This window comes from Miscanthus floridulus, chromosome 17 (genome assembly GCF_019320115.1).
Source record: "Miscanthus floridulus cultivar M001 chromosome 17, ASM1932011v1, whole genome shotgun sequence".
NCBI classification, from domain to species: domain Eukaryota; kingdom Viridiplantae; phylum Streptophyta; class Magnoliopsida; order Poales; family Poaceae; genus Miscanthus; species Miscanthus floridulus.
In genome coordinates, this window is record NC_089596.1 from 58,641,619 (window position 1) to 58,713,707 (window position 72,089).

General features: G+C 47.0%; 2 protein-coding genes and 1 pseudogene across 9 annotated transcripts; 1 reads left to right on the forward strand and 2 right to left on the reverse strand.

Moving 5' to 3' along the window:
* Positions 1 to 6,372: 6,372 nt before the first annotated feature.
* On the reverse strand, positions 6,373 to 9,238 carry LOC136517245 (uncharacterized). 8 transcript variants are annotated; one of them, XM_066510776.1, is made up of 6 exons: positions 8,263 to 9,238; positions 7,840 to 8,181; positions 7,170 to 7,240; positions 6,947 to 7,089; positions 6,785 to 6,875; positions 6,373 to 6,652 (listed from the first exon to the last, which is right to left on the reverse strand). In XM_066510776.1, exons 2-4 carry the CDS (start codon positions 8,138 to 8,140, stop codon positions 6,985 to 6,987), a joined length of 477 nt encoding a protein of 158 aa, XP_066366873.1. In that variant the 5' UTR covers positions 8,141 to 8,181; positions 8,263 to 9,238; the 3' UTR covers positions 6,373 to 6,652; positions 6,785 to 6,875; positions 6,947 to 6,984. The 8 variants fall into 8 exon arrangements, 7 of the variants coding, with proteins under 7 accessions (XP_066366873.1, XP_066366879.1, XP_066366878.1 ...); XR_010774246.1 differs by having other exon boundaries at positions 6,749 to 6,875; positions 7,840 to 9,238; XM_066510782.1 differs by having other exon boundaries at positions 7,181 to 7,240; positions 7,866 to 9,238.
* Positions 9,239 to 9,989: 751 nt separating this feature from the next.
* On the reverse strand, positions 9,990 to 17,169 carry LOC136517244 (ran-binding protein 1 homolog b-like). The gene is made up of 4 exons (XM_066510774.1): positions 16,870 to 17,169; positions 16,627 to 16,778; positions 16,396 to 16,521; positions 9,990 to 10,490 (listed from the first exon to the last, which is right to left on the reverse strand). The coding sequence occupies exons 1-4, from the start codon at positions 17,049 to 17,051 to the stop codon at positions 10,282 to 10,284; spliced, it is 669 nt and encodes a 222-aa protein (XP_066366871.1). The 5' UTR covers positions 17,052 to 17,169; the 3' UTR covers positions 9,990 to 10,281.
* Positions 17,170 to 27,594: 10,425 nt separating this feature from the next.
* Positions 27,595 to 28,887, forward strand: LOC136517717 (uncharacterized; annotated as a pseudogene).
* The last annotated feature ends 43,202 nt before the right edge of the window (positions 28,888 to 72,089 follow it).

A 72,089-nucleotide genomic window follows, 5' to 3' on the forward strand; every position in this document is an offset into this window, starting at 1 on the left:
GTCCTAGGACTCACGACAGGCGGACTCTACCTGACGCTCGAGCACGCCCATCCGGGCGTGTTCCATCTGGAGGAAGCGAGACTTGCGGGACGACATCTCCTTTAGACTCTACAAAAAATAGGCGTGCTAAGGCAACCAACAAAAGGTTCATAGGTCAAGGACAATGTATGGAAAACTCACCGCCACGGCAAACTACAGGTCAACCTCCACCAACTGCTGAGCAAACCTAACCTGCCTCTAGGCGTTTCCAAGCTTCTCGGATAGGTTGGTAAGCTCGGACACCGCGGCATGCCCTTGCTCCTCAAGGATGTCCTAGAGCTGACGCTCCCGAGAATCTCAAAGGACAAACCATGCCTCCGCTTGGTCCTCAGGGTAGGCCCACTCTAGGTCACCCCCCGACAGTCCACCGAAGGGCCTAGCCTCTGATTGGACCACCGCCTGCTCCCGCTGCGACACCGGTGGCCCCACCGTGATATCCGCCTCGTCATCAAACAGAATGTCCACCACTTCATTCGCTTGGACCTCCACCGGGAGTCCCGACTCCATCCCGGACGCACTTTTCCACCGGTGCCTTCGGCCTCGGCGGCAAGGATGAGCCGGGCGGCCCTCCGCCCGACGAGGCCGGGAGCTCGGTCTCCCTCTCCTCTTCCACCACGACCGGTGGAGGAGGGGCCGCGAGGGTTACTTCCGACGCAGCCCCTGCGGTTGGCACCAGAATCGCTGCCAAAGTCGACGCCGCCGCCATCGCTATGGCAGCAACTGCCCCCGAAAGGGAAGGGCTCGTCGTCACCACCTTGCTCCCCCTGTCGCTCGCCGTAGCACGCTGCAGGATGGGCCTCTAGGTCTCCTGCATGGGAGTCAAGGCGATGCTCAGCCCCGTCATCCCTCGGCCGCTGATAGAAATTGCAGGTAAGTCACACTCCAAAAAGACTCAACCAGCAAAAGATCGAAGAGCAACAAAGGGAAACACATCGAGAGGTGAGTGGCACGACTCTAAAGGCAGGCCCCAACGATGACAGACCTACAAGATGAGGACCGCTCCCAGGCTGTGCCCCGCGCCCCCTTGCTTCAGACAGGGGCAGAGTTGTCCTGACCGGCTCCTGCTCGGCCTTCGGGTCGCTATGACCTCCGGCTCGGGACTCCCCGACCGGAGCAATGGGTGGAGCGTCCACCGGCTGCAAGTCATGTGACGTACGGGCACCAGTCTTCTCCTCGAACCGCCCGACTTGCTCAACCATGTCCGCCACAGGCGATGACGGGACCGGCGACACCGCCAAGGGGTGCGGTGACCGCGTCCATTTCGCCGCTCGTTGCCAACGGCGTCCGCGCTCGCCGCACACTTCCTCGGCGCAGGAACCACCGCACGCCGCGTGGCCTCATGTTCCTAACCAGCGAACGTCGCCGTAGGGTCGTGATGCTCTGCCGAGGTCACAATGACCTCCCGACTCTCCTCCTCGTCGGAGAAGACCATATTGTCCACATCCGTAGGATCATCCGACGCAAGTTCTGACTCAACGTCGCTCCTACATTCCCCGGCCTTCATGTGTCGGGAGACCTCCCGCTCCTTCTACTTTTGCTGAACCTCCCTGGTTCACTTCTTCTTCCTAGCATCTACCGCCTCCTTCTAGGCGGCCTACCGGGCCACGCCCTCCGGTCCCTTAGGAAGGTGTGGCCGGGACTTGTACTTTTCAAGTCCCTACGGAACAGATGGCCCGAAATCAAGAAATAGGAAAAGCAGAGGAAGAGACACGAACGGAAAGCAAGGGATCATACCAGCCTGGATACGACCGAGGCATTGAACGGTATGGGTTTCCCCACAACCGTCTCCTTGGGCCTCAGCTGTAGCACCCGACCTAGGTGACTCCAGACCTCGTCATCTGGTAGGTCCTCCAGCGATGCATGGTCCGGATCTAACTGGCCGCTGTACCTCCACATCGGCCGCGTCCTCTCCGTCAACGGTGCGACCCGGCAGCGGTAGAGGGTGTGGAACACCCGCACCCCGTCAAGGCCCCGCTTTACGAGCTCTCGGAGCTCCTCCTCGATGACTCCCACCTTGTGCTTCTCCGTGCGAGCGCAACCCCACGACTAGCTATCCGGCTTCTCCGGCCTCCCACCGGTGAACGCTAGGAACGACGCCGCCGCTGGATTCCTGATGTAAAACCACTCCCCGTGCCACCCCCCGTTGGAGTCACAAGGGGTGTACATGGGGGAACCTCCCACGCTCGGCTTCCTCTGCAAGGCGAAACCTCCTACCGGCGTAGTTTCGGTCGAAAGAAATCCGCGTGTGGCTCCATCCCGAGGAAAGCCTCGTAGATGGTGACAAAGCCGGTGATGTGCAGCACCCCCGTCGGATTAAGGTGTTGCAGCTCTAGACCCCACTCATTGAGGAGTCCACGCAAGAACCAGTGCGTGGGGTATCCCAACCCGCACTCATGGAAGGTGAGGAAGGACACTACCTCATCGGGCCGAGGCTGCAGAAACTCCTCCCCCCCAGGAACCCTCCAGTGCGCCACCTCCTATGGCGGTAGAAACCCCTTCTTGACGAAGGCCTCTAGCACCGACCTCTAGTCCGACATTTCACTCTGGGGTCACAAGAGGATTGGTGAGTCCTTCTCTTCCCCCTTGCTCTCTCCCCTTTCTTTCCTAGAAACCTCCGCGGCTCTCAGGAACGCTCACGACAAGAAGGAAGAGGAAAGGCAGCGGCAGACGAGGAACATGCAAAAGAACGAGGCGAAAAGGCCCTCTCCCTTCTCCTACTTAAGGAAAAGGAAACAACACTCAGGGAAGGGTGCGCTGACTGGGGAAGACAGAACAGCGGAGCAAGGAATTCTCTCTCTCTCTCTCTTTCCCATTTAATGCAGATAAGACACGCCCTGACCGATGAGACGTGCCCTGCCCGATGGAACGGCTCCTGATTAGATGAGACGTGCCCTAGGCTAGGCCCACAACTACCGCACGACCAACCACTATCGCACGTCGGGCACAAAAACCGAAGCAACACCGCACGCAGGCGGCTCCCCGCTTCCCTAGGCCAGACCTAGAGGAACCCAAAGTGAAACCTTCCGCCGGAAGAAACCATCCGACCCCCTGAGTCAATCGAATCACTCAGGATAGACACCAAATGATAGGTAAGGAAGCGAAGGGGCGCCCCATGTAGGCCATGCTGACTCCGTCACGAACGACGAGCACGGGTCCCGGTCGGACATTTCTGACTGAAGCTCTTCGAACATCGTCACTCAGGTCATCAAGGTGAGCATGTGTTCATTAAATACAAAAACTATTCACACAAGGGCTCACCCACCTTGATGAGCACAGGTCCTGGTCGAACATTTCTGACTGAAGCTCTCCGAACCCCGTCACTTAAGTCATCAAGGTGAGCACTACCAAACCCCTCTATTTCCTTATAAATCATTTCATACATCCATACGCGCATCTCATTCCATACGCCCGTGCCTCCTGGACGATTCGGGCCTTGAACTGCCCGAGGGCTCGGGAACTAAGCATTGCACGTGCAGCGAAATGCACCACAACGCTCCGTGTTGAGTCACGAAGCGGCGGTTGCCTCATTTGACATGAGCACCCAACAGAGCCAGGGAAGAAAACCATAGATGAGCCCCGTGTGGCCCTCACCCGGTCTGGCAGACCAGGTCATCTCAACCTTCTCGTTCGATCCTGAACCTCTTGTCAAGCCCATAGAATCTCCATCGAGGGGAGGCCGTTAGGCCACCCGGGTCGGTCTTTGGAACAACCCAGGCATATGCCGGGTTGCAGGTAACGGAGTAGTGGAATGTCACAAGAGGGCTATGCCGACCCCGTCATGAACGACAAACCCAGATTCCACTCGATCATACCCGTTAGCGAACTCACCAAGTGACGTCGTTCGAGCCCGAGCGATCAGGATAGGCGACAAGACTCGGCCCCTCCGGTTGTGAGGAACAAAGGATGGGGTAACGCACACAACTCACATCGACCCCTACGAAGGCTCAACAGGGCTTGGGGGCTCAAGACAAACGCCAGGGACTGCAACCCCGAGCTCGCTAGGATCCACGACTCCGACTCGCCCGGTCCCGTGGCACGCACCGACGCCAGGATCCACGAGCACCGCCTCGTCCGATCTGTAAACTAACCAACTAACTATGCTTCCGGCTGTGCTCCAAAAAACCAGGGACCACGACTCTGAACTCACGTCGACGTCATCCGGCAACACTTTCGACCGCGCTCCAAAAAACCAGGGACCGCTACTCCGAACTCGCGTCGATGTCATCCGACTACACTTCCGACTGTGCTCCAAAAAATTCAGGGACCGCGACCCCGAACTCGCATCATCAGGATCCACGAGCACTGCCTAAGTCGCCTCGTCTGATCCCAAAAACTACCTCGGCCACCTAGGCTACGCCGAGGCCAGGATCCACGACTCTGACCCACCCGGTCCCACGCCGTGCACCGATGCCAGAACCCACGGTCTTGGTCTCGTCCGACCCCTAAACTAACTATTTCAAAACCACAGCACGTACCGACGCTAGGGTTTGTCCGAACTAACTCCCTCACCCGATCCCACGGCGCGCATCGACGCCAGGATCAGTCAGCTCTCTCGCGCCCGAACTAACTCCCTCACCTGATCCCACGGCGCGCATCGATGTCAGGATCAGTGAGCTCTCTCACGCCTGAACTAACTCCCTCACTCGATCCCACGGCACGCATCGACACCAGGATCAGTGAGCTCTGTCTTGTCCAAAACTAACTACCTCGCTTGATCCCACGGTACGCATCGACGCCAGGATCAGTGAGCTCTGTCTCGTCCAAAACCCTTGACTGACTCCCTCGCTCGATGCCACGGCGCGTACCGACGCCAGGATCCACAAGCTCCCTCTCACCCAATCTCTCAAAACGACTAAAAACACGCACACACGCCCGCTAAAACAACACCCCCTAGACGGTTCTGCCCGAACCGCCCAGGGGCTTGGGGGCTACACCCGCGGGTGCGCTCGCGCGCACCCGTCGGCAAGACAAAAATCTCCCGAACGATTCTACCCGAATCGCCCGAGGGCTTGGGGGCTCCTGTTGGGTTCATAAACCCGAGGTCCCTTGGGGACCGGCTTCCGCGCCAAGGCTCGGCCCAAGAGTCTAAATACAACAGGCCGGAAGGACGGCCCAGTCGCCGACTAGAAGGTCTGGACCAAAAGGAGCGGTGCCCGCTCGTTGACCCCTTCGGCCCACCACTCCGATCGGAGCACTCGCTTTGGCCTCCAGCCGCCTCCGGACGCCCTCTCCGATCGAAAGGCCTGGCCCAAAGCGCTACTTCCGACTCTGACCCCGTGTCCCTCCGACCAGGGCTCGTAAAAACCCTGCTCACCGCTCTTCTCTGACCGGCGTACTTAGAGCCGACTAGAGCCATCCGACCGGGGACGCCCGCTCGGTAGGAACCAAGAGACGTGCAGAGGAAAGCAAGGCAAGGCTCACAAGTCAAAACCACTATACCAGGGACCATACCCTGCACGGAACAGTACTCTGCAGCCACCCTGACACAAACAGTATTATAGGCGCCGACATCTCCCTCTACAGTATTGTAGGCGCCACTAAAAACTCCCATACGGTAAGACCCCCCACGTGTCTCTGGGCACCGATAGCGTTATGGGCACCGAGATTTACCGTACCGGGTGAATGTGGTGAGACTCCTCACATGCCTCTAGACATCGAACAGTATTCGCAGGTACCGACGTCTACCGTCCCTAAAGAAGGCAGCACGACCTCCCGCATACATCTGACATTCTACAGTAACATCAACAGTGTTGTAGGCGCCTACCATTATCTTGTACCCACCGGTATGGGCAACAAGGCTCGGTAGGCGTGGGCAACAAGGCTCGATAACATACGCACCCTTACTCTCTCACTTGTAAAGCCGTCCCCTTCATCTATAAAAGGAGGTGCGCTTCCTTCAACACGGGGAGTCGATTCCAGTTGATCAGAGTTCCTTAGATCGATAGCTCACAACCACAGAACCGCCAGGTTCGGACCTCAAGCACCCGCTTGAACACTTAGCTCATAGCGAAGTTTCTGTCACTCTCGGCCCTTCCGACCGGAGCCGACCGGACCTCTTGTACACCATCTCTCACTTTCTCGTTTGTAACCCCACTGCAAACTTCGAGCACCGGGGCTCAGGAATAAAGTCACCGACCGACCCCGATTGGACGTAGAGCACGTTGCCTGAACCAGTATAAATCCTGTGTCATTGAGTGCTAGGCCATCTCCGATCACAACGTACAACAAAACTACAAATATACAAATATTCACTAGCTGGTCACTTTCTGCACCGACAAGTATATTCTTTGCACATTGGTCCATCATGTGAATTGTAGTCTCAGGGAGTCAGGCTAAAATTCAATTCCATAGATAACCTAGAAAGTATGCAGAGTTTTGTCAAAAAAATCAAAATTGTAATAACCTTAACTGCGTAACATTCCTTGATTGGGAGATAACAAATGAATAGATGGCATGCGATCAACTAATATACAATATCATCTTGGAACTCTAAAGTTCTTTATCATTGTCATCATCTCTCGAGTCGTGAAAACCATAGATGACTACTTCGCATCTTCTCATCTTCTGCCTTCCCTGTTGCTGGTTTTTTGTCATCGTCATCACTTTCCAGACCCTGTAGAAGCGCAGTGCTGTCAGCACAAATCAAATAACAGCAGAGAAAACTAGCTGCCTCACTTCTAAACATGTCGAGCTTTTTAGCCAGGTATACCATAGCATGACAAAGAACTAGCAAGACAGGAATCACCTTTCCATCATATTCCTTTCTAGCAAGGACCTCTGGAGCAATGTAAGCTGGTGTCCCGACAGTTGATTTTGGTTGAGAGTGCAACAGAGGACTGAAAAAAGAGTATGATTATAGTGTTCATTTATCGGCAAGCTGCTTACTGAAGTTTATAATCTGCAATACCTTGGAGGAACCAACATCACATATCTTTAGCCGAGGTGCTATACTACCATCCAGGAGGTGCAATACGTTAGTTGGAGAGAACTATATACCATTGAATGACAATAGCTAACTCCTGAAATCATTTGTTGGAAGAAGAATCTTGCCTACAGAGAACAAATAACTGTCATTAGAAGTACATATCTTAGGTCATATTAAAGACTCCCATGTAGTAAAGCTGATCTACCTCATCCTCACTAAATCTTCCAGCATTGCAAATCCATTCAAATAGCTCACCTCCAGCAGCATATTCCATACCTATGGCCAAATGTGTGGGAGTTAGCACAACCTGAAAAACTAAGTCTCTCTTTAAATTTGTAATTTGGAAATGGTAATAAATTTAAACTTTGAGACATAAATGTAATAATGACAATTGTGCCCTGTCCTACTGTTTTCCGTAGTATGTAAGCTTCATGAGAGAACTATGTTGGCAGCATTATAAAGAGGTCTCCAATTAGTTGAGACTTGAGAGGACTGCTAGTTACTGCTATAATCATAATTGACTCATACTTGCTGCAGCCAATTTCATTCCAAAGAAGCTAGTTGCAAGGAACACTGCTTAAAGGCATGCTGCAATGAAATGCTGAAGAAAAACACTGAGAGATTAAAAGGAATTCAGGCTAGACTATGGGACTGAAGTTCCATCTAGTGATAATTCTCCTTCACTCTACCTAGTTGATATCTCTTTTTCGGACCGTAAGGGTGTGTTTGGTTTCCTGCCTTTCTTCTAGCCTGGTTAGGAAATAAGCCAGGCTAGCCTAAGCCTCCTCCTAGCAAATCAAGATGGACTTTTGGTTGCATACACTATCTAAGCCTGGCTAGCAGCTAGTGTATCTTCTTTGCATAGGTAATTTTACCTCCTTTGAGGCAATGTGTCGAGCACCTGGTGAACGCACGCCAGCCTGAGCGCGTCGCTTCTGTCAAGCTTGCCGCGGCCTGCTGCTGCTCCACGCTGCCGTCCTTATCCGCCATGGTGGTGGTGCCCGACGACGCCGGGCTGTTGGCCAGCGATGAGAGCCGCCTGAAGGATGCCAGCCGACGCGACAGCTCCGACTGCTGCGGACGGCACCACGCCAGCCCGTCGGGGGCCACCACCGCGTCCTCCGCCGTGCAGCACTTGGTGGCCGACGCCAGCACCGGCCTCCACGGCTTCGGCATCGTAGTCGTACGTGTGTGAGCTAGCTAAACAGCTGTGCCGCCTGCCGCGCCAGAAGTAGCTAGCTTAGCTAGCTGCGTGTGCATGTGAGCAGAGCAGGTGTGGAGGGAATGAGTTCAGGTACTTCGGGGACGACAGGAGGCTCCAGGACGCGGTACACCGAGCGCCGCGGAGGTGATCCGGCAGGGTCGCAACGCCTTCGACTGCATCTGCAAGATCTCCGTCGTCTCGGCGCTGACCGCCTTCTTCTTGCACCTCTCCGATCACCCGGGGGACGACGAGGAGATCGGCGGGTTCATGTTCGACTTCCTGTTCGCGGCGCAGGACGCGTCCACCTCGTCCCTCTGCTGGGCGGTGTCGGCGCTGGACTCCCACCCGGAGGTGCTGGCCCACGTGCGCGCCGAGGTGTCGGCCGCCTGGTCCCCGGACTCCGGCGAGCCGATGACGGCGGAGACGATCCAGGGGATGCGGTACACCCAGGCGGCGGCCCTGGATGCGTCTCCTCCCCTGCTCCGTGTCCTCCCACACCGACGGCCCTGGATGCGTGAAGTCCGGCGGCCCTGGATTCGCGAAGGTCGCGGCAGGGGCATGCGGGGCCGCCGGGACGAGCAGCGCGGCGGCGAAAGAAGGGGAGCGGAGGAGCAGAGCGCGAGCGGAGGAGCAGCGCGGGGCGGTGACGACTGACGAGAATGCACAGGACGGCTTGGCCAAGCCTGGCCAGCAAAAAAAACGAAAGTCCATCTAGTTTTTCCACAGCCAGGCAAGCTGGTTTAGTTGGGCCTGACTTACCAAACAATGGCTTCCTAAAGTCTAAAGTCTGGTTGGAGTTAGCCAACCCCCAACTAAACAGACCCTAAATCAAGTAGCACAAACAAAAGTGCCATGTATTAACTTGGTAAACTGATCATCCTACGTTGTCAAATTACATGAGCATATTCATTTGTTTGGGTTATTAAACAGAGATATATATTAACTTTCTGCTTAGCAAAACTACTGTCTCCATGGGTTAAACAATCGATAAAACATCTACAGATCAAGATCAATAGCTAGCTACTATCATGTAACTACAAATCTATTACTTTTAACTACTGCCGCACTAAGACGTCACCGTCAGTTTGGATATGGAGTAAATGAAATCAGTGCTTAACATACTTCTCTGCAACGAAGTCTAGATCCACCTGGATCCACCTTCAGTCGCTGCCATCACAAGCTCCAGAGATGAGCGCCGCCACCGAAAGAGCTCCCTGGCCGCCGAAGTCGCCGACGACGGATCTAGCCGCGCCACTACCGGAGGGGCCGCGCCCCGAGTTGATCCAGGCAGCAGCTGGACCCCGTAGATGTTGCTTTTGATGAAGTCGAGCACAAGGAGGTCGCCGGCGGGGGTGATCTCGACGGCGTGCGGCTCAATCCCCAGCTTGCTGCCATCGAACCCTCCCGGCAGTGGGACGGCCGCCGCCTCGGCGAACAGGAGCGCGGACGCCATCAGAGACGGTGCGTGGAGGATGGCATGGCGGCGGACGACAGCGGCTAGAACCTAGATGAAGATTTTTTTTTTTTAAAAAAAAGAAGATATTCATACACCTCCCTACATGGAATTTCCAGTTACATCTTAGTCGAGAGGATCATACACTCCATCCGTATCTTACCCAACCCACCCGTATCTTACCCGACCCACTGTCATCCCTACCTACATAATTTCCAGTTACATCTTAGTCGAGAGGATACGTGTATGAGATACATCACATGTATACGCATGAGCTAAGACACCTGATCTATCAATCTCGACACTCATTCTACTCCCCATGGGGCACTGGCATAAAGTAAAGTATTAATACAACACATGTATGTGTATTGAACCAAATAAAAAAAATATAGGATGCACCTTATATGAATGAATTTACCGCAATCCATAACGATCCATGCAGTAAAATACTAGCGACTCACATACCAAACGTTCCACAACCCCGATGGACTCCAAGTTTTTAACAAAACCAAGCCCGGACCAAACCAGACTAGACCTGAGACTGCTCCAACTCGCCCCCAAATGTTAGCAGTCATATTTCATGGCTAACGGGCACCAAACTTCCACTGGAAGGACACAAACTGATTCGGCACCAGGTGGATCTGCGTGAAACAACACCAACTACTCGGCTGGGGCTGCGTCAGATTTGGTTTCGTTCACTTTGCCAGAATCAGTTGACTCCGACTTGCCACTTTCCTCAGATTTGCCCTCGCTCACAGTGAGCTTCTCCAGCAATTCAGCCGTGGAAGAACTATCTTCACCTTCCTTGCCCTCAGTCTTTGTAAGTGACTCGGCAATCTCCTCAATCAACTCCTTGAACTTCTTGCAATCTATATGAGATCAAAGAGAATTGTTGTCAGCGTAACTTAGTGAAATTCAGCAAGTTTTTGGAAGACACAACGACTACAGAACCGATAGAAGGAAAAGAAAATGGACAGTCTAGACATATACCTAGGGAGTATTTCACTTAACAGATGACATAGAAATTGACTGCTAGAACAGAAAACACAGAACTATGCATCTTTCTAAACAGACATATAAATTTGTAACACCTCTGGTGTTTTGACCTAGCACTAAAACTTGACATGTCATCATATGCATTGCAAAGCATTCATAAAGTAGAAAAATTTGAATGCATTCACTAAATAAGCTTTATTTCATAAGTTGTTATTTTATGTGATGTATGTGATCCAAAACTCTAAATAAAGATCATGACCACAAGGGTCAAATTTCATGTGATTATGTGAGACCATGTGTCAATTGACTCAAATAACCCTAATGGGCCATGTAACTGGTCAAAAATCATATTTAAGTAAAAAGGTAAACAAATCAAATTTGAATTCAAATTCAAACCATGAAAGTCCTTTTTGCCTCTTTTGTCTAATTCAAAATCCATTTAGAATTTGGGGGTGTGACAAAAAGCAAAGTTAAAGCTTATTTTATAAGGATCAACTTTGGTATTCAAAGTGTTTGAAGTTTACATATAAAATTTGAAGTAATTTTGAAATGATTCAAATGCTCAAATGCACCCCAAATTCAAATTTCAAAATGGAGGCAGAATTTGAAAATGTTCATTTAAGCAAAGTTGTAGAACTTTTGATTTTGAACAACTTTTATTTTTGGAGATTTTCAACTTCTTTAGAAAATTTGGGAGTAATTTGTAAAATGAACTCAGTGGCAATTCTGTAATTTTGGGTGAACAGTACACGACCACCGCCCCACCGCCGGCGTCCTTTCTCCGGTCTTCCAGGCGCGCCCGTGGCCGCCCTCGGCTTCGCGCTGGCACGGGAAGCTCACTGCGTGTCGTTCCCTCACTCATCTGGTCGCGCTATAAAGCTCCGACGACGTTATCTGCTTTTCTTACTCTCCTCTGTTTCCTGACACCGCCGCCTCAGCTCCGGCGAGTTCCCCTCGCCTCCTCAGCGCAGACCAGCCTCGGCAAAGCAGTGTTCCAGCTCCGTCTCCTCCTTGCGAACCCATCCCACCAACTGTAGTTGTCTGAGTCCACCGAGAACCACCGCTAGCGACCCTTCTTCCTCGCGGCCGGCGACCTCGACCGAAGCTCCGTTTCATCGCGGCCAGCATCATCTGGTGAGCCGTTGCCCTTGATTGTTGTCTCTACAGCTTCGTCTAGATGCTGTAGTGCTTAATCCACTCTTGCTTGGTCATTTTGCCCACTGCAGTCGCCGGAACACCGTCGTCGACGAGGTCTGCTCCGCCGTGATCACTGTCACCGTCGAACCACGTCACCGTAGCTTCTCCGGTCTCGCTCGTTGCTTCAACACGTTCGGTGTGAGCTACTGATGCTTCCTGGACTCTTTGTTTCACCGTTACCGGCCTTGTTTCGCCGGCGTAGCGTTGCTGTGCTGCTACATCCGCCATGGCCGGCGTCAGTCTTGTTTCGTGTCGTAATCAACCTCCATAATGCCACAGATCGATGCGCCTAGCCCTTGTGAACGTTTTGGTACTTTGGCCGTCGCCGTTGGGCTCACCGTCGGCGAGACAGCGTCGGTCAGCGCCGTCGTCGTCGCGGTCAAGGCCGGAGGTTAAGGATGACAAGTGGGTCCCGTATGTCAGCGACTGTGTAGTTCAAATGGAATTTTTCTATTTTCAGAAATGGATGAATAGTGTCTGTTTTTGTTATTTTTGTGTAGATTTATTTAGAGCTCCAAAAATTATGAAATTTTTTGTGTGACCTCTCTGTGATGAATATTATTTAGGAAAAATATGAAATATTGATTTACAGTACTTTTTGAATGTGATGAAAATTGCTCAATTAATTAATAAATATAATTTCCATGATTTTTGTAGGCCACTGTATAATTCCAAAAATTATGAAATTTGTTTTGGTACACTAATTTGTCATGAGGAAGCTTACATAAAATTTTGAGGTCATTTGGAACAAGTTCATTTTTGAGCTTATTTCCAAATTAATTCAAAAATGAATAAAAGCAAACCCTAAGTGTTAGATTAGTGTTTGATCTTGTTTTGGTCATGTTTTGTGACCAGTAGGGTTTCAAGGTCGTTTTGGTCAAGTCACTTGTGTGGTCCTTGATGGTAGAATTGCAAGTTGGTTTTGTTGGCTTGCAACTGTACCGTGAAGAAAAGTTGTACTCAAGGTGTTGTTATATTTCATGCACCATGAAAGCATCATGTTTACATTATCATCATGTTGAAGCATATGTTATTATTTCGTGTAGAATCCGAGAGTGAACCGATCCTAGTTGAGCAAGTTGTGGAAGAATCCCTGGTTGTCTCGGGATTCGATAATTGTAGTACTGATCCGGAACCCGAGATCGTCAACGAAGGCAAGCCTCGGTTTATGCATTAAACCATTACCTTGTTTACTTTGAAAAGTTTATCACCTATGTTACCTATGGCATTAAGTTGACTTATTCAAATGTTACCTACTTGATGCATTGCCTACCTTGTTAATTGTTTACCATCCTTGAAGATGATTTTATTTACAAAGGCGTAGAATGCTTAGTATGCTTTGCTTTATGGTAGGCTTTCAAAGTAAAAGTTTCGATACAATCAAAGATGGCATACTGGCCAAAGAAAGAAAGAAGATAGAATGAACTAGAGACTAGTCGGGTGACTTATCTTGAATGTTGGGTAATGTTGCCGACTATGTCGCTTAAAGGCCACTCATTGTGGATCTTCTGAACGAGACACTTTGTAGTACTGGTCACATACTCCGGTAAGCCTACTTCGGCTAATCCGATACTAAGACGAATGCCCACGCACTGGGAGTGGAGAGATGGCGGGAGTAGCGTGTACCCTCGTGGCTGGAATGTGGCCGGATTTAAGGTGTACTGTGCTCTCGGGTGGCGTGGAGACGGCTTAGTATGGGAGGATCTGGTAGTGAGGTTAATATATGCAAGATTAAGTTCTACATATGTCGTGTGATAAGGAATCCCCAGCTGGGACTTGAATCAATTCGAATTGCCGGTGCTCCGCGGATATGAAGACTCGTTTCATTGCAGAAGCAATGCAGGACTGGTGAATTACTAAAACTTGAGAAAAGGAATGGAATGAGAAGGAATGGAACATGGGATATGAACACTTAGTATGAGATAATGAACCAAGAAGACTTAGGGGTAAAACTTGAAAATAGGATCAAGAATAGTAAGCTTTTGGCAAAGAACTTTTGAATCTTGCTACATCCTTACCTTGCCCAAACACCTGCATCTCTAAAAGTCTTACACCCCCTTTACGTCGGGTCAGTCTTGTTGAGTACTTTTGTACTCAGGGTTTGTTAACCCTTGTTGCAGGTGAGTCACATGCGCAGGCTTGTTTTAGTCCCTGCTGCATGTCTGTGTTCGAAGTTAATGACGATGAGGAATGATGAATGGCCTTTGGACAAGGCACTAGTTTGTATGATAAATAATGTTAATGTAATATTATCCCGCTATTATGGTTGTATGACACTTATGGTTTTGTAAGTTTGAAACAACTGGTTTGTAAACTATGTTATCGTAAGACTTCCGCTATATTTTACTCTGATGTATATATTTGAATAAACTGTTGTAATCTGCAATGTCTGTGATTGAGATCCTGTTCGGAAAAGATTCGTGGATGATTCGGGTTTCCCGAGGACACCCGACAGACCTGTTAAGTTGTTGGGAACTTGTGTACGCTATCAGAGGCCTGTTAAGACAACGATAGATGCACGTGGGCCCGATTTCTTAGGAGGTTCTGCCACAAAATTGACTGCCATAATAGAAAACACTACAGGGTCTAACACATGAGATCGAAGTCCATGTAATATGGTACCCTGATGTACTGTACAGATGCTAGACCGGTAGCAAGATTGTAACAAAACCCATTAATAATAGTGGAACTCGAACTATGAAGAGAAAGGCCACAAGCCTGCAACCAGATGAAGAACACACAACAGAAGTCTAACAAAGGCAAGGTTGTATAGCACGAAGAATGCCCTAAAAAGTATTCACTCATGACGTTGTAACTAATAAACACCGAGTAAGTTAGGAAGTTAACAACAAATATTTTGGCTAATTCACACTTCACTGAACTACCACCGAGCCTCTGGCAGTCACACAAAGCACAAATGAGAACATGCTTATCAATGTAATATGATACCCTCATGTACTGCAGTACAGATGCTACACAGGTAGCAAGATCTCAACAACACCCATTAATAGTGGAACTAAAACTATGAATAGAAAGGCTGCAGCCTGCAACCAGATGAAAAATACACAACAGAGGTCCAACAAAGGCAATGCTATCTATAGCACCTAGAGTGCCCTAAAAAGTAACACTCATGACGTTTTAACTAATAAAAAATGAGCTAATTAGGAAGTTAACAAAGATTTCGGTGGTTATTTCACACCTCACAGAACTACCACTAAGCTGGAGCTGACACAGAGCACACATGAGAACATACTTATTCATAAAGAGAATGTTGGTAAACCAAAGCTAGTGCCTACGATTGCCAGTAGGGAACTCAATTAAGTAAAATATGCACCAAAAAGAAGATACTGAGCAGTTGTAACTTGTAAAAGCCAACCCCTTCAAATATATAGGAGCACCAATGAAAATAAAATAATGTGTTAGCATAATGCAAACGCGGAATGAGCAAACTGGCAAAAAGCACTACCAGACCATTATTTGTAATATCAATATGTACTTCAGAAACTCTACATATCAACTGTCGCTATATAAAGGCTACATACACAACAATATGGTTGATCCATTTTACAATGTTGACCATGTGACATCTACTTTGGGTATTTTTCTTGTGAACTGCTCAGGAATCCACAAATCAAGGAGAATGTTTTACAGGGAAAATTTGAAAAAGCTCTATGGAGTGTAAACTAGAAACCTAAAAAATGGCTTGTTAAAACTAGATGATGCAAACTTGACATAAGAAATTTCAGACAAAGAGCCGGTAGAAAGGTACTGTGCAAATATGCCACCATGATAAATAAATTATGCAAACAATAAACCCCGGCAGGTTGTAATCAATTGATCACGCCACCTGGCACAGAAATGATATGAAATGATTAAGCCTCTTTCAACCACCACCCGCGGATGCATGCCTAATAATAATTCTCCTTAAAGAGAAGGTAGTGGTACATCATATATACTACAGCTGTAGAACTAACAAGCTATCGGATTATTACATACCAAAGTTCTCAAAATCAATATCCAGTGCCAGTTCAGTCACCACGTGTATTAGAATTTACTCTTTACAACACAAAACAATTCACCATCTTATTATTCATAGAAGCCAACATATCAAGCAACTCTCCTTTGTCAACACTCGACAACAATGAGATCCACAAAACTGAAACCAAACAATGGATAGAAATAAAGCCATATAGATGGCGATTTCGTTCATAAATGGCTTCTTTAGGATCACTCGGTAGAACCTTGAACCGTTGAAAACATTTAATCAACAAAACAAGGACCTTAAACTCCGGTAAACCTATTTGTTTGGTCATTTTGCAGTAACGCAAAGGGCAAGCCAACTAGTAGTTCCAAGCAGCCTATAATCGGATTGTCAGCTTAACAACCAGGCAGCAATCTCAACCCCAGGCCTCCAGAATTGGACGCCTGAGATTCATGCCTGGGCCAGGCAGCTTTGCCTGGGCTCAAACCAAATAGGCCCTAAAGATTTCATTTTAGAACACTGAGATTATGAAGTTCAACCATCTAGTATCAAACATATAGTTGGGCACAACAACCGGGTAAACGAGATGGAGAACTCACTTTCTACCGAACCAAACCTGATGGCAAACATCTCCTCCTTGAGTTCGCCATCTGCAAAGTCAGCAGCGTGCCAGACACACGACTTGTCGCTGCCGGCATGCTCCTGCATCTTCGTGGTGGAGGCCACTGCATACACAGCGCGGTATCAGTACCAAAATCCTACTCTTTGGGATCAACCAAAAGCTTAATAAAAATTGTGACGGCGAATTTCAAATAGAGAGAAAGGGATACCGAGATGGTTCGCGCAGATCTTAAGCGTCTTGGCCTGGCGCATTACTAGGCGGACCTTGCCGGTCTCCTTGTGCTTGAGAAGCTTGACGGTGCCCGTGCCTCGTTCCTTCCATTGGTTCCCGTCTTTGTCAAATCGGTACAGCTTCGCCTTCCTGCAAAACCCAAATCAGCACCAAATCAAGCGGGGGCGGGCAACCGGGCGCGTCAATGAACAAGGAGGTGGGGAGGGGGGCGGCGTCTCACATGTCGAGCAGGACGTCCTCGTCCTCCTCGCCGGTGGTGACGGCTACCTCCTCGAGCCGCACGATGGGGGCCACCTGGGCGCCCGTGTCCTCCTCCTCCCCCGCGGCAGCGGCGGCGGCTGAGGCGTCCTCCTCCACCTCAGCCGCCTCGGGTCGGTCCACGACGGGCTCCTTGTCCGCCATGAGATGAGGTGATCGCGGCGCGATTCGATTCGAAGAGGACGCGACGGCGGGGCTAGGGAGGGGAGACGGGTAGGTGTTCTCCAGAAGCTTTGGGAGCAGGGCTGGCTGAGCCTGCTTGCTAGGGTTTTTGTGCGCGGAGGGGAGACGTAGCCAGCGAGGATAGGCCCACTTTCAGAGAGAGGGGCCCACACGGTTGGAACTGCAATTTGCAAAGCAAAATCAATCCTGTTCGGTTGGCTAGTTCGTGAAGAAGTTCTGCTGACTGGTTTGTATGAGAGAAAAATATTGTTCCGATTAAAAATTTACGATCGTTTACGACAATCCACAGCCAAACGAACAGGCTGAATAACGATACGTACCGGAGGCCCAGACGGACGGACGCCTCGACGGCTCGCTCCCGCAGCACTCACGCTCCTCCTCGTTCTTATCCTTTCGCGTCCTGCACCTACACCCAACGACGTGGCCATCGCTGCCTCTCCCACCCCCGGTGTCCTCCTCTCCCACCCCAACGGCTCCTTCCCCCACACCGGCAGCCCCTACCCTAACACTCGATGTGGAAGCTGTGGCCACACCACGGCAATGCGTGGGCCGATATCGTCGACCGTCATGGCGGTCCTCGTTGCCACCACCAGCGATGGCCAGGCTCCGAAGCAGCTACTGTTGGCCGCCGTCGACCCCCGGCGGCCTCCCCCACCCCAGCGTCCTCCTCCCCCCACACCGGCGTCCTCCCCTACCAGGAGCCCCCAATGCCCGTAGATTCGGTGACCATGGCACTCCTCCCTCCCCCTTATGTTGCAATTGTATGTTTCAATTGTTTCAGGCGTTTTAGAGGTATGTTGTATTTATTTCATACGGATGTTGCAAAAGTAGATTGGGGATGTTGCACATGTTGCATATGTTGCAATTGTTTCATAGGCATGTTGCAAGAGTATGTTTCGAGCGTTTTCAGATGTTTCAGAGGTAAGTTTCATCTGTGTGTTTTCGGATGCATGTTATAATTGTGTTTATTTGGATGTTGTATATGTTTCACACATATGTTGTATGTGTTTTTTTCGGATGTTGCATATGGTTGCAATAGTTTTCAAGTGTATTTCAGGTGTGTTTTTCAAGTGTTTCATAAACATGTTTCAAGTGTTACAGCTGCCTTCAGACGTATGTTGCAGCCGTTGTATTTGGATGTTTCAAAAGTAGATCGGGTGTTGCATATCTCCTTTCTCCCACCTTCTGCAGCATCATCTCTCCCGGAGCCGGCAGGGCATCCATACGAATGAGGAATGGACAATGGGCATAGGACAAGGGAGCTGCTTGCGTCAGGCGCAAGCGAGGGAGCTCCGTACGGACGGATGCTGCCTCCGGAGCGGGATGGGCTCTGGATGGAGGGGGGTTGCGTACGTCGCAATTTGGGAGAACGAGCGCAAGCACGTGGTGACGTGGGCGCAGCCTACGTGAGGGGGCCGTAGTGGGTCGTCAAACGGAAGCCGCGTCCGGATGCAGACCTAGGGCCAAACGTCCGGGCGCTAGGCTTGCCGAAGCGAAAATCGGTTTCTTGCCTCGATACTCTCGCGTAGCCTTCAGCAGCTGCTTGGTTTCTTTGGGGTCGATTTCCATCCCACCCACCGGCCTTGGATTCCTGTTAGAATCAGCTGGTGGCAACGCCCCCAAAAATAAATTTCGGTGCTCAGAACGACGTGCTAATCCTGTGTAACTCAATCAATCTCACTGAGAACACGATCTTCAAGGGTGTGTAGTTGTAGATATGTGCATAGAGGTGTGCATGCTGTGTGTGAGTTTGTGCGAGTTCGCACATGTTTACTACAGTGTATCAATTAGGAGACGTAAAAAAATCATAAGCGAGCAAGTCGTCTGACTATAGTTTATCATAATAGTTTTTTATAACATTTGCAATTTGGTAAAGTAACAAAATCTAGCGTCAGTATATGCCATAGTCTTATAATAATAATAACAACAATACTTATAGCGAGCGTAAGAATATGTAAATTCTATTGGATGAATGGACTATTGAACCATATATTCTTCCATACCAATGTTCGCAAATAGGTTGTCTAAAGCAAGAAAAAGATTTAGACAGTAGTGTCGGTGTTTCGAGTAAACACTAACTAGTAAATTTGTATTTGTTGCGCGTTGGGTTTGGATGGTGTGCTAAAAGACACAATGTTTATACTGGTTCAGGCAGAATGTCCCTACGTCCAGTTTGCTGTTGCTGCTCGTGTTATTAGCACTGAAAGGTTCGTAGTAGGGGATACAAACGGTCGAGAGAGGGACATGTCCCAAGTCTCTGATGAAAAGATTGAAAGGGCGCTGAGAGCTTGGTTGCTGCTCAGTTATGTGTTATGTGATGCGTGGTGCGTTGATTTGTCCCCTTAGTGGGGTGCCCTGCCCTCCCTTTTATAGATCAAGGGGAGCATGGATTACAGACGGGAGAAAGAAGAAAAATCAGAGGCAGAGAAGGTCCTTCGAAGGTGTCGGGTCTTTCTTTTCCTTTGAGCATGTCCTGCTGACACGACAAACGGTGCTAGAGACAGCACGTTCGTTGATCCTGATAGGGCCGCGCTCTGGCTTCGTTTAGCAAGTGGTCACGTCCTATCCCACTTCGACAGACGGCGCGGCGCGCTAGGGTGCCCCCATGGGGCGCAGATGACGTAGAGTCCCCCACGTTCGTTACTATAGATGACATGAGTTTTCTCTTGGACCGTAGCGGTTGTCGTATGTTTCCGTCAGGATTCGTGTCCGAGAGCAAATGTCGGCGTCTATAACACTGTAGGACAAATGTCGACGCCCACAACACTATTTGGGCTCTGACATGTCTGGAAGGGCTTAAAGCGCCCGTCTGGTCATATCCTGACGGCACTTTTCTGCAGGTGTGCAGGGTATGGTCCTCGGTATTGCTGTTGACTTGAGTGCCCCGCCTTATCTACGCGCGTAGTGAAAGGTCCTAATATGGCTAGAGGGGGGTGAATAGTCTATTTAAATTCTACAAATCAACTAGAGCAATTTGATTAGTATGACAAATGATGAAATGCAAACTTGCTCTAGCTCTACAAGAGTTGCAAGCCATCTATCCAACAATTCTAGTAGCAATGATCACTTGTCACACAACTTGCAATCCTACTAGCTAGATGAACTAGGATAACAATGCAAGCTCTCAATTCTAATTACACTAAAGAGCTTGCTTCAACTAACTAGTTTGCAAGAATGTAAGTGAGTGAGTAACATGATTATACCGCCGTATAGAGAAATGAACCAATCACAAGATGAAGATTACGCCAATCACCGGGAGAATACAAATGACAAGAGACAACTGATTTTCTCTTGAGGTTCACGTGCTTGCCAACATGCTAGTCTCCGTTGTGTCGACCAACACTTGGTGGTTCAGCGGCTAAGAGGTGTTTCACAAACCTCGTCTACATAATTGGACACCGCAAGAACCTACCCATAAGTGAGGTAACTCAATGACGCGAGTAATTTACTAGAGTTACCTTTCGACACTCCGCCAGAGAAGGTACAACTCCCCTCACAATCATCGAAGGCGGCCACGAACAAACACCAACTCGTGCCGATCCTCCACCGCTGCACCAAGCCATCTAGGTGGTGGCAACCATCAAGAGTAACAAGCGAAATCCGTAGCGCAACACGAATACTAAGTGCATCTAGATGCAATCACTCAAGCAATGCACTTGGATTCTCTCCCAATCTCATAAAGATGATGAATCAATGATGGACATGAGTGGGAGTGCTTTGGCTAAGCTCACAAGGTTGTTATGTCATGAAAATGTGCAAGAGAGTGAGCTTGAGCCGGCCATGGGGCTTAAATAGAAGCCCCTATGAAATAGAGTCGTTGTATCCCTTCACTAAGCACTGATCAGGGTGACCGGACGCTCCGATCCTACTAACCGGACGCATGGCTCAGCGTCCGGTCGCCCGATGGCGGCCACGTGTCATCCTACATTCAACAGGAGTCGTCTGATCTCAACGATCATGACATGACCGGACGCTTCGGCACAAGTGACCGGACGCCGAACACCCAGAGTCTGGTCATTTCCAGTAAGCTCCCAGAGACGGCAAATCTTGACCGGACGCATCCGATCGACCTTGACCGAACACATCCAGTGTCCGGTCAGTTACCCTGACATCTGTGCAGCTACATCAGCTCTGACCGGACACGTCCTTCCAACGTCCGGTCAGTCAGAGGCCCAGCGTCTGGTCATATGACCGACGCTAGGTCATCACTGCCATGCTTGACCGGATGCGCCGGTCCCCCAGAGATCAGCATCCGGTCTGTTGTAAAACAGCGAGACTGACCCTCTTTCATCTCTATCACCTTCACCCTTGCTCAAATGTGCCAACCACCAAATGTATCACCTTATGCACATGTGTTAGCATATTTTCATAAATATTTTCAAGGGTGTTAGCACTCCACTAGATCCTAAATGCATATGCAATGAATTAGAGCATCTAGTGGCACTTTGATAACCACATTTCGATATGAGTTTCACTCCTCTTAATAGTACGGCTATCTATCCTAAATGTGATCACACTCACTAAGTGTCTTGATCACTAAAATAAAATGGCTCCTACATTTTATACCTTTGCCTTGAGCCTTTTTGTTTTTCTCTTTCTTCTTTTCCAAGTTCAAGCCTTTGATCATAACCATGCCATCACCATTGTCATGATCTTCGTCATTGCTTCATCACTTGGAGTAGTGCTACCTATCTCATGATCACTGTGATAAACTAGGTTAGCACTTAGGGTTTCATCAATTAACCAAAACCAAACTAGAGCTTTCAATCTCCCCCTTTTTGATAATTGATGACAACCCTTATACAAAGATATGAATTAAAGTTCATTTGAATTCATGTTGCTTGCCCAAGCATATTTACCATGTGTAAGGAATATGGACAAGTTTCATGAACTCCATATGGTAGCAATTTCTCCCCCTACATATGTGCTAAGAGTTTGGATTGTAGCTTTGCACATATGCTTAGATAGGAAATATAGGAGATAATTTCTACCAAATGATGCTAAGGTATAAGAGATGGACCTTTGAAGCGTCATACCAATCAGAGTGCACCATTATACCATCCTTAGCACCATTAGTAACTAGACATGCATAAAAACTAGAATACCCCATGAGATCAATATTACAAGTAAGGGTCTAATTTCCATATGATGAACGTAAGTCTCGTTACTTTATCTAGATAACTCTTGATAGCTAGATACCACTTGTAAATTCATGGGAAAGAAACCATTTTATGACTTATGCATGCTAGATTTTCATTTCATCATTCAAATCTACAACTAGCATACACCACACAACACATGGATATTGAAATTAAGAAATTGTACCATGCAAGCAAACATATGTAATGCACATTCAAATGCACCATACAAGTTCATGAGCTTGCTCCCTCTATTTGTATACTCAAAATGAATTGATCCCCTTCCTTTGTCATATCTTTCTCTCCCCTTTTGTTCCTTTGTTGTCTATCTTTGTATACTATTTCTCCTCCTATCACTTATCTTTGTTTCTCCCTATCACTTATCTTTGTTTCTCTCCCCCTTTGTCATCAATGACCACAAAGGCTTAAAGTATAGATAGGTTCAAATTATAGATAGGTTGGGGTGAAACCATGTGAAATGAGGATCATTTTTCAATTTGGTTCAATCTAGATTACTTGCAAAAGATATTTAACTCGGTTTGATCCAAGGACAAGCTTCTTCACACCTCCAAATAAGGGTTATCTTGTACCATGTTGAGTTAAACACTTATAGCTCATTTTATAGATAAAAACACTAGGTTTACAAGCCCACAAACATGTCATATGCTACCACTAGATCATTTCAAACACACAAGAAATAGTGGTAACACACAAGCATCAAATTTATTTGATTTTCATGAATGAGCCTATTCAAATGTGAAATATGTCTAGATGCACTAATCATGTCCTTAGCAAGGATGTATGTCATGCCAATCAATTTATACCTTGTATTGCTCGAAGGAGAGGCATGTCATATAATGGGGGTGCATCAATACATATTGGTGAAGTCAAGTATGTTCAATTTATTCCTTAGCTTGCAAAACCTCTTCTCATCAAGTGGCTTGGTGAATATGTCGGCAAGTTGATCTTCGGTGCCCACACTCTCTATGCAAATGTCCTCTTTTTGTTGGTGATCTCTTATGAAGTGATGACGGACATCTATATGCTTTGTTCTTGAGTGTTGAACCAGGTTGTTGGTAAGTTTGACGGCACTCTCATTGTCACATAGCAATGGCATTTGCTTGATCCTAATTCCAAAATCACTCAAAGTAGCCTTCATCCAAAGTAATTGAGCACAACAACTACCGGCCGAAATGTACTCCGCTTCGGCGGTTGAAAGTGCTATACTATTTTACTTCTTTGATGACCAAGATACAAGTAATCTTTCCAATAGTTGATATGTGCCCGATGTGCTCTTTCTCTTAACTTTGCATCCCGTATAATCGGACTCCGAATATCCAATCAACTCAAATCTTGCTCCTTTGGGATACCATAATCCAACATGTTGTGTATGCTTCAAGTACCTCAATATTCTCTTAGTTGCCTTCAAATGACTTTCTCTTGGTGAGGCTTGAAATCTAGCACACATTCATACACTAAACATCACATTCGGCCTTGATGCGGTCACATAGAGTAGGCTTCCAATCATAGACCGATACATCTTTTGATCCACCATGTTGCCACTATTATCACTATCCAAGCTTCCACTTGTCCCCATTGGTGTACTAATAGCTTTACTCTCATCCATTTCAAACTTCTTGAGCATGTCCTTGATATACTTGCCTTGACTCACAAATATGCCATTCTTCATTTGCTTGATTTGAAGACCAAGGAAGTAACTAAGTTCTCCAATCATAGACATCTCAAACTCACTTGCCATCATCTTGCCAAACTCCTCACAAAATTCTTGATTTGTTGACCCAAAGATGATATCATCAACATAGATTTGCATTACAAACAAGTCATTCCCAAGCTTCTTGGTGAAGAGAGTGGTGTCAACCTTTCCCATCTTGAATCCCTTAGAGAGTAGGAAATCCCTTAATCTCTCATACCATGCTCTAGGTGCTTGTTTCAATCCATACAAAGCCTTTCTCAACTTGTAAACATGGGTGGGTTTCTTTTTATCTTCAAAACCGAGAGGTTGCTCAACATACACAAGCTCATTGATGTACCCATTGAGAAATGCACTCTTCACGTCCATTTGGTACAACTTGATGTTGTGGGCATAAGCATAGGCTAGCAAGATCCTAATTGCTTCTAATCTTGCAATCGGGGCATATGTTTCTCCAAAGTCAAGACCTTCAACTTGAGTGTAACCTTGAGCTACCAATCTTGCTTTGTTCCTTATTACTATCCCATCTTGATCTTGCTTGTTCCGAAAGACCCACTTGGTTCCAATCACATTATGATTCTTAGGCCTCTCTACTAAATCCCATACTTGGTTTCTTGTGAAGTTGTTTAGCTCTTCATGTATAGCATTGACCCAATCAACATCCCTCAAAGCTTCATCTATCTTCTTAGGTTCAATGGATGACACATATGAGAAATACTCACAAAATGAAGCCAATCTTGATCTTGTTTGCACACCTCTTGAAATATCACCAATGATAGTGTCCAATGGATGATCTCTTGCAACATTGGTTGGTTGAAGCACTTGCACTTGATTGCTAGCATTTGATTGATCACTTGGTTGATATGTTGAACTAGCCACTTGTTGATCTTGCACACTGCCATCACTAGTGTTTGCTTGGATTTGATCATGAGAACTACTAGCTTGCACATTTGAGTTAGAGAGCACTTGATTCTTGTCATCTTCAACATCAATCACCACTCTAGGCCTTAACTCATCAATGTCCATGTTTCTCATTGCCTTGACCAATTGAGTTCCTTTCACATCATCTATATTCTCATCTTACTCTTGGGAACCATTTATTTCATCAAACTCCACATCATGAACCTCCTCAAGAGTACCACTAGCTAAATTCCAAAGTCTATAAGCCTTGCTAGTAGTGGAGTAACCAAGCAAGAAACCTTCATCACATTTCTTTTCAAACTTGCTCAATCTAGTGCCTTTCTTCAATATATAGTGATGAGGACATCAACACCAACGATACATCCACGCCGACACAAGTACCAGTTTCTGGTCCTATTACTTGTGCCCGTATTCATCACATTAATCATCAAGTAAGTTCACTCTTGAGTTCCTGTCCATCATATTTAGACCATGGAGACGCGTGCACTCTTGTTTTGGTTAGGAACCAGGGAGAGGGCCGAAAGGGACAAGGATTCGCGGAGGCTGAATTCGGACTCTAGGACAGCTCCAACTTGTGATGGTCACCACGGTCGCATACGGACTCGGATTGGGGCGTTCAAGTACTTCATGGAATCCTTATGAAGTATATTTTCATATGGATCTGGAATCAAGTCCATATTTGTTTTGAGGCGGCTGCAATGACTGAATTACTACTATGAGCTTGTCTGTCCAAAGGTGCTGCGTCACCTTAGTTTGGTCCAATGGGCCGTGTATCAAGTTGGGTCCATTAGGGATGTGTCCTAGGGTTGGAGAACGACCCCAACACCCCCCTAGTCGTCCTTCCACCTTCATATACTCCTTAGCCGCCACCAAGAATGGTCGGGTTTTGTTTAGATGAAGTTTAGTTCTCGCTACTTGCTTATAAGCGCGCGTGCTGGATCAGCCGCCCGTCTTCTTGTCTTCGGAACCCCACCTTAATTGAGATTGAGTTTGAAACTTTCATCTACATCTAGTAATTCAGTACTTGCTATACTTGTTCTGGCTAGTTCTTAGATTGCTTGCAGGACGAGTGCCCTAGTGGTCGGGTGACGTGCTCCACAAGATCGCGGCAGCCATTGGAGGTGGTGTATCGGTTGCTAAGGCGCAGCTTGGAAGGCTGTAGTCGGGCCATGAACGTCATCTCCACCCATCAATCGAGTTATCCCACACCTCTCATCGAAAGATCAGAAACAAACCCTAGCGGGTTCTTATCAGTTGGTAATCAGAGCAAGGTTTATCGATGAGAGTCTTCCAATCCTTCGTTGTTCTAATTTTTCCTATAGTCCAGAAAAGCCAAAAAAATATATAGTAGATTAGTTTTACCGCGATCCTATAAACCCTTTGAGCCTTTGCTAGCACTGCTTAGTTAGGGCTTGTTGAGTCGTCGGCTACATCGGTTGTGTCGAGTTGCTGGTCTTAGTTTTTGTCCTTTAGAGTTTCGAGTTCTTGTCACGTTCTAGTCACAACCGTGTGCTAACATATAAACCTTCTGTTGGCTGAATTCGAATACATCCTTGTGTTCAAGACCGAGTAGGAATCTGAGTTGGAGACCGAATCCCACGTGGTGTTGAGTTAGAGTTGGAATCGGTTTTTAGTTGGAATTGACAGCTACCTGGCTGCTATTGTGAGTCCGAATCTGAGTACATCTTTGTGCAGTAGTAGTCCTACTTATACTCAAACACTCCATGTCCTGCATATACGTTTTGGCGCGCGTTCTTTTTTTTATCGGAATACCCCTGTCCTTCGAAAAAAAAAGTTTGTGTGGTGTGTGACTCCTGTGAAGTCTTTTTGTTTATATAATCAGTTTTGAGGATCCCCAGAAAAAAAGAAAAAAAGAAAAAAAAGAAAAAAAAGAAAAAGAAGAAGAAGAAAAAAAAACAGAAAAAGGGGGCTGTTTGTTGTGCTTCTCCATTGTTTCCGGTGGTGTGTTGTGACCTCCTTTGTGCCTAGGCTCGCGTCTCTAACACGGTCTAGGCTAGGATCAGCACAGTACCACCGTTGAACGATTATTCAGCTTGCTTCTGTGACTAACGTGGTGCTAGTACTTCCTTGCTTCAGCCCACCTATAGCTCCACATATTTCGACTACAGCTTGACAGGTGTTGTTGTTGTGGCACCGATACACTTCATTCCACGGTTGCAGACTTGTTGGTTGTCGTTCCCTCCTGTTGAGCAAGGTAAGAATTGGTAAGAGCTTTTGTAACAGGTTGAGAGTGAGCGCCTTGTAGTAGCTACATCCTAATAGCTGTAGGGCTTTTATTTCTTCACCTATTTTTCTTGTTGCCCTTGTCTTTTAAACCATGTCAGGATCAGAGGATGTTAACAAGAGGCCACAATCTCCTCGCACCAAGGGCATCATTCAACATTTTACAAGGCAAGTGCAGCAGCATACAGAAGGACTTGATCAAGATTTACAGGTGACCAATGACAAGATTGGGCAACTGGAGGCCACCCAACTTGCCTCCACCACCAAGCTTACAGGATTAGAGGCATCTGTTGCCTGTATGGACAGAAGCCTTGCTGCTCTTCTGAAGCGTTTTGATGACTTCCACATGAAAGACAAAGAGTAGCATAATGAAGACAACAAGGACGAAGAGCGATTCGAAGATAATTATGATGATGATTATACTGCTGATACTGAACATGATGCTCATGACACTCGTGACCGGCGTCGCCTACGCCATAATTGTAGAGGTATGGGTGGTCACCGCCGACGTGAGGTACCCAATAATAATGATGCTTTCAGTAAGATAAAATTTAAGATACCTCCTTTTGATGGTAAATATGATCATGATGCATACATTACTTGGGAAATTGCTGTTGATCAAAAGTTTGCATGTCATGAATTTCCTGAGAATACACGTGTTAGGGCTGCTACTAGTGAGTTTACTGATTTTGCTACTGTTTGGTGGATAGAGTATGGCAAGAAAAATCCTAATAACATACCACAAACTTGGAATGCTTTGAAACGAATCATGAGGGCTAGATTTATTCCTTCTTACTATGCACGCAATTTGTTAAATAAATTGCAACAACTGAGACAGGGTGCTAAAAGTGTAGAAGAATATTATCAAGAATTGCAAATGGGTATGTTGCGTTGTAATTTAGATGAGGATGAGGAACCTGCTATGGCAAGATTTTTGGGTGGGTTAAATCGTGAAATCCGGGACATCCTTGATTATAAAGAATACACTAACGTAACCCGTTTGTTTCATCTTACTTGTAAAGCTGAAAGGGAAGTGCAGGGGCGACGTGCCAGTGCCAAGAATAATATTTCTATAGGGAAAACTAATTCATGGCAGCCCCGCATGACTACTACTCCAACCACACGTGCTCCTATGCCAACATCCAGCGACAAACCTTGTGCTACTTCCGCAAATTCAGTGGCGAAGACGACCCAGAAGCCTGCTACGAGTGCTTCATCCATGGCATCTACAGGTAGAACAAGAGACGTTCAGTGTCACCGGTGCAAGGGATATGGACATGTGATGCGTGACTGTCCAAGCAAGCGTGTTATGGTTGTCAAAGATGATGGTGAGTATTCCTCTGCTAGTGATTTTGATGAAGATACACTTGCTTTGCTTGCTGCTGACCATGTAGGAAGTGAGGAACAACCAGAAGAGCAGATTGGAGCAGAGGATGTAGATCATTATGAGAGCCTCATTGTGCAGCGTGTGCTTAGCGCACAAATGGAGAAGGCGGAGCAAAATTAGCGGCATACACTTTTTCAAACAAAGTGTGTCATTAAAGAGCGTTCGTGCCAATTGATAATTGATGGAGGTAGCTGCAACAACTTGGCTAGCAGCGATATGGTAGAGAAGCTTGCACTTACAACCAAACCGCACCCACATCCATATCACATTCGATGGCTCAACAATAGTGGTAAGGTTAAGGTAACGAGATTGGTACGAATTCATTTTGCTATTGGATCATATCATGATGTTGTTGACTGTGATGTTGTGCCTATGGAAGCTTGTCATATTCTGCTTGGTAGACCATGGCAATTTGATACAGATTGTATGCATCATGGTAGATCAAATATGTATTCTCTCATACACCATGATAAGAAAATTGTTTTGCTCCCTATGTCTCCTGAAGCCATTGTGTGTGATGATGTTGCTAAAGCTAAGAAAACTAAATCTGAGATCGATAAAAATGTCAAATATGTTAGTAGTAACAAAGATGAGATAAGATTGAAAGGACATTGCTTGCTTGCTACTAAATCTGATATTAATGAATTGGTTGCTTCCACTTCTGTTGCCTATGCTTTGGTATGCAAGGGTGTTTTGATTTCAGTTCACGATATGCAGCATTCTTTGCCCCCTGCTGTTGCTAACATTTTGTAGGAGTTTTCAGATGTTTTTCCAAGTGAGATACCAGCGGGGCTGCCATCAATACGAGGGATTGAGCACCAAATTGATCTTATTCCTGGTGCATCTTTGCCAAACCGTGCGCCATACAGGACTAATCCGGAAGAAACGAAGGAAATTCAACGACAAGTGCAAGAACTACTCGACAAAGGTTATGTGCGTGAGTCCCTTAGTCCTTGTGCTATTCCTATCATTTTAGTGCCTAAGAAAGATGGAACATGGCGTATGTGTGTTGATTGTAGAGCTATTAATAATATCACCATTCGATATCGACACCCTATTCCATGATTGGATGATATGCTTGATGAACTGAGTGGTGCTAATGTGTTTTCCAAAGTTGATTTGCGAAGTGGGTACCACCAGATTCGTATGAAATTGGGAGATGAATGGAAAACTGCTTTCAAAACTAAATTTGGTTTATATGAGTGGTTAGTCATGCCTTTTGGGTTAACTAATGCACCTAGTACCTTCATAAGGTTAATGAACGAGGTTTTGCGTGCTTTCATTGGAAAATTTGTTGTAGTCTACTTTGATGATATATTGATTTACAACAAATCTATGGATGAACATCTTGATCACTTATTTGCTGTTTTTAATGCTTTACGAGATGCACGTTTATTTGGTAACCTTGAGAAGTGCACCTTTTGCAGCGATCGAGTGTCTTTTCTTGGCTATGTTGTGACTCCACAGGGAATTGAGGTTGATCAAGCCAAGGTAGAAGCTATACAGGGATGGCCTGTACCAAAGACTATCACACAAGTGCGGAGTTTCCTAGGACTTGCTGGTTTCTATCGCCGATTTGTGAAGGACTTCAGTACCATTGCTGCACCTTTGAATGAGCTTACAAAGAAGGGAGTGCCTTTTAGTTGGGGCAAAGTACAAGAGAACTCCTTCAATATGCTAAAAGATAAGTTGACACATGCACCTCTCCTCCAACTTCCTGATTTTAATAAGACTTTTGAGCTTGAATGTGATGCTAGCGGAATTGGACTGGGTGGTGTTTTGTTACAAGAAGGCAAACCTGTTGCATATTTTAGTGAAAAATTGAGCGGGACTGTTCTAAATTATTCTACATATGATAAGGAATTGTATGCTCTTGTTCGCACATTAGAAACATGGCAGCATTACTTGTGGCCCAAAGAGTTTGTTATACATTCTGATCATGAGTCTTTGAAGCATATTCGTAGTCAAGGGAAATTGAACCATAGACATGCTAAGTGGGTTGAATTTATTGAATCTTTTCCTTATGTTATTAAGCACAAGAAAGGGAAAGAGAATATTATTGTTGATGCTTTGTCTAGGAGATATACCTTGCTGAATCAACTTGATTACAAAATCTTTGGATTAGAAACAATTAAGAACCAATACATTCATGATGCTGATTTTAAAGATGTGTTGCTGCATTGTAAAGATGGGAAATGTTGGAACAAATTCATCTTTAGTGATGGGTTTGTGTTTAGAGCTAACAAGCTATGCATTCCAGCTAGCTCCGTTCATTTGTTGTTGCTGCAGGAAGCGCATGGAGGTGGCTTGATGGGGTATTTTGGAGCTAAGAAAATAAAGAACATACTTGCTGGTCATTTCTTTTGGCCAAAGATGAGAAGAGATGTGGAGAGGTTTGTTGCTCGTTGCACGACATGTCAAAAGGCTAAGTCACGGTTAAATCCACACGGTTTGTATTTGCCTCTACCTGTTCCTAGTGCCCCTTGGGAAGATATTTCTATGGATTTTGTGTTGGGTTTGCCAAGGACTAGGAAGGGACGTGATAGTGTGTTTGTGGTTGTTGATTGATTTTCTAAGATGGCATATTTTATACCCTGTCATAAAACGGATGATGCTACTCATATTGCTGATTTGTTCTTTCGAGAAATTGTTCGTTTGCATGGTGTGCCCAACACAATTGTTTCTGATCGTGATGCTAAATTTCTTAGTCATTTTTGGAAGACTTTATGGGGAAAACTGGGGACTAAGCTTTTGTTTTCTACTACATGTCATCCCCAAACCGATGGTCAAATTGAAGTTGTCAATAGAACTTTGTCTACTATGTTAAGGGCTGTTTTAAAGAAGAACATTAAGATGTGGGAGGATTATTTGCCTCATATTGAATTTGCTTATAATCGTTCGCTGCATTCTACTACAAAGATGTGCCCATTTCAGATTGTCTATGGTTTCTTGCCTCGTGCTCCTATTGATTTGATGCCTTTGCCATCTTCTGAAAAACTAAATTTTGATGCTAGTAGGCGTGCTGAATTGATGTTAAAACTGCATGAAACAACTAAAGAAAACATAGAGCGTATGAATGCTAAATATAAGATTGCTGGTGATAAAGGTAGAAAGGAACTAATATTTGAACCTGGAGATTTAGTTTGGTTGCACTTGAGAAAGGATAGGTTTCCTGATTTCAGAAAGTCTAAATTGATGCCTAGGACTGATGGACCATTTAAAGTGTTAGAGAAAATTAATGATAATGCATATAAACTCAATCTGCCTGTAGAATTTGGGGTTAGTACCACATTTAACATTGTAGATTTGAAGCCATATTTGGGAGAAGAAGACGAGTTTGAGTCGAGGACGCCTCAAATGCAAGAAGGGGAGGATGATGAGGACATCAACACCAACGATACATCCACGCTGACACGAGTACCAGTTTCTGGTCCTATTACTCACGCCCGTGTTCGTCACATTAATCATCAAGCAAGTTCACTCTTGAGTTCCTGTCCATCATATTTAGACCATGGAGACGCGTGCACTCTTGTTTTGGTTAGGAACCAGGGAGAGGACCAAAAGGGACAAGGATTCACGGAGGCTGAATTCGGACTCCAGGACAGCTCCAACTTGTGATGGTCACCACAGTCGTATACGGACTCGGATTGGGGCGTTCAAGTACTTCATGGAATCCTTATGAAGTCTATTTTCATATGGATCTAGAATCAAGTCCATATCTATTTTGAGGCAGCCACAATGACTGAATTACTACTGAGAGCTTGTCTGTCCAAAGGTGCTGCGTCACCTTAGTTTGGTCCAATGGGCCGTGTATCAAGTTGGGTCCATTAGGGATGCGTCCTAGGGTTGGAGAACGACCCCAACATCCCCCTAGTCATCCTTCCACCTTCATATACTCCTTAGCCGCCACCAAGAATGGTCGGGTTTTGTTTAGATCAAGTTTAGCTCTCGCTACTTGCCTGTAAACGCGCGTGTTGGATCAGCCGCCCGTCTTCTTGTCTTCGGAACCCCACCTTAATTGAGATTGAGTTTGAAACTTTCATCTACATCTAGTAATTCAGTACTTGCTATACTTATTCTTGCTAGTTCTTCGATTGCTTGCAGGACGAGTGCCCTAGTGGTCGGGTGACGTGCTCCACAAGATCGCGGCAGCCATTGGAGGTGGTGTATCGGTTGCTAAGGCACAGCTTGGAAGGCTGTAGTCGGGCCATGAACGTCGTCTCCACCCATCAAACGAGTTATCCCACACCTCTCATCAAAAGATCGGAAACAAACCCTAGCGGGTTCTTATCATATAGCATTTACAACCAAATACCCGAAAGTATGCTATGTTTGGCTTTCTTCCATTCAATAGCTCATAAGGTGTCTTCTCCATCATGGGGTGACAATAGAGTCAGTTGCTATAGTAGCAAGCCATGTTGATTGCTTCGGCCCAAAAAGAATGACTCACATTGTACTCACTCAACATTGATCTTGCCATATCAATTAAGGTTCTATTCTTTCATTCAACTAGCCCATTTGATTGAGGAGTATACTTGGTTGTGAATTGATGTCTAATTCCAAATTCATCACACAACTCATCAATTCTAGTATTCTTGAATTTACTTCTATTGTCACTTCTAACTTTCTTGATTGTTGTTTCAAACTCATTGTGAATACCCTTGACAAAAGATTTGAATATTGCAAACACATCACTTTTGTCAACAAGAGAGAAGACCCATGTATATCTAGTGAAATCATCCACAATCACAAATCCATATTTGTTTCCACTAGTGCTAGTGTATGTGGTTGGTCCAAATAAGTCCATGTGCATCAACTCAAATGCCTTAGATGTGCTCATCATACTCTTCTTAGGATGTGTGTTACCAACTTGCTTTCCGGCTTGACATGCACTACATAGCTTATCTTTCTCAAAAGTGACATCTTTCAAGCCTCTAGCTAAGTCATGCTTGATTAACTTGTTTAATTGTTTCATTCCAACATGACCAAGCCTTCTATGCCATATCCAACCCATGCTAGATTTAGTGATCAAACATGTTGATAATTGAGCTTCTCTAGCATTGAAATCAACCAATTATAGATTCTCATATCTAAATCCTTTGAATTTCAAGTTAGAGCCATCTACACTTATGATCTCTACATCATCCACACCAAATATACACTTGAAACCAAGATCACACAATTGAGCTACCGACAAAAGATTGAAGTTCAAGCCCTCTACTAGTAGCACATTGGAAATGCTCAAGTCATTGGATATTGCAATCTTACCAAGCCCTTTGACCTTGCCTTTTCCATTGTCACCAAATGTGATACTATCAAACCCATTGCTCTTGTTTTCATTGATTAAATTGAACATTCTTGGATCACCAGTCATGTGTTGTGTACACCCACTATCAAAGCACCCAATGCCTTCCTCCAGCTTTATAATTTACCTACAAAAGAAGATCAATTGCTTTTAGGTACCCAAACTTGCTTGGGTCCTTGTAGGTTAGTTACCAAGGTCTTTGGTACCCAAATGGCCTTCTTCTTTGAGCCCACAATTGGTGTACCAATGAACTTAGCGTTCACACCGTTGGCACCCTTATAAAGCATGTTACAAGAATCAAATTTAATTGAGGATACATTAGGTAGCTTGTTCTTGTTAGTCTTGCAATTTTGCTCTATATGCCCAACTTGCTTGCATCTATTGCAAAACTGACCATTGCCCTTCACAAAGCTAGCTTTGGGAGTGACAAAGGCCACCTTGCCTTTCTTGGGGGTATAGCCTAATCCCTCTTTGTTGAGAGAAAACCTTTGGCTACCCAAGTACTTTAGCAAGCGGGCTTCTCCACCATAGGCATTGCCTAAGGCACGAGTGAGCTCATTCACCTCCTTCTTGAGGGTCTTATTTTCCACCATTAGTGAGGTTTCACAAGTGAGACCATCACTCAAAGGTGAAGTAGAAGTGATAGTGCTACAAGAAGTGTTAGTGGGAGCAACAAAAATAGATTCATTGATAAGATCACATGTTAGTCCCACATCACATGATATGATCACTTGCTCCTTCTTGGCTTCCTCCACTTTGACTTGCTCAATGAGAGAGGAGTGAGCCTTTCCAAGCTTAGAGTGAGCTTTGCCAAGCTTCTCATGGGCTTCCATTAGCCTTTCATGAGTGGCATTGAGCTCATCAAAGGATTGCTCAAGAAATTTTACTTTCTTGCACAATTCTTTGCACTCTTTTCTCTTCATCTCATTGCAAGCGTGCACGTGCTCACACATGTCCAAGAGCTCCTCCTTGGTGTACTCCTCTTCCTCCTCATCAACATCATTTTCATTCCTACAAGAGTCACTTTCACATTCATCATCATCACTCTCATCATATTTTACCTTGGTAGGCTTTGCCATGAGGCATGTTGATGGAGTGTCAAAGATGGAGAACTTCTTATTGATGGTGATGCTTGCTAGTGCTCTCTTGATAGATTTCTTGTCATCATCACTAGAGCTATCACCTTCCGAAGAGCCATCACTATCCCAAGTGACTACATAGCCTCCACCTTTCTTCTTCTTTTGGAATGTCATTCTCTTTTCTTTCTTCTCCTTCTTTTCTTTCTTGTCCTTTTTGAGCTTCTTCTCATCCTCATCATTGTTACTATTGTAAGGACAATTTGCTACAACGTGATCGGGGCTCTTGCAATTGTAGCATCTTCTCACATACTCTTTGCTCTTGGTGTGATCTCTTCTCTTTCTTGCACCATAGCCCTTCTTCTTCATGAATTTTCCCATCTTGTGGACAAAGAGGGCCATAGCTTCATCATCAATATCACTAAGATCATCATCATTACTTGATTCTTTCTTGGACTTACCCTTGTTCTTAGATGATGATGAGCTAGCCTTGAATGCTATACTCTTCTTCTTCTTGTCTTCTTCTTCCTTCTTGGCATCCTTGTCATCCCCCTCCCTTTCCACATGGTATGTCTCTTGGGTCATGACATCACCTAGTACTTGGTTGGGTGTAATCTACTTCAATCCTCCTCTTATGATGAGTAATCTCAACATCTCAAATCTTGGAGGTAGGCACATCAAGAACCGATGAGAGACATCATCATCCTTGATCTTCTCTCCCAATGCCTTTAAATCATTGACAATCACTTGCAATCAGTGGAACATCTCCGGAATGCTCTCATCTTCCTTCATCTTGAAGCTTGTCAATTTATCCTTGAGGATATACAACTTGGCACTCTTCACCGTCGGTGTGCCCTCATATTTTTGTTCCAATCTTTTCCACACCTCATTTGCTCTTTCACAATCCTTGATTTGCTCAAACACCTTGGAATCAATGGCATTGTATATGGTGTTGAGAGCCATTGTATTGCATTGCTTGTTGATCTTATCTTGGTTGGTGGGATCATCGGGATTGATGATAGCATAGTCATTCTCGGTCACTTCCCATACTTGATCATTGATTGAACCAAGATACATCCTCATCTTTCTATTCCAATAATCATAGCACGTGCCATCAAAGAATGGTGGTTTGCCCCCCACAAGGTTGAACACAACTTGAGCCATAATTTGACACCGAGGTTGTTAAGCCTTCAATCAAACGGTGACCATGGCTCTGATACCACTTGAAAGGTCCTAATATGGCTAGAGGGGGGGGGGGTGAATAGCCTATTTAAATTTTACAAATCAACTAGAGCAATTTGATTAGTATGACAAATGGTGAAATGTAAACTTGCTCTAGCTCTATAAGGGTTGCAAGCCACCTATCCAACAATTCTAGTAGCAATGATCACTTGTCACACAACTTGCAATCCTACTAGCTAGATGAACTAGGATAACAATGCATGCTCTCAATTCTAATTACACTAAAGAGCTTGCTTCAACTAGTTTGCAAGAATGTAAGTGAGTGAGTAGGATGATTATACCTCCATGTAGAGGAATGAACCAATCACAAGATGAAGATTACGCCAATCACTAGGACAATACAAATGACAAGAGACAACTAATTTTCTCTCGAGGTTCACGTGCTTGTCAACACGCTAGTCCCCGTTGTGTCGACCAACACTTGGTGGTTTGGTGGCTAAGAGGTGTTTCACAAACCTCGTCCACACGATTGGACACCGCAAGAACCTACCCACAAGTGAGCTAACTCAATGACACGAGCAATTTACTAGAGTTACCTTTTGGCACTCCGCCAGGGAAGGTACAACTCCCCTCACAATCACCGAAGGCGGCCACGAACAAACACCAACTCATGCCGATCCTCCACCGCTGCACCAAGCCATCTAGGTGGTGGCAACCACCAAGAGTAACAAGCAAAATCCACAGCGCAACATGAATACCAAGTGCCTTAGATGCAATCACTCAAGCAATGCACTTGGATTCTCTCCTAATCTCACAAAGATGATAGATCAATGATGGAGATGAGTGGGAGTGCTTTGGCTAAGCTCACAAGGTTGTTATGTCAATGAAAATATGTAAGAGAGTGAGCTTGAGCCGGCCATGGGGCTTAAATAGAAGCCTCCATGAAATAGAGCCATTGTATCCCTTCACTGGGCACTGATCAGGGTGACCGAATGCTCCGGTCCTACTGACTGGACGTAGGGCTTAGCGTCCGGTCGCCTGATGGCGGCCACGTGTCATCCTACGTTCAACAGGAGTCATCTAATCTCAACGGTCATGACATGACCGGACGCCGAACATCCAGAGTCCGGTCATTTCTAGTAAGCTCCCAGAGACGGCAAATCTTGACTGAACGTGTCCGGTCGACCTTGACCGGACACATCCAGCACCCGGTCAGTTACCCTAACATCTGTGCAGCTACATCAGCTCTGACCGGATGCATCCTTCCAGCATCCAGTCAATCAGAGGCCCAGCATCTGGTCATGTGACCAACGCTAGGTCATCACTACCATGCTTGACCGGACGCGCCGGTCCCCCAGAGATCAGCGTCCGGTCAGTTGTAAAACAGCGAGACTGACCCTCTTTCATCTCTATCACCTTCACCCTTGCTCAAATATGCCAACCACCAAATGTATCACCTTGTGCACATGTGTTAGCATATTTTCACAAATATTTTCAAGGGTGTTAGCACTCCACTAGATCCTAAATGCATATGCAATGAATTAGAGCATCTAGTGGCACTTTGATAACCGCATTTCGATATGAGTTTCACTCCTCTTAATAGTACAACTATCTATCCTAAATATGATCACACTCATTAAGTGTCTTGATCACTAAAATAAAATGGCTCCTACATTTTATACCTTTGCCTTGAGCCTTTTTGTTTTTCTCTTTCTTCTTTTCCATGTTCAAGCCTTTGATCACAACCATGCCATCACCATTGTCATGATCTTCATCATTGCTTCATCACTTGGAGTAGTGCTACCTATCTCATGATCACTATGATAAACTAGGTTAGCACTTAGCGTTTCATCAATTAACCAAAACCAAACTAGAGTTTTCACGTAGTCATGAAGGAGCCTGCCCTCAGTCATCGGGCGAGGTGGAGTCTACCCCCAGACATCAGGTGAGTCAGAGTCCATCCCTCGGGGGTCGGGCGAGAAGTCTAGCCCTCGAGGGTCGGGCGAGGCGGAGCCAGCCCTTGGGGGTCGGGCGAGGCGGAGCTAGCCCTCGGGGGTCGGGCAAGTTGGAGTCTAGCCCTTGGGGGTCGGGTGAGGCGAAGCCAGCCCTTAGGGGTTGGGCGAGGCGGAGCCAACCTTCGGTCGTTTGGGCAAGAAGTGTAGTTGCGTTCTTGTCTGTTCGGAAGTATCAATGTTTGATGGTTATTAGCTCCTCCTCTTTGGGTACCTCAGTATTCGGTCCTCGACAGTAGCCCTCGAGCCCCCGGGTGATTCGGATAGAATCGCTTGTGGGATGTTTTGACTTGCTAGAGGGTGCGCGCGAGCGCACCCGATCGATGTAGCCCCTGAGCCTCGAGTGATTCAGATAGAATCGCTCAGGGGTATTTCGTTTCGCCAGAGGGTGCACATGAGCGCACCCATCGAGTGTAGCCCCCGAGCCCCTGGGTGATTTGGATAGAATCGCTCGGGGGGTAATTCAGACCCTTTGCGGGTATGGCTGTGAGATTTGGTGTTTTGATAACTGGATAGTTCGATTGGAGTCTCGGTATCTCGTTCGCGGGGATCTAGCAAGAGTCAGCCTGGCTGAGACTCAATCGTGGGTTGAGATACTTGTGGCACTCATGTGCCTAGGTTTTGGCCGCTCGCGGGCCTATCCTTTGTTGTAAGGCTGCCTTGGGACGGTTGCCAAATTCGTTGATGGGCCAGCCCTTGAACTCCTAGGCCTAGGTGGGCCGGAGGAACGCTTTTTTGACTCGTATCCTTTTGCTGGTAAGGAGTCCTGGTCTGCCCGAGAAGGTGAAACATTCGGCATGACTTTGGTGGGAAAGGATAGGGATTGGGGGGGCATATCCTGCGTGGTGACGTGGTGGCGAATCGTGGCAGGCACGAATATCGAGGCGGACAGTTGCCTTCCTCACATCCATCACCCCTATAAAACCAAAGGGTTTGCCCCTAGGGTTTCGTACATTACCTCATTGCCTTTGCATCTACAACCTCCGCCGCCAATCGCTTAAGCCTCCCGCATCCACATCTCGGCCACCATCAAGTCCGCATCCACCCTCCCCAATTGTTCAATGGAGCCGTGGTGTAGATCCGATGTCACCCTCCAGTGCTTGGAGGGCCTCGTTCGCTGCAGCCTTCTTTGCGTGTGGACCGCCGCCAATGAGTGGTGGCTGCCCTGTAATGAGGACGTACCATCGCCGCCCGAAGGCTATGTTGTGTCCTTCGCTCACTTCCAGAATCGGGGATTTGCCACCCTGGGCCACAAGTTCCTTTGGGGGTCGCTGCATTACTACAATGTGGAGCCGCAACACCTTACTCCCATTGGGATCCAGCACATTGCGGCGTTCATCGACCTGTGTGAGGGGTTCTTGGGGATTAGTCCCCACTTCGACCTATGGCGGCATTTCTTTGCCGTCACCCTCCTAAAGAAGCAGGAGAAGAGGCAAGAGCTGAACGTGCTGATGGGATGCACCGGCATCTAGCTCCGTAACAACTGGGTCAACGAGTACCCGCCAATGCATCTGTCAACCTCCAACAAGGGGTGACATTCGCATTGGTTCTATGTCAGGAACGACGCGGCCGCCCCCTTGCTAGAGTTCACAAGGTGCCTCATCGAAGAGGTCCCAAAATCATGGAGGAAGTGGGGGGTTCTAGAGAAAGACAAGAAGAAAATCTAGGACCATCTCATCGCCTTTCGAATTCTAAAGGAGAAGGGCATGAAGGGGTCGGGGATCATCGGTGCCTACCATATGCGGAGAGTGGCACCACGATGAGGCACGCGCTTCCCCTGCACATGATGGCGCCCGAAGCGTCACTCAATGGGACAGCGCTCGCCGAGGGAGCACTCTCCCCCTCTGAAGTGGCGCAACGCATCAATGAGGTGATGGAGCCTTCATGGGATGACACCGGCACCGTTCTTGATTTTGTGTATCTGGTGCGGGGGCATCCCCCAATGCGGTTGGAACTGGGGTATATTGACTTCATAAGTTCTCTTTCCTCGTGCCTCTTTTTTAATAGAACTCCCGACCCTTGATGCTGATATTAAGATATGGGGACTAGCCGAAGAGACTTGTCTTTATGGATTGCTCGGCACTGCTGCCGAAGGACCTGCTCATGGTGGTGGCAAATCGCACCGCGGCCGAGTGGCAGAAGAAGACAAAGGAGGTCAAGAGGAAGAAGTAGGAACATAAGTTGTGGGCATGGGAGCGAGGAGAGGAGACAGACAGTGATGATGATGACGATGATGACTAGGAGGAGGATGACAAGGTAGTTGCTGACATTGAGTGGGATGACCCAATGAGTGAGGATATGCTGACAGGTATCCACTCATCCGCGTAGGGGCCTTTCTCGTTCCACACGGGGGAAAGCCCATCCACGGGGCCGATAGAGACGGGCCGAACTGTCGGCCTGCCCCAAGAGACAACAGGAGTAGGCAGGTCTACCGCCGTGCCCGAGGTGCCAGCGCAGGGGGGTGGCCTCACTGCCGCACCTCAAGAGCCATCAGGGGCGGGTGAATCTGTCGCCACACCTAAGGTGTTGGTGGAGGAGGGTGGCTCTGCTGCCACGCCCCCAGATGCAAGGGAGGCGGGCCCCTCTAACCAGGAGCAGGGGGCAGGCTCAAAATGGTCTAGCCCTGATGAGGTGGAGCAATGGCCCGAGGGTTCATCCCCCAAACATCTCCACCGCCCGATAGTGCCAACGTAAGTCACCAGCTTCTCTATTTTTCTCTATTTTTGCCTATTGTCATCGTGACTCATGCCTTTTATTTCTTCTGCATCATTGAGAGGCGGGTCAAATAGGGCACTTCTTTAGCGCTGGCACCCAAGAAGAGCATCGCCATTCAGGTAAGGTGGGGGCCATCACCTGACATCGCTCCTGTTTTGGGTGAGAGCGAATCCGGTGTCACAGCTTCATCGGCTAGTCAGGCGCTGCCCGTGGCGGTGCCCGTGCCCTCGGTGGGTCAAGCGGTCGGCAAGGCTGAGGGAGCACCCTCGGAGGTCGCCAAGCAAATGGCGACAGAAGTGATTTCGCTGCCGACGAGGTCCCACCGATGGAGGTGGAGGTGATGTGGCTATGACAGATGGGTCGTAGCTAGAAGCTACGGTGGCGGCGCCCGACGCAGCGGCGTGTCCTGTGCTACTGGTGGCCCTAGAGACGACACCCGTCGTGGGCAGGACAGAGGGGGTCGTGGCCAAGGGACCCCCAGACAGCGTGGCGGTTGCCGAGGAGACCGACAAGGAGTTGTCCCTAGTCCTGGTAAGGAGTCCTAGTCTGCCCGGGAAGGTGAAACATTTGTCATGACTTTGGTGGGAAAGGATAGGGATTGGGGGGGCATATCCTGCGTGGTGATGTGGTGGCGAATCATGGCAGGCACGAATATCTAGGCGGACGGTTGCCTTCCTCACATCCATCACCCCTATAAAACCAAAGGGTTTGCCCCTAGGGTTTCGTACATTGCCTCGTTACCTTTGCATCTACAACCTCTGCCGCCAATCGCTTAAGCCTCCCGCATCCACATCTCGGCCACCGTCAAGTCCGCATCCACCCTCCCCAATTGTTCAATGGAGCCGTGGTGTAGATCCGATGTCACCCTCCAGTGCCTGGAGGGCCTTGTTTGCTGCAGCCTTCTTTGCGCGCGGACTGCCGCCAATGAGTGGCGGCTGCCCTGTAATGAGGACGTACCATCGCCGCCTGAAGGCTATGTTGTGTCCTTCGCTCACTTCCATGATCAGGGATTTGCCACCCTGGGCCACAAGTTCCTTTGGGGGTCGCTGCATTACTACAATGTGGAGCCGCAGCACCTTACTCCCATTGGGATCCAGCACATTGCGGCGTTCATCGACCTGTGTGAGGGGTTCTTGGGGATTAGTCCCCACTTCGACCTATGGTGGCATTTCTTTGCTGTCACCCTCCTAAAGAAGTAGGAGAAGAGGCAAGAGCTGAACGTGCTGATGGGATGCACCGGCATCTAGCTCCGTAACAACTAGGTCAACGAGTACCCGCCAATGCATCTGTCAACCTCCAACAAGGGGTGACATTCGCATTGGTTCTATGTCAGGAACGACACGGCTGCCCCCTTGCTAGAGTTCACAAGGCGCCTCATCGAAGAGGTCCCAAAATCATGGAGGAAGTGGGGGGTTCTAGAGAAAGACAAGAAGAAAATCTAGGACCATCTCGTCGCCATTCAAATTCTAAAGGAGAAGGGCGTGAAGGGGTCGGGGATCATCGGTGCCTACCATATGCGGAGAGTGGCACCATGATGAGGCACGCGCTTCCCCTACACATGATGGCGCCCGAAGCGTCACTCAATGGGACAACGCTCACCGAGGGAGCACTCTCCCCCTCTGAAGTGGCGCAGCGCATCAATGAGGTGATGGAGCCTTCGTGGGACGACACCGGCACCGTTCTTGATTTTGTGTATCTGGTGCGGGGGCATCCCCCAATGTGGTTGGAACTGGGGTATATTGACTTCATAAGTTCTCTTTCCTCGTGCCTCTTTTTTAATAGAACTCCTGACCCTTGATGCTGATATTAAGATATGGGGACTAGCCGAAGAGACTCGTCTTTATGGATCGCTCGGCCCTGCTGCTGAAGGACCCGCTCATGGTGGTGGCAAATCGCACCGCGGCCGAGTGGCAGAAGAAGACAAAGGAGGTCAAGAGGAAGAAGTAGGAACATAAGTTATGGGCATGGGAGCGAGGAGAGGAGACAGATAGTGATGATGATGACGATGATGACTAGGAGGAGGATGACAAGGTAGTTGCTAACATTGAGTGGGACAACCCGATGAGTGAGGATATGCTGACAGGTATCCACTCATCCGCGTAGGGGCCTTTCTCGTTCCACGCGGGGGAAAGCCCATCCACGGGGTCGATAGAGATGGGCCGAACCATCGGCCTGGCCCAAGAGACAACAGGAGCAGGCAGGTCTACTGCCATGCCCAAGGTGCCAGCGTAGGGGGGTGGCCTCACTGCCACACCTCAAGAGCCATCAGGGGCAGGTGAATCTGCTGCCACACCTAAGGTGTCGGTGGAGGAGGGTGGCTCTGCTGCCGCGCCCCCAGATGCAAGGGAGGCGGGCCCCTCTAACCAGGAGCAGGGGGCGGGCTCAAAACGGTCTAGCCCTGATGAGGTGGAGCAGTGGCCTAAGGGTTCGTCCCCCAAACATCTCCACCGCCCGATAGTGCCAACGTAAGTCACCGGCTTCTCTATTTTCTCTATTTTTGCCTGTTGTCATCGTGACTCATGCCTTTTATTTCTTCTACATCGTTGAGAGGCGGGTCAAACAGGGCACTTCTTTAGCGCTGGCACCCAAGAAGAGCATCGCCATTCAGGTAAGGTGGGGGTCATCACCTGACATCGCTCCTGTTTTGGGCGAGAGCGAATCCGGTGTCATAGCTTCATCGGCTAGTCTGGCGCTGCCCGTGGCGGTGCCCGTGCCCTCGGTGGGTCAAGCGGTCAGCGAGGCTGAGGGAGCACCCTCAGAGGTCGCCAAGCAAATGGCGATGGAAGCGATTTCACTGCCGACGAGGTCCCACCGATGGAGGTGGAGGTGATGTGGCTATGACAGATGGGTCGTAGCTAGAAGCTACGGTGGCAGCGCCCGACGCAGCGGCGTGTCCTTTGCTACCGGTGGCCCTAGAGACGACACCCGTCGTGGGCAGGACGGAGGGTGTTGTGGCCGAGGGACCCCCAGACAGCGTGGCGGTTGCTAAGGAGACCGACAAGGAGTTGTCCCTGGTCCTGACATCGGAGGGCCACCACCTGCTCATGTAGGATGAGCCCCTCCTTCGGTGGGTGAGTCCACGGGGCCTGTCGTTGGAACCCTTCACCCTCGATGATGTCGCCGAGGGCATGGAGCGGGAAAGTCTCAACGAGCAGGTCACGACCATGCTAGAAGCTCTAAACTAGGCTAGGGGCACCCTATGAGACATCATCATTCCCACCGGCTAGGTATTCACTTAGTCTTGCCTCTCGCTCTCTTCTTTCTTCATCTATTTTTGTTTTCTGACCACCGTCTTTTTTTAGTCTCTTATTGCTCGCAGCCAGGAGAAATCCTAGTTCCTTCATGAGCATAAGGAGGACTAGGACCGCCTCATCGATGAGGCACAACCTCATAGGGATATGATCGCCCAGCTCCGACAGATGTGGTAGAACCTCCTAAATTATAGGACCCACATGCACTTGTCATTGTCCAACGACTTTTAATGACTATGCATATGTTCCTGGTAACTTAGGAAGACTGTCAGGTGTCCTCGGGGAACCCCAAATCATCATCGATTTCTGAGCAGGATCATATTACAGAGTCATTGCAGTATTACAACATTTATTCAAATATCTACATCAGAGTAAAATAGCGGAAGTCTTACGATAACTTAGTTTACAAACTAGTTGTTTCAAACCTTACAAACAAAGTTCGATAATTATTACAAACCATAGTAGTAGTGGAGTGGCATAGTATCATAATACAAACACACAAAATAAGCATCCTGCCCAAGGATCACACATTCACTTATCGTCATCGACATGAACAACAGTCATGCAGCAAGGTCCAAAATAGACCTGCTCATGAGGCTCACATGCAACAAGGGTCAACGAACCCTGAGTATAAAAGTACTCAACAAGACTTAACCAGAATAAAAACTAAGAAGACTCAGGAATGCAGGCTTAGGGATTCAAGGTATGGCTTTAGCAATAATCAAAGTTCTTTTGTGTAAAAGCTCTTTAACAAAATTCTTTACTTCAACATATAAAACTTTATAAGAACCACATATGAATCTGCCATGATCTATAATGAGATCATGAAACTTCATATCCAACCCTTTCTCAAACCTTACTCAAGTTCTAGTTATTAACTACGATGATGAACAGTGAGTTGAGTCTCCATAACCGAGGAGCAACGACGATTCGAACCGATTAAAACCCAACTGGGGATTCTAGACCACACGACATATGTAGGTCCCCGACCTACATATACCAACCTAACCACAGATCCTCTAAAACAAGAATAGGTCCACGCCACCCGAGAATATAGTACTCCACCAATCCAGCCCAATGCCACGTGGGTACATGCTATTCCCACCATCTCTCCACTCCCAGTGCGCGAGTAGCCATTCTCGTAATAGAATAGCCGAGTTAAGGCTTACCGGAGTATGTGGTTAGTACTACAAAGTCTCACCTCATGCAATTCAACAACGGATGGACCTTAATCGACATAGGTGGAAAGAAGCCGCTCACAAGACCTCCATGTCTTGTGGCTCTCACACACCGAGTCCGCCCGGTCTAGATTTATTACTTCACATGCTCATATCTCATGATAACATAAGTAACCAAACGTAACCAAAGATCTATTTAAAACTCATAGGTGACAGGTAATCATCCGGCTAAGCATGACTAAGCATAACTAGGCATTTACGAATTAAAACTGGTAACAAGGTAGATATGGAAAAACAAGGTTGGTAATGCACCAATTAGGTTTCCACTCAACTCTTAATCACTTAATGCAGTATTGAAAAGCAAAAGTGATAAAAACTTGTAAAACACAAGGTAGGTTTAATTGCATCCGGGGCTTGCCTTGGTTCACGAAAAAGTCGGGTTCCTGAGACGTTCCACAATTATCAGATCCGACCTCAATAGACGGATTAACCTCCTCCGCAACTTGATTAACTACCATGTGTTCACCTTCATTCACTACACATAGTAACAATGCCATATTTAACATGATGCGGGATACGAAACATGATGCTTGATGATGGATGCAAAATTAACAACTCGAATACAACTTTCCTTCACGGTACAGTTGCAAGTCAAACTAACTAAGCCTTTTTCGTAACACATACTTCAATTTCCAAGGATCATTACCAACTAATGACCCAAGGTCATCACTCAATAAAAAATTCAAGAAAAGCCTAAATCATTAAAGGTTACTATTTGCTTTTATGAATTAATTATTTAATTCAAAATTATGAAATAAATCAACTTGTTCCAATTAAGCTCAAAATTTTTGTAAACGTTCATCACATGATAACTAAGTGGCAAAACAATTTTCATAATTTTTTGGATAATTAATTAAGCCTAGAAAAATCATGGAAACCCATTTATTAATTAATTGAGTAATTTTTATCACATTCAAAAAGTACTGAAAAACAACATTTCATATTTTTCTTAAATAATATACACACAGTGAGGTCACACAAAAATTTTCGTAATTTTTGGTACTCTAAATAATTCTACACAAAAATAACAAAAACTATTTCTATTCATTCAATTCTGCAAAATAGAAAAATCCATTTTGAAACACTGAGTCACTGACAACCCGACCCCACATGTCATCCCCTACCTCCCGCGCTGACCACGGCGACAGCGGCCTTGACCGGTGAAATCTTACCGACGGCGAGGTCACCGGCGACGACCAAGGTACTAGCATGATCACTACATCACGACGCATCGATTTGTGGCACCAGCGAGACCAATTACGGACTAGACCAAGCACTACGCCGGCCATGGCAGCCACGACTACACGGCTGTGTTACACCGATGACAGGAGACCGATAGCGGTGAAACAAACAACTCGAGAAGAACCAGGAGCTCACCTCGATCACATTGAAGGCGGGTGGACGAGCCTGAGGAACTACAGAGAGACGGGTCGACGGCCACAGCGATCACGGCGGCGTGAACCACGTCGGTGACGGCGTTCAGGTGACTGCGATGGTCAAAAGGATCAAACAACCGGTCATAGAGCAACACAAGATCAAGGCAAAGCTGGAACCATGCTGAGCAAGGACAAAGACACACCGTGGAGCTCGAGCCACGGCGACGCGCACACCACGGTGAGGTTGCTGGCCGCGGGGAAGAAAGACGCGCACCATGGATTCTCGATGGAGTCAAGCTTCAAGGGTTGGTCTACTGGGTGCGCAAGGAGCAAGCGGAGCTCAGATGCTGCTTTGCTGAGGCTGGTTTGCGCTGAGGAGGTGAGGCGAGCTCGACGGAGCTATGGCGGCGGCGTCGGGAAAACAGATGAGGAGAAAGGAGAACGGCGACGACGTTCTAGACTTAACCAGCGGGCGAAAAGCGGCGGTGAATGGTGCGCTTGACACGCCACGATGACGCGGACACATCAAGGCCAGAGGTGGCACCTGTGGGCGCATGTAGTAGCCGGTGGAAACATGGGCGGCGGTGGGATGTCGGGCGTGAGTACTGTTCATCGAAATTATAGAATTGCCACCCACCTATTTTCCCAAATTACTCCCAAATTTATATAACAACTCAAAAATCTTCAAAAATAAAAGTTGTTCAAAATCCAAAGTTCTACAACTTTGCTTTTATAACCACCCCCTAATTCAGTCTACATTTTGAAATGCAAATTTGAATTCAAATAGGAGACATTTAAAGAATTTCGCCTTTTCAAATTACTTCAAATTTTTCATAACAACTTTAAAAACTCCAAAAACAAACTTTGTATAACTTGACAAGCTCTACACTTTTGCTTTTAGGCTCAACCCCAAAATATGCTTAGATTTTGAAATGAGTTTTCAGGGTAGGATTTAAATACTGAAAATCAGGGTTTTCTTGAAAATTCAAATCCAAACAAAATTTTGAACTTGATTCAAACAATACAATTCAACACATACCATATAAAGGTAAACTTGTTTTTGTGTATGCATATCAAAATTTTCACTAACACATAAATGATGTGCTATGCATATGATGACATGGCATGTTTTAATATTTAAACACCCGAGGTGTTACAATCCTTCCCCCTAAAAGAAATCTCGTCCCGAGATTCAAAGTCATAGGGTAAGTAATGGAAAAGGAAATGTGTTGCGCGAACACATACAAAATCTATCCATAAAACAGCTAAGGTCTCTTTACAAAACATAATTTGTAACAACCGAGCTCAACTAACATTACTCTATATTGACGCAAGAAACTCTGGAAATTTTTCTAGCAAGTAATCTTCGGATTCCCAAGTAGCTTCTTCTTTGGAATGTGATTCCATTGTATCTTGTAGAACTTGATGGTCCTCCTTCGTGTGACACGATCTTTCTGATCTAGAACTTGGATAGGATATTCAGAATAGGTCAAATCAGGTTCAAGTTCCACTCCTTCAACCTCAACATTCTGCTCAGGCACTCAGAGACACTTCTTTAATTGAGAAACATGGAACACATCATGTACGGCTGAGAGATGTTCTGGTAATTTCAAGCGATATGTCACTTTTCCATACCTCTAAAATTTGAAATGGTCCAATATATCGAGGTGCCAACTTGCCTTTAACACCAAAACGGGTAACTCTCTTCATTGGTGATATCTTCAAATATACAAAATCTCCCCTGTTAAACACCAATGGTCTACGTCGTTTATTTGCATAACTCTTTTGTCGGGACTGAGCTATCTTCAAATTACTTTGTATTTGCCTAACCTTGTCTTTTGTTTCTTTCACAAGGTCAACTCCAAAGAACCTTCTTTCCCTAGGCTCATACCAACTCAGTGATGTTCTGCATCTACGACCATAGAGTGCTTCAAATGGAGCCATTCTAATGCTCTCCTAATAACTATTGTTGTATGAGAATTCAGCCAAAGGCAAACATTCATCCCACTTATTGGAATAGTTAAGAATACAACATCTTAACATATCTTCAAGTACTTGATTGACCCTTTCAGTCTGACCATCGGTTTGTGGATGATAAGCTGTACTATACAGTAGTTTGGTACCCAATGAAGCATGCAAGTGTTTCCAAAAGCTAGAGACAAACTGTGTACCCCTATCTAACACAATGGTCTTTGGTACTCCATGTAGACTCATGATTCTTGCTAAATACATCTTGGCATACTGGATAGTAGGATATATACTCTTGACTGGAAGAAAATGTGCTAACTTAGTTAGTCGATCTACAATGACCCATATTGAATCAAAACCTTTTGACGTCTTGGGTAGACCAACAATAAAGTCCATACTAATATCCTCCCACTTCCAAGCTGGAATAGGTAATGGCTGTAACTTTCCAGCAGACCTCAAATGTATATCTTTCACCTTTTGACAAGTATCACACTTTGCTATGTATTGGGCAATTTCTATCTTCATTTTGGTCCACCAAAATCTCTGTTTCAAGTCATGGTACATCTTATTACTTCCCGGATGAATAGATAACCTAGTAGCATGTGCCTCTTCAAGAATTGACTGTCGCAACTCAGGAACCTTTGGTACCACTAAGCGATTCTTGAACCATAACACACCTTCATCATCTACTTTGAAGCATTCTGCTTTCCCATTCTTGATTCTTTCTTGGATATGGGCTATACCCTTGTTTTATTTCTAAGCAGCAATAATTTGGTCTCGAATAGTGGCTTCAACAGTTATATTGGTCAAACTACCTTGTCGAATTACCTCTATACTCAACTTTTCCATCTCTTGGCATAAAGTCAAATCCATTGTTTTTACTACCAGACAATTGCAATGACTCTTTCGACTGAGGGCATCTGCAACTACATTTGGTTTACCAGGGTGATAATGTACTTCCAAGTCATAATCTTTAATCAATTCTAACCATCTTCTTTGTCGCATGTTCAAATCCGATTAAGTAAAGATATACTTTAAATTCTTGTGATCTGTATAAATATGGCATGTATTCCCAAGCAGGTAATGCTGCCAAATCTTCAAAGCATGGACAACTGCTACTAACTCTAGATCATGAGTGGTATAGTGCTCTTCATGTTGCTTAAGTTGTCTAGAAGCATAGGCAATGACTTGGCCTTCTTGCATCAATACACATCCAATACCAATACCCGAAGCATCACAATAAACATCAAATGACTTCTCGATATCAGGTTGGGCTAATACTGGTGCAGTGGTTAATAGTCTCTTCAAAGTCTAGAAAGCTTCTTCACACTCAGATGACTAGACAAACTTGGCTTGGTTCTTCAACAACCCAGTGATGGACTTGGATACTCTAGAGAAATCTAGAATAAAATGATGGTAATACCCCGCCATTCCCAGAAAACTCTGAACTTGATGGACAGTGGTTGGTGGCTTCCAATCAAGCACATCCTTGACTTTGCTCGGGTCAATAGCAACTCCTTCAGTTGATAAGACATGTCCAAGAAACTGTACTTCCTTAAGCCAGAAGTCACACTTACTGAATTTGGCATATAGTTGATGTTCTCTTAAGTGGGTCAGGACAATTCTGAGATGTTCCGCGTGTTCCTTCTTGTTCTTAGAATAAACTAGGATGTTGTTAATAAACACCACCACAAACTTATCTAGCTCGGGCATGAATACTGAATTCATCTGATACATGAAATGAGCTAGAGCATTTGTTAAACCAAAAGACATTACCAAGTATTCATATAATCCATATCTTGTGGTAAATGCCGTTTTGGGAATATCTTCAGGCTTAATCTTGATTTGGTGACAGCCTGACCTTAAATCAATCTTGGAGAAAACTTTGGCTCTAGCTAGTTGATCAAAAAGCAAGTCTATCCGAGGTAAGAGATACTTATTTTTAATGATTACTTCATTCAATAGATGATAGTCAACACATAACCTCAGTGTCTCATCTTTCTTTTTCACAAAAATTGCCAGACATCCCCAAGGTGATGAACTAGGTTGAATAAATCCTTTCTCAATCAACTCTTGCAACTGAGTCTTCAACTTGGCTAATTCCTTGGGAGGCATCCTATAAGCTCTCCGAGAGATCGGAGCTGTTCTAGGTTTTAACTCTATGTTAAACTGAATATCCCTATCTGGTGGTAGACCGGGTAAATCCTCAGGAAAAACATCAGGGAATTCACAAACTACTGGGATATCTCTAATCTCTTTGACAAAAGTTGCACAAACTCTTTCCACTGATCTCCTTAAGGTTGGAAGTTGGATAAGAAGCTGAGAATTACTATCAAGCAAACTCACCCTTAATGTCCTATTCAAAGCATCTATAACAGCCTTATGCTGATACATCCAATTCATTCCCAAGATCATATCTATATCTTGATCCTTGAGAATAATCATGGTAGTGGGAAAAATATGCCCACCTAGGTTTATGGGTACTTGGTATACCATTTCCTTAGTACACAGACGTCCCCTGGGCAACTGTATAAAGAAATTTTCCTTTGTTTCCCCAATTGGAATTTCATGCTTTACGACAAAGGTTCTATTGATAAATGAATGAGATGCACCAGAATCAAAAAGCATAATAGCAGGATGATCAGCGATAGGAAACATACCCATCATCACTGGCTCCCCTTCCGAAATTTCCCCAGCTTGAATATAGAACACCCGTCCTGTCTTCCTTTCATCTTTGCCCTTCTGAGCATTCTGATTGTTGTTCTTGTTCTGTGCTTGACCATGTTGTTGATTGGCAGGGGCCTTCTAATAATTTTGATTAGACTGCTTGAGATACGGACATTCCCTAGAGAAATGACCGGACCTTCCACAATTGTAACATGGATAATTGTGACCCTAGGACGTTGGAGCATTGACACCAGGAGCATTTGTCTATTGTGGATTCTGATAAGTTGTAGCAGGATGGACATTTGACTGTTGCCCGGCTTGGAACTGTGGTGGACGATAAGGAGGACGATAATGGTTGACTAGATGATAGATTATCTTTTGCCTCTTTTGATTTCCACCAAAAGATCTAGACGGCACACTCTTCTTTTTCTTGATCTCCTTATGCTACCGATACTTTTCCTCAGAAGCAATTGCAATATTTACTGCCTCATGATAAGTAACATTGGTACATGCAGTCATCATTGTCTGTAATTTGGTATTCAGACCTCACATGAACCATTTCTTTTTCTTGGCATCTGTATTGACATGTTCAGATGCATACTGTGATAGGTGATTGAATCTACCCACATATTGCATAACCGTTTGATCCCCTTGCTTCAAAGCAAGGAACTCATCCAGCTTCATGGCCATCACTCCTTCTGGAATATAATGAGCTCTGAAGGCAGTACGGAATTCAGCCCAAGTTATTGGAATGCTAGCTGGTTGCATAGCCACTAGATTTGCCCACCAAGCACCTGCTGCACCTCTAAGTTGTTGGGCGGCAAACATAGGTTTTTGCATCTCTATGCATGGAATAAGATCAAATTTCTGCTCCATGGTCCAAAGCTAATCATCAGCCTCCAGTGGTTCATCGGCCTTGGTGAACACTGGTGGTCTCATATTAGTAAAATCAACATACGTAGCCTCCTACCTGTTATGATTGCGGCCACGGTTTCCTTGCACCATATTCTGATTACTCTAATCTATCTCTCGAAGTAATCGAGCATTTTCTATGGTCACATGGACCAGTGCTGCGATAGCATCATCCAAAGTTGGCAGAACTGGTGGTGGATCAGGAACACCACCCTCGTCCTGTGAAGAACCAGGAATATCCAAAACATGAGTATGAGGCATCTGTTATGACAAACCAAACTTTACTCACAAGCTTTTATTCAAATATTAAAAGAGCTTACTACAAACATATTGCATTGGGTTTACTTATTTAAGCACAAGCCCGCACCTAAACAAGACTACTTAACTTAACTAGATCTCCTATTTTACAACTCTACTCTTCTCCTCGACCACATCAAACCTCATGATCCGTATCCATTCTGGAAACATTTCCTCCTTCTTTATCACTTTCATCGACCATCACTAATTCTTCTGGATCTTCTTCTTCCTCCTCTTCAAGTTCATCATTATCAGCAATGATGACACCAGGGTCCATTGCATCAGCTTGAGGTTCATGATTTGGATCTAGGAGGTTGCTCAGCCTATGGACTTCTTCATGCAAAGTAGTATTATGTTCTTCTAAATCTTCTACATAAAATTCTAGCTCATGCGCTCTAGCTCTAGCTACATCTTCCCTATGCCAAGCCTCATTTCTCCCTTCCACCATATGAACTAACATAAGCTCGCAGTTCTTATGAGCGGTGGTGTGACACCTCAATTGATCCTTTAACTTGCCCACCTGGATGGCATCCAAGGCCCTATCCCTAGTAGCCTGTGCTAACTCTATTGAAAGCCTCTGTATCTCTGCCTGGGGATCAGGCCTAGAGCTGCTACTGCTAGCACCATCATTCCTAGGGGCAAGCTGGTGACGAGGAACTCCTTTAGGTCCAATGGACTTATGGGGTGTTACCTTGGTATGAGTCATACTGTAGGAAGCAAGATTAATCCAATTAAGACAATATGATCAAAATCTAAAGAGCAGCCAGGATGGATTACATAATTCAACCCAAACTCACTACCCAACCCAGACTCAGAGTGAAGGAAGTAACAAGTGAATTAATCATGATGCATGAATCGTTCTTACGAACAAAAACATCAAAGCTTATAAGGTACATAACCACAGTTATTTTTATATAGGGCATAATAAGATTACTACTCCACCACACAAAGCCTTTTTAATATATTAAGGAATGGTGAGAATGAAATAAGATAAGCCAGAAGCAATTTGGACCAAATTAACAAGTTATATCTATTTGTCCCAAATCATTTTGAAGTTTTTGTAAAACAATACAACAAAGACTTTGTAACGATCGCTCTGATAGCATTCTGTGGTAGAACCTCCTAAATTATAGGACCCACATGCACTTGTCACTGTCCAACGACTTCTGACGACTATGCATATGTTCCTGGTAACTTAGGAAGACTATCGGGTGTCCTCGGGGAACCCCGAATTATCCACGATTTCCGAGCAGAATCACATTATAGAGTCATTGCAGTATTACAACATTTATTCAAATATCTACATCAGAGTAAAATAGCGGAAGTCTTACGATAACTTAGTTTACAAACCAGTTGTTTCAAACCTTACAAACTAAGTTCGATAATTATTACAAACCCGTAGTAGTAGTGGAGTGGCATAGTATCATAATACAAACACACAAAATAAGCATCCTGCCCAAGGATCACACATTCACTTATCGTCATCGACATGAACAACAGTCATGCAGCAAGGTCCAAAGTAGACCTGCTCATGAGGCTCACCTGCAACAAGGGTCAACGAACCCTGAGTACAAAAGTACTCAACAAGACTTAACCGGAATAAAAACTGAGAAGACTCAGGAATGCAGGCTCAGGGATTCAAGGTATGGCTTTAGCAATAATCAAAGTTCTTTTGCATAAAAGCTCTTTAACAAAATTCTTTACTTCAACATATAAAACTTTATAAGAACCACATATGAATCTGCCATGATCCATAATGAGATCATGAAACTTCATATCCAACCCTTTCTCAAACCTTACTCAAGTTCCAGTTATTAACTACGATGATGAACAGTGAGTTGAGTCTCCATAACCGAGGAGCAACGATGATTCGAACCGATTAAAACCCAGCTGGGGATTCTAGACCACACGACATATGCAGGTCCCCAACCTACATATACCAACCTAACCTTAGATCCTCTAAAACAAGAATGGGTCTGCGCCACCCGAGAATACAGTACTCCACCAATCCAGCCCAATGCCACGTGGGTACACGCTATTCCCGCCATCTCTCCACTCCTAGTGTGCGAGTAGCCATTCTCGTAATAGAATAGCCAAGTTAAGGCTTACCAGAGTATGTGGTTAGTACTACAAAGTCTCACCTCATGCAATTCAACAACGGACAGACCTTAATCGACACAGGCGGAAAGAAGTCGCTCACAAGACCTCCATGTCTTGTGGCTCTTACACACTGAGTCTGCCTGGTCTAGATTTATTACTTCACATGCTCATATCTCATGATAACATAAGTAACCAAACGTAACCAAAGATCCATTTAAAACTCGCAGGTGACAGGTAATCACCCGGCTAAGCATGACTAAGCATAACTAGGCATTTACGAATTAAAACTGGTAACAAGGTAGATATGGAAAAACAAGGTTGGTAATGCACCAATTAGGTTTCCACTCAACTCCTAATCACTTAATGCAGTATTGAAAAGCAAAAGTGATAAAAACTTGTAAAACACAAGGTAGGTTTAAATGCATCCGGGGCTTGCCTTGGTTCACGAAAAAGTTAGGTTCCTGAGACGTTCCACAATTATCAAATCCAACCTCAACAGACGGATTAACCTCCTCCGCAACTTGATTAACTACCACATGTTCACCTTCGTTCACTACATGTAGTAACAATGCCATGTTTAACATGATGCGGGATACGAAACTTGAAGCTTGATGATGGATGCAAAATTAACAACTCGAATACAACATTCCTTCGGTACAGTTGCAAGTCAAACTAACTAAGCCTTTTTCATAACACATACTTCAATTGCCAAGGATCATTACCAACTAATGACCCAAGGTCATCACTCAATCAAAAATTCAAGAAAAGCCTAAATCATTAAAGGTTACTATTTACTTTTATGAATTAATTATTTAATTCAAAATTATGAAATAAATCAACTTGTTCCAACTGAGCTCAAAATTTTTGTAAAGGTTCATCACATGATAACTAAGTGGTAAAATAATTTTCATAATTTTTTGGATAATTAATTAAGCCTAGAAAAATCATGAAAACCCATTTATTAATTAATTGAGCAATTTTTATCACATTCAAAAAGTACTGAAAAACAACATTTCATATTTTTCTTAAATAATATACATCACAGAGAGGTCACACAAAAATTTTCATAATTTTTGGAACTCTAAATAATTCTACACAAAAATAACAAAAACTATCACTATTCATTCAATTATGCAAAATAGAAAAATCTATTTTGAAACACTGAGTCACTGACAACCCGACCCCACATGTCATCCCCTACCTCCCGCGCTGGCCACGGCGACAGCGGCCTTGACCGGTGAAATCTTGTTGACGGCGAGGTCACTGGCGACGACCAAGGTACTAGCATGATCACTACATCACGGCACATCGATTTGTGGCACCAGCGAGACCAATTACGGACTAGACCAAGCACTACGCCGGCCATGGCGGCCACAACTACACGGCTGCGCTATGCCGATGACGGGAGACCGATAGCGGTGAAACAAACAACTCGAGAAGAACCAGGAGCTCACCCCGATCATGTTGAAGGCAATGGACGAGCCTGAGGAACAACGGAGAGACGGGTCGACGGTCACAGCGATCACGGCGGCGTGAACCACGTCGGTGACGGCGTTCTGGCGACTGCGATGGTCAAAAGGATCAAACAACCGGTCATAGAGCAACATGGGATCAAGGCGAAGCTGGAACCATGCTGAGCAAGGACAAAGACACCGTGGAGCTCGAGCCATGGCAACGCACACACCACGGTGAGGTTGCCGGCCGCGGGGAAGAAAGACGAGCACCGCGGATTCCTAGCGGAGTAAAGCTTCAAGGGTTGGTCTACTAGGTGCGCAAGGAGCAAGCGGAGCTCAGACGCTGCTTTGCCAAGGCTGGTTTGTGCTAAGGAGGCGAGGCGAGCTCGACGGAGCTATGGCGACGGCGTTGGGAAAACAACGGAGGAGAAAGGAGAACGGCGACGACGTTCCAGACTTAACCAGCGGGTGAAAAGCGGCAGTGAACGGTGCGCTTGACACGCCATGACGACGCGGACACATCAAGGCCAGAGGTGGCGCCTGTGGGCGCACATAGAAGCCGGTGGAAACATGGCCGGCGGTGGGATGTCGGCCGTGAGTACTGTTCACCGAAATTACAGAATTGCCACCCGCCTATTTTCCCAAATTACTCCCAAATTTATATAACAACTCAAAAATCTCCAAAAATAAAAGTTGTTCAAAATCCAAAGTTCTACAACTTTGCTTTTATAACCACCCCCTAATTCGGTCTATATTTTGAAATGCAAATTTGAATTCAAATAGGGGACATTTAAAGAATTTCGCCTTTTCAAATTACTTCAAATTTTTCATAACAACTTTGAAAACTCCAAAAATAAACTTTGTACAACTTGACAAGCTCCACACTTTTGCTTTTAGGTTCAACCCCAAAATATGCTTAGATTTTGAAATGAGTTTTTAGGGTAGGATTTAAATACTGAAAATCAGGGTTTTCTTGAAAATTCAAATCCAAACAAAATTTTGAACTTGATTCAAACAATAAATTCAACACATACCACATAAAGGTAAACTTGTTTTAGTGTATGCATATCAAAATTTTCACTAACACATGAATGATGTGCTATGCATATGATGACATGGCATGTTTTAATATTTAAACACTCGAGGTGTTACAACAGAGGGTGGCCGAGTTGACTCCCCTTGCCGCGGAGGTGAACAATCTTCGACGGTGGGAGGCCAAGGCCCGTCGGGACACGAAGAATGCTGAGAAGTCCTTTGATGAACTATCAAAGAGGGCGCGGCGGGATGAATAGGAGGCTACTAGATTGTGGAAGGAGCGGGACAATCTGCTCCAGCGGGATGCCGAGATCCACCAGTGGATCATCGACCTCCTGGCCAAGGCCGAGAAGGAGCAGGATCTAAGGCTGGGGGCCAAGGAGAGGTCCGTGGCCCTAGAGCAGAGGGTGAAACTAGACGCCGAGGCGGTCGCTCAGCTTCGCAAGGAGTCAGACGAGCTACGCTAGACTATGGAGAGGCTCCACTCAGAGCACGGTGCGGCCCGCGGGGAGCGCAACCAGGTCATCCAAGAGCGTGGCAAGGCGCAGCAGAGGATCAACTATCTCTAGGCTGAGCTTGGAACCACAAAAGCCTAGAAGCTAGAGGCTGAGGGCGCTGCTGCCGGACTGGCCATGGATCACGCCGAGGCGAGGAGTCTTCTTCAAGCGAAGAGCGACGAGCTTGATGTCCTGAAGGTTGCCCTTGGCATAGTCTACGATGACCTACAGGTGGTGCAGGCGGAGGGGACCAGCTCGCTCATGACCTGTGCCATAGATATCATGGCACGGGTGCGCCAGCTAGAGAAGGAAGCTCTTCGCTCAGGGATCACCCAAGCCTTTGCCATCACCCGCTCGCATTACGTTGAAAGCATCGACTTGGAGGCTGTCGACGAAATATGGTTGGCAGTCTACCTAGGGGTATGCCCAAGGTAGTAGATTATCGGCAGATAGATGCGCAAGCCACAAACAAGACGGTGACACAAGACAGACACGAGATTTTATTCAGGTTCGACCGCCAAGAAGGCGTAATACCTACGTCCTGCGTTAGATTTGGAAACTAATCCTAGCCAATTACAATTGCCATAGGTGGCCGGATAAGGATTCCTATTCTAACCAACCAAGATCTTGCTTGATCTCCAAATCTATCTTGACTCCTTGTGCGGGACTCCGAATAGGTTGGCCGGGCCACGCGTCGTCTTTTGGTGGACCGGACCCTCTGATCTGGGCTGGCCCAAGCCTAGCCGTAAGGGTATAGGGGTTAATACCCCCACAGCTAATCCCCGAGCACCATGTATTATGCTGCGACACGCCATTTTGTCCTTCTCCGAACAGTGAGGCTTGAGTTCTTGACATCTCTGGCCACCGTTGTAACCGGAGAAGTAGGTTGTCCGAAGAATGTATGGTGCTCTTAAGAAAAAAGAAAAAGATTTCTGTCCTAGGAAGTGTGCCCACTTGTATTTCTGAAAAGAAATGTAAGTGCGTCTTGAAGCATAGCATCCTTGATCACTAGAGGCGTAGGGGTCGAAAAACAAACACATTCACCGCAAGGTGAAGTGTGCCCACTTAGTCCTCAAGCCTGGTAGTAGGTGACGTAGGCACGTGGTGCTAGGGTCTAAAAAGAATTCCCAGTCAAGCCGAAAATCCAATCATAATGTAAGCCATACGAGATGCACCGGCAGGTGCATCATACCGATGTAGTCCCCAAGCTTGCTGGAAGGCAAAGTATAAGCCTTGTAGCAAGGTCTAAATAAATGTCTCTCAACTGTATGCGAGCACAAATCACATGTAGCCAAGGAGAGCGGTCTCCGAGTAGTGGTCGGGATAGCTCCCGAGCACGATAGTAATCCTGACAATCAGTTAAAGCATAGGGGTCAATTAAATAAACACATTCACTACAAGGTGAAGTGTGCCCACTTAGTCCCCGAGCCTGGTAGTAGGTGATGCAGGCACGTGGTGCCAGGGTCTAAATAAATTCCTCTCAACTGTATGCGAGTACAAATCACATGTAGCCAAGGAGAGCAATCGCCGAGCATTCTTCAGAACAGTCCCCGAGCACGGCAGTGGTCTGGGCAATTCCTGAGCATGGTAGTGGTCAGAGTAGTCCCCGAGCATGGTAGTGGTCTAGGCAGTCCCCGAGCACAATAGTGGTCTGGGCAGTCCCCGAGCACGGTAGTGGTTGGAATAGTCCCCGAGCACGATAGTGGTCAGAGCAGTCCCCGAGCACGATAGTGGTCGGAGGAGTCCCCGAGCACGTTAGTGGTCTGGACCATCCCTGAGAACGAGACATGCAGTGAAGAAACGAATACCGCTTGTACCATTATTTGGTGTATTTATTTATCTTCTTTCTCTGTCAAGTCCAATCTGACATGTCTGGTCAAAAAAGCAGGCGGGTATAGCACGTCATACTGCCTTCTTGTCCTTTCAAGCAAATAGTCGCTTGGCACCTGCAAGGAGGTGCGTCAGTGTGGGCCCTCTCACACTAGCAATGAAGAGGCGCATACATTGGTAACGAGGGGGTGCGTATATCGACATAGATCTCGAGGTTGTGAAAACAACCGTCTGCGGCGCGTGCGCACATCTCCCAAGAATCTCGGGCGGATGAAACGGCGGAACTCTTGGTTATTTATAATATAGAACTGGTAAGTTACTTTTTACCGATCCCCATTACCATTCGCCGCCACAGCCTTCTTCTTCCTCCTGCCAAACCCTATACCTCTGAGATCATCACCAATCACCCCTCCACCGTATCCACCCCCTTAGTAAGGGCAGATTCATGGTGAAGAGAGACGCCTAGAAGAAAGCCGGAGTCATGGCGAAGGAGTGGTGGAAGTCAAGGAGCAACGAGCAGACCATCAAAGACCTTGTCATCATGGGAGTACCCCACAACAAGGCACTCACAGGATGGCGTGTGCCGGAAGGAGAAAGCTACCCTGATCCACAACCAGGTGAGATTGTGGTTTTTGAGGATTTCTTCAAGCGGGGTTTTGGGGTTCCAGTGCACCCTTTCCTTCAGGGGCTCTGTTTGTATTACGAGATTGGGATTTGCAATCTGCATCCCAACTCGATCCTTCTTGTCTCCACCTTCATCCATCTTTGCGAAGCATATGGTGGCTTCCAGCCCCATTTCGACCTCTTTCGCCATCTTTTCTGTCTGCGGAAGAAAGGAAGCGGCGGCTCAAAGATAGCTAGAGGTGTGTACCTCAATCTGCATGATGAGATGAAGGCCCAGTACTTGCACTACCCTTGGAACACATCGCTGGACGATAGGTACAAGAAGTGGTTCTACATCCACGAAGAGCCGAACACGATCACACTATGCGACATGGGGTTCATTCTGGAGAAGAAGAATAGCTGGTCAGAGAAGCCTGAGCACTTGGAACAGATCTCAGAACTTCTTGGGATGATCCCGTGGAAGAAACTGGATGGTCTAAGCATGGTCGAGAACTTCATCAGCCGAAGGATCTAGCCTTGCCAGAGGAGGGTACATCCCGGCTATGAGTACCAAGGTAGCGCAGACCCAACTAGGACCAGGCAAGAGGCGCTTGACAAGATAGAAGTCAAAGCCAGGATTGGAGAGCTATTCAACCTTTCTGATCCAAATTATGTCAGGTTGAGCGACATCGAGCACGCTTTCAAGCTGGCCTGACCTCCCCCAAAGGTAAATTATGCTGCCTTGTACCGATAAAGTTGTGTTGTAACAGAACCTTACTGTGTTGTCGCCTTTATGTTTCCCAGAATAATGGTCATGACAAAGCAGCAGTGTTTGTGTCTCCACCCCCTGGTGTGGATTGGCCGCAAGTTGCCGGCCCAACCGCCCAAACCAGCGCCAGGATCAAAGACGTCGACTGGGCCGTACTTGGGGTTGGGGAGGAGGCAACGGCCAGGGCTGCTGGCAAGCGGCCGGCGGCCAGCAAGCATCGTTAGGCCATCTTTACACTAACAGATGATGAAATAGAAGATGCAGACATCTTCCAACTCATCCCTCGAAAGAGAAGGAGACAACTAGAGTCGACGGAGCAGGGTGGCTCCTCCATGCCAGTGGGACTCGCATCACCAACCACTGCAATGTAGAGGACAAGCGACAAAGGGGTCGAGCATCAAGCCTCGGCGCCAGCACTAGTTGTGGAAAGAGACCCGGTGGCACCCGCAGAGCACGTGGAGCAAGCACGGACGAAGAGACGCACCTTCGCCACCTCATTCCATGCTTCCAAGCTATAAGTATTTGTAACCTTAGTGTAAGCTTACAATTTATATTGAATACTGTTGTCTTCTAAACTTATCTCTGCTATATTAGGTTGGCATCCACCGAAAATCCTGACCAACTAGCCGGGTGCGGCATGGCTCCGCCAGCAATGGCGGAGAAAACTGCCTAGCAGCCAGCTATGGAGGAACCTGTAGTAGAAAGTCCACCGGAGCCTCAGCAGACGAGCGGCCAGACGACAGTCCCCGAGCAGCTGGTCGAGGAGAGAGACGAGCCAAGTACAAGTGCTCTGAGCACTAACCCTGCTGAGGGGGATACTTCGGCGCCAAGGGTGTCAGACCAAACCGTGGAGCAGCAGCCGGAGGTGGCATAGAGCACGTTTGCTGATGCTATGGCCCGTGGGAAAGCCATAGTGATCGCAGAGACTGCAACCTCCAGACCAGTGCCGCTACCCGAACAAGAGGCCAAAGAGGATGAAGTAGAAGAGATCCTGGGCTGTCCCTAGGACAAGCAACAACATGTATATGTGTCGCGCTGGCGGAACGACCAATGGGTTATGCATGAGGAAATCCCAGAGGTCGAAGAGACCATGAAAGTTGAATGAGTGGCAAAACATCTGGTGACAGAAGTCTAGGTATGTTTGGCTTGACCACTTGATCCTGCTATCCAGTCACACTGTCTGACTTAACTTTTTTACATGCAGGACTTGATGAAGACCGCAAGGCACCGAAAGAAGTGCTTCAACCAGATTGAGGGGATCACAGCAAGCAATAGAGAACTGGCGGCCGAGGTGGAACGCTTGCGCCACCAACTTGAAGCCACCAACCAGGAGAGGATGGAGCAAGAGGCACAGAACCAGAACCTGGTCGTCTAGCTCAGTAACAAAGAGCAGGAAAAAACAAGTAAGTTGTCACTTTATCATAGCAAGTGCATGACACATGTTGTTGCATTGTTGGTAATAATAGCTATAGTGCAGGCTTAGAAGCCGAAGTAGTCCATCTCCAAGAGGAGAATAGCCGTGTGGCCATAGAGTGTGGTCGCCTGAAGGAGGATAACAAGAAACTGGCGCACGACCAGTCGCAACTCCGGGACCGCACAACCAAGATGAAGGAGGAACTGAAAAGTAAGTGTTCTAGACCACCTTGCTCATTCTGTTGCCCACGTTATCTTGTCGTGGCATGACATTTTAATATCTTGTGCGGTTTGCAGTTTTGAAAGTCAATGCCAAGAAGCATCTGGAAACCGTGATGAAAGATCATGATGGCTGGAAGGCGTGATGCCTAGATATCACCGAGGATTGGGACACATGGAAGAACTGGTGCCAGGAAGTGGCAACTGGCATTTTGCCCGTCCTCAACCTTATCGACCCAGCGCTTACAGAGGAAACGCCAAGGACGCCGCAGCTCAGACTGGTCGAGAGATGCCGAAAGGCATGGGAATGGTTCCAAGAGTTTGTGAAGGAGGCGGGTGAGTACACAGGCGCACATGTGCTAAGCATGGTGCGTGCCCACTACCCCCTGATCGATCTCAAGCGCCTGGAGGCTGGGTACCCGAAGGAGGTAAATCTAGACAAGGTAGAGGAGCTTCGGATGACCTAGCTAGACCTGTCTTCAAAGATAATTAGCAACATTAACCTGTGTGGAGGTGGGGCAGCACCTGTACAGGGTACGCCATCAATAAGCCAGCTAGAAACGCCATCAGTTGTGAGCCAACCGGCAAAGCCTGCGGTCTCGACTAGCCAGGCATCGGCGGGGCCATCCTCTTCAGCTCGACCAGTACAAGAGTCCCCGAGACTCGAGTGGGATGTCGGAAGTAGTGAGCAGCAGGTGCCACGTGCCCCGACCAGCCAATAGGATTGGCTAGAGCTGTAGAAGAAGGATATAGTTGTGTTATTGTAAACTTGTGCCTCTTCAGGCAAGCTTGTAATAACGTAACTATATATCATTATAAGCTTATTTGTTTTGTATAAAACATATTTAAGCTTGAAACTTGTGTTGGTGTAACTAAGTGAGAATATGTTAGCGTTCTGTTTAGTTGTACCAGTTTACTCGACATGTCCACCTAAAAAGTTTGTATGGCCCTGATTTGGCATGTGGTCAGAGTGTGAGGTGCGTGACCTGTGCACACGTAGACATGAACAAGTCAAACCAGGGGGGACCTGCTGATCACCCGTAGCGTAGAGAGCGGATCCCATGCACGCATTGAGAGGAACCGGAGACAGGGCCTGCTCCGAAAACCCGTGAAGGAATGGTGGTCGGCTTTGACTGGCTAAGTTAGAATAACCGTAAAATTCAAAGTGACACAATCAAAGTGGTCGGAGAAATCATAATAGCTTTATTGAATTAAATCAAAAGTACAAGAGGAGTACATATCTCAGTAGTTAAGCATAGAAACGCCTAAGCTTGTCGATGTGCCATGAATTTGGTACGTCCATGTCGTCCAGGTGAGCTAACCTGTAAGACGTTGGTCATGTGACTTCCTTGATCATGAAGGGCCCCTCCCATGGAGTTGCGAGTTTATAGACACCAGCCTGATTCGTCTTCCACTTTAGGACCAGGTCCCCGACCATGAAGAACCGCTCTTTAACATTCTTGTTGTAGTACCTACACAAAACAGCAAGGTATTTGGCTGTACGTACGCAATAATCGAGCCGCTTCTCTTTTGCACTATTCACTTCTAGCTCCCATACTTCATTGACCTTGCCTTCGTCAAAGTTCTCTACCCGTGCTGATCTAAAAGCTATATCTGCTAGGAGGACTGCCTCAGTGTCATAAACCATAAAGTATGGTGAGACGCCAGTGTTACGACTGGGCTGAGTTCTGAGGCCCCAGACCATGGCTGGTAACTCTTTGAGCCATCTCTCAGGAGCTTTGTCATTTTCTCTGTACATCCTCTGCTAGGAGGACTGCCTCAGTGCCGTAAACCATAAAGTATGGTGAGACACCAGTGTTACGACTGGGCTGAGTTCTGAGGCCCCAGACCATGGCTGGTAACTCTTTGAGCCATCTCTCGGGAGCTTTGTCATTTTCTCTGTACATCCTCTTCTTCAATGCGTCCAAAATCATACCGTTCGCCAGCTCGACCTATCCGTTAGCTCTAGGGTGCGCCACCGAAACGTATTTTACTACTATGCTCCTTTCATCGTAGAAGTCCCAAAAAGCATTCCTGGTGAACTGAGTACCCAGATCAGTGATGATGCTATTGGGTATGTCGAAGCGATGGATGACCTAGTCGAGGAACGTAACAGCCTTTTCTGAGGATGCCTGTACTAGGGGCATGTACTCTATCCACTTAGAAAATTTGTCGATTAGCACAAAGACACATGTAAATTTCCCAGGAGCCGGTTTGAAGGGCCCGATCATATCCAGTCCCCAGCATGCGAAGGGCCAAGAGGCTGGTATTGTCTGGATCTCATGTGCGGGTATGTGGATTCTCTTGGCGAAGAACTGACAACCCTCACAGTGCCGGACTAGCTTCTCTGCATCAGATACCACTGATGGCCAATAGAATCCTGCTCGGAAAGCCTTGCCGACCAGCGTTCTCGAGGCTGCGTGGTTGCTGCAGGAGCCAGAGTGGATTTGGTCCAGGAGATGTTCGCCATCCTCCCGGGTTATGCACTTCATCAAGATTTCTTCCTTTGCGTTCTTGCGCCATAACTTGCCATCGACGAGCAGATACTGCTTACTGCGACGCATCAGGCGTTCGTTTTTTGTCCGATCAGTGTAACCGCTACCATCTGTCAGGTACTTGATGAAAGGTTCTCTCTAGTTGGGCTCATGCGTGGTCGGAGGTGGCTCAATGGTGCTCGACGCTGGAACCGTAGCCACCAATTGCTTGTCTAGAGGCTTGTCGACCGTGGGATCTTCCTCCTAGATGGAAGGCGTGAGCAGGTCTTGGATGAATACGCCATGTGGGACTTTGGCTCGGGATGATCCTAACTTTGACAGCGCATCTGCTGCTTGATTTTTATCCTGGACCACGTGTGTGTACTCGATGCCATAAAACCTGCCTTCCAGCTTTCTGATCAATTTGCAGTATGCATCCATCCTTTCACTGGTCGTGTCCTAGTCCTTGTTGAGTTGGTTGATGACCAGAGCCGAGTCTCTATAGACATAGAGACGTTTAACACCGAGCTCTACCGCAATGCGCAAACCATGTAAGCATGCTTCGTATTCGGTGACATTATTAGATGCTGGGAAATAAATCCTGAGGACGTATCGGAGCTGCTCCTTGGATGGTGACACAAAAAGGACTCCTACTCCTACGCCATCGATGTTGAGAGAACCGTCAAAGTACATCTTCCAATACTCATCGGGCCCCTGAGAGGTAGGCGTGCTTAAGTCTATCCACTCGATAATGAAATCGACGAGTGCCTAAGACTTGATTGTAGTACGGCTTGCGAATTCCAAGGAGAAGGGGCATAGCTCCATTGCCCACTTGATGATGCGTCCATTCGCATCCTTGTTGCTAATAATGTCTCGTAGAGGGTACTCAGTCATGACCACCACACGATATCCGTCGAAGTAATGTTTCAACTTTCGGGATGTTATCAGTATGGCATAAATCAATTTCTGGATCTATGGGTACCTGGTATTGGATTCATTGAGCACCTCACTGATGAAATAGATTAGTCGCTGTACCTTGTAGACGTGGCCGGGCTCGTTGCGCTCAACCACCATGGTAGTGGAGACCACTCGATTAGTTGCTGCAATGTAAAGCAGGAGTGTTTCGTCTTCTCTGGGAGCAGTGAGGACCGGAGGTGACGTAAGGTATTGTTTCAGCTGTGTGAAGGCATCGTCTGCTTCCTCTGACCACTCAAACTTCTCGGATGCTTTGAGCAGTTTAAAGAACGGTAATCCCTTTTCGCCTAACCTTGATATGAAACGACTGAGGGCGGCCATGCATCCGGTAAGCTTCTGAACATCCTTCACCTTTTTGGGTGGCTTCATGTCCAAGACATCTTTGACTTTCTCTGGGTTAGGGCGTATGTTGTCGTGACTGATGACGTTGCCAAGTAGTATGCTAGAAGGAACACCAAAGATACACTTCTTTGGGTTTAATTTCCATTGGAATGTGTTAAGGGCTGCAAAGGTGCGTTCCAGGTTGTCAACAAGGGTATGTGCTTCCTTGGTTTTGATAACTACATCATCAACATAAACCTCGACAAGGTCGTCTTTTATCTTGTTTTTGAGGCAGGCCTGTATAGCGCGTTGGTAGGTAGCCCCGGCGTTCTTGAGCCCGAACGACATGGTCATGTAGCAGTAGGCGCCGAAAGGCGTGATAAAATATGTCTTGATCTGGTCGTCCTTTTTAGAGCGATTTGGTGATAACCAGAGTAGCAATCGAGAAAGGAAAGCAGCTCGCAACCGGTAGTTGAATCTACGACCTCGTCTATGCGAGGTAAGCCAAAGGGGTCCTTAGGGCAGTGTTTGTTGAGATCAGTGTAATCAACGCACATTCTCCATTCATTATTCTTTTTGCGTACAAGAACCGGGTTGGCTAACCATTCCAGATGATACACTTCTTTAATAAATCCGGCTGCCAAAAGCCATGTAACTTCTACCCTAATTGCCTCCTTCTTGTTGCGAACGAACCGTCGTAGCTTCTGCTTGATAGGTTTGGCCTTGCCGTTGACATTCAAGGAGTGCTCAATCAAATTCCGAGGTACACCGGGCATGTCAGCAGGTTTCCATGCGAACACATCCATGTTGCTCCTCAAGAACCTAACGAGCGCGTCTTCCTATTTGGGATCCAGGTTGGCCCCGATAAGGGCCGTTTTGCTGGGATCGCCGTCGACCAACTGGATCACCTTGTGCTCCTTGGACTTGGCGTTCTTGCATGGAGCCTCGAGCTCTGGGATCTCTAGGTGGTCGGTCGAGGTCTTCTTGGCATCGAGCATGGTCGCGGCCATGCGAATAGAGAGGTCATGAGCCTCTGCTATTTTAAAGCTGTCATCTTTGCAGGTATAAGCTGCGTATATGTTCCCCCTGAGGGTTAGAACTCCTTTCTCGGTAGGCATCTTGAGCACCAGATGCCTGTAATGAGGTATGGCCATGAACTTGGTGAGCGATGGTCGACCAAGGATAGCATGGTAGGTGCCGTCGAAGTCAGCGACCACGAAATTGACGTAGTCGGTATGGAAGTGGTCCGGGGTCCCAAACTGTACAGGTAGTGTGATCTGCCCGAGAGGTGTAGAGCTCTATCCGGGGAGAACACCCCAGAACTGCACCTTGTATGGCTTGAGATCCGCCTAGGTTATCTTCAGGGCCGGCAGACTGTTCTTGAACAGGATATCGATAGAGCTACCGCCATCAATCAACACTCTGTCGAATTGAACTTTGTTGATACAAGGATCGAGGACCAGGGGAAAATGTCCTGGTTCAGGTATTGTGGCCCATTGGTCTTTTCTGCTGAAGGAGATCTCACGCTGAGACCAAGGAGGGAGCCGTGGATCAGCGATGAGGTTGTTGGTGTTGGCCACGTTCAAGCAAGCACGGGCGAGCAGCTTTCGTTCTCGTTTGGTCTCAATGGACACTTTGCCTCCAATGATGGTGTGCACGTGATCAGTTGGCTTGACATACTTGTGGCGGGGATCTACGTCTTCATCGTCATTGTCCTCATTGCGCTATTCCCCTACATCATTAGGCTTGTCGGACGTATCCGGAGCCTGTTGACGCGTGTAGATAGACTTGAGAACGTGGCAGTTCTCCATGGTGTGGTTTGACTTGGGATGGAGCTGGCAGGGCCCTTTCAATGCTTTGGCGTAGTCTTCTTCGTAGTTGCGACGTCTGCCACCTTTTTAACGGTGTTGACCTCACCGTCGTCTTCGCGAGCACGCTTGCCCCTGTAATCATCACGGTGGTTACGCCGCTGATTATGTTGGTCGCGGTGATCGCGGGAGTCGTTGCGCTGGTTGCGGTGGTCAAAATTGTCGTTCCGACCATGGTTACCGCGGTAGTCGTCGCGGTGTGGGGGGTGGTCGGAGCGTGGAACCCTTGCTGCTTCTTCAATAATTATCTTTTTAGCGTCGTCGGCGTCCGCATATTTCTTAGCAGTGGCCAGAAGCGCTGTAACTGATTCAGGTCTCTTGTGGAAGAGCTTGTCCCTTAGGGCGTCGTGGAAGCATAGGCCAGTGATGAAAGCCTCGATCGCCTCGTTGTCGGAGATTGACGGGACCTTGATGCGCATCTCTGAGAAACGCTGGACATACTCTCGCAGTGGTTCATCCTTCCGATCTCGGATCCGCTGCAGATCATATTTGTTGTCGGGTTGCTCGCAAGTAGCAATGAAGTTGTCGATGAAGGCTTGCTTGAGCTCTTGCCAAGAATCAAAATAGTTCGCCGACAAGCTGACCAGCCATTGGTGACCTGCATGGCCAACAGCGACTGGAAAGTGGTTAGACATGATGTGCTCGTCAGCCATGGCCGATCTGCACGTAGTTTCGTAGAGCATGACCCATAATTCGGGGTTCTCCTTGCCATCGTACTTCTGAAGTTTTTCGAGCTTGAAGTTCTTGGGCCATATGACTTGGTGAAGGTGTGGAGTAAACTGCTTCAAACTCGGCGGGCCGTGGGCAGTATCATATTCCATACGACGATAGCTTTCGTGGGATGCACGATCATTGGCTCTCTAGTTGATGCGATCGCGCAGATCACGTCCTCCAAGGTAATGGCGGAGATCGTCATTGCCATCGCGGCGATCTTGGTTGCCATCTAGATTAGCCCTGCGACCGTGATTATCGCGGTGATTATCGTGGTTGTCTCGGCGGTTGTCATCCCGGACGTTGCGGCGGTTGTCCTCCCAACAGCGATTGTTATCTCGACCACCATCATGGCCACCGTTTCCGCCTTGACGGTTGTCTAATGGGTCATTGTTGCGCCAACCACATTGGTTGGGTGGCTGTGAGCGACTTGAGTACTGGCGGCTGTGGCTTGACTCGACTGAGACGGATGGAGCCTGGGCTTGATTTACAATCTCTACGGTCTAGGCCATAGCAGCCGTCAGATAGGCTTGTATTTCGTCGCAAACTGCCTGAGTTTTCGGGGTATTGGGTAGCTGTTGCATTATCGCCATAGCAATGGCTACGTTGGTGCTTGGAGTCCTGAAGACCTGTTTGTCCCCTACCCTATCGAAGGCATTGTTAAGGTCGCGTGGCTGGACCCTTATGCGTCGTGCCTCCTCTTCTGCTTCGGCTTCGATTTGTTGGCGATTAAACCGGTCAATATTGCGTGCTTCGCGTGCAATCCTTTCTTGTTCTATTTCACCGACTGCTGGTGGTTCATCATTACTGACAACATTGATCAAACCCCCTCGCCTTGGCGGAAAAGATGGGAATCGTGGGAACCCTGGGGCGTGGTCTGGGATATCCAGATCATATTCGACGCCTGCATCATCATGATGCTAGAGCTCAGTGTGGACGGAGGCATTAGATGTGGTGCCAGACGAGGAGCTAGAGTCACCCTCTTGGACTGTGTGGACGGATCCTTCTTGATAATCCTCAATCTGGATCATGTTGGCGAAGTTGCATGGCTTTGGCCGAGGTCGATGTGTAAAACATAGATCCGAGCGGCGTTGTATATTATACGCATAGTTGGAGGCAGTGTTTCGTAGGCCGTAGGGCTAGGCCCGGTAGTTCTCCATTGAGGCTTCGTACTCGGAGAGCCGAAGACCCGTCGCGGAGGCTAGCCGGCGACGAGTGGAGCGCCCTTCAGGAGTAGATATGACCATGAGATCTATACCAAGTCGTGCAGGATGACTGGCCCAAGCTGGTCAGGTAGATCTGTTGTGGGGAGCGGTTACCTGCTCATTAGGTTGACTTTGAATTGAGCTTACCAGAGCTAGGGTTTTAGCGAGTTTGGTGCCGACCCGATCGATGGAGTTGAGTAGGTCGGTGTTGTCGATCTGCTTCCCTTTGTAGCGTGGAAGCGGACGATGGGTGGTCGGCGTGGCTAAAGATGATGCGAGCATGGTCAGAGCCATGTCCACCATGGTCGGAGCCGTATCCACCGTGGTTGGAGCCGTATCCACCATGGTCGGAGCCATATCCACCATGGTCGGAGCTGTATCCACCGTGGTCGGAGACGTAGCCGATGCAGATGAAGCAGTGGTCGACGCAGATTGAATCCACGCCTCCTCCATGGTCATGGCGATGAAGTCGTCGGAGCCGGTGGTCCAGGTGATCTGACCGACGGTGAACGTGAGGCCGTTCGGTGTAGCCATGGAGCCAGGGATGATGACCGTCTTGTTCGCTTGGAGAGTAGTACGCACACCCCCTACCTAGCGCGCTACTGTCGATGAAATATGGTCGACAGTCTACTCAGGGGTATGCCCAAGGTAGTAGATTGTCGGCAGATAGATGCGCAAGCCATAAACAAGACGGTGACGCAAGACAGACACGAGGTTTTATCTAGGTTCGGCTACCAAGAAGGCGTAATACCTACGTCCTGTGTCTGATTGTATTGCTGTATGTCAATGAGAGATGTTTTTTAGAGGGGTCCCCTGCCCGCCTTATATAGTCCGGGGGGCAAGGTTATAGATCTAGAAACTAATCCTAGCCAATTACAATTGCCATAGGTGGCTGGATAAGGATTCCTATTCTAACCAACCAGGATCTTGCTTGATCGCCAAATCTGTCTTAACTCCTTGCGCGGGACTTCAAACAGGTTGGCCGGGCCACGCGTCGTCTTTTGGTGGACCGGACCCTCTGATCTGGGCCGGCCCAAGCCTAGCCGTAAGGGTATAGGGGTTAATACCCCCACAGAGGCAATGAGCCTCAGTTTTGTGCCTGGCTACGAAGCCTCCGAGCTAGATGAAATAGAAGCAGCGGTGGCTCCTCTTGCGAAAACCCTGGCGAGCAAAGTTGAAGACATGGTTCTCCCCTAGAGGGGTAGTTAGTCGAATGGGTTTGATGGATATTATCTGTAATCTGTGGATAAGTGTCAGCACTTTTGTATCTTAAAAATAGATTCGTAATTTTGTTTTGTTAAACAAATTTGTAATTTTGTTTCGTTTGATTGAACTTGCTTTCTTCCCTTTTTGTATTAAAAAAAGAAGGGCTCATGCAATCCGACCCTTCCATTTGTTAAGACCGTAGGGCCTGAGGTGTATAAGAGGGAAATTTTGATTATGCTGGTGAGCAAGGTTACCATAGCTGTCGGGCGTGGGTTTTTTGCAGTCTGACCAGGCACACTCGGTTATTTGTTCCCACAAACCTTGCCACTAACTTTAACATGAGGAAGAGGTCTAACACATCGACTGTTTTGAAAAAAGGAGATATTTATACCTTTATTAGCCCCCAAGTAATATCCGACCCCTTGCGGTTGCTAGGGTCGAATGTCACTGGAGACCAAAGAGAGGATAGCGAACCTACTTTTGTACTCGCACGTACCCCTTCCTTAGGATTTTAGCTATCGTTCTGTGACCATGCGCTTGGTCTCTTTATAAGTCCAACTTTCCTCGAGCCCCCACGTGTGGCGGGGATTCGGTCAAGGGTTGGCTTGTTTTTGTGACCATTGTCCTGTCCGCGATTTTTGCAATCGGAGGGGTTGAGGCGACGTCACTTGCCTCGATGGCTCGAGTGACGCATTTGATGAGCTCGCTAACAGGGATGTTCAAATAGAATTTGGTCTCGTCGCTCATGACAAGGTCGACAAAGCCCTCGGGTGGCATTCCGTTGCTCCTTAACCCACCTTCCAACAGATTCCCCCTCAATGGGGATTCTATGGGCTTGGCTAGAGGCTAGATCGAACGAGAAGGTTGGGATGACCCTATCTACCTCTATGCAGGTTGGGCAAAGACCGCTGAGGCTCAT

What these genes read in the sequence shown, in the direction of transcription:
- LOC136517245 (XM_066510776.1), bottom strand. Translation starts at nt 8,140, where the DNA reads ATGCCGAAGCCGTGGAGGCCGGTGCTGGCGTCGGCCACCAAGTGCTGC. An exon ending in GACACATTGCCTCAAAGGAG is followed by an intron (nt 7,241 to 7,839) that starts GTAAAATTACCT and finishes ATTTGGCCATAG; the next exon opens with GTATGGAATATGCTGCTGGA. An exon ending in GAAGATTTAGTGAGGATGAG is followed by an intron (nt 7,090 to 7,169) that starts GTAGATCAGCTT and finishes TGTTCTCTGTAG; the next exon opens with GCAAGATTCTTCTTCCAACA.
- LOC136517244 (XM_066510774.1), bottom strand. Translation starts at nt 17,051, where the DNA reads ATGGCGGACAAGGAGCCCGTCGTGGACCGACCCGAGGCGGCTGAGGTG. An exon ending in GAGGACGTCCTGCTCGACAT is followed by an intron (nt 16,779 to 16,869) that starts GTGAGACGCCGC and finishes TGGGTTTTGCAG; the next exon opens with GAAGGCGAAGCTGTACCGAT. An exon ending in CAGGTTTGGTTCGGTAGAAA is followed by an intron (nt 10,491 to 16,395) that starts GTGAGTTCTCCA and finishes GATCTCATATAG; the next exon opens with ATTGCAAGAAGTTCAAGGAG.